Genomic DNA, 72089 nt, shown 5'->3' on the forward strand with positions numbered 1-72089 from the left:
CGAACAAGAAACTGAGAATACAAGCATGGCAGCCGAACAGAACAATGAAGGAGATGCAAGCAAGGTTCTTGGTGACTTCACTGCACCCACTTCTGATTTCTATGAAAGAAGTATTTCCATTAGAGAAAATAACTTTGAGCTAAAGCCTCAGTTAATCGCTCTCTTGCAACAGAATTGTAAATTTCATGGACTTCAACTGGAAGATCCACATTAGTTTCTATCTGAATTCTTGCAAATCTGTGACACTCTTAAGACCAATAGAGTGGATCCTGAGGTCTATAGACTTATGCTTTTCCCTTTTGCTGTTAGAGACAAAGCTAAGATATGGTTGGATTCTCAACCTAAGAAAAGCCTAGACTCTTGGGAAAAGTTCGTCAATGCTTTTTTGGCCAAGTTCTTTCCACCTCAAAAGATGAGCAAGCTTAGGGTGGAAGTTCAAACCTTCAGACAAAAAGAGGGTGAATCCCTCTATGAAGCTTGAAAAAGATACAAGCAACTAATCAGGAGGTGTCCTCCTGACATGCTCTCAGAATGGTCTATCTTAGGTATCTTCTATGATGGTCTATCTGAGATATCCAAGATGTCTTTGGATCATTCTACTGGTGGATCACTCCACTTGAAGAAAATGCCTAAAGAGGTGCAGAAACTCGTTGAAATAGTTGCAAACAACCAATTCATGTATACTTCTGAGAGAAACCCTGTGAACAATGGGGTAGCACAGAAGAAAGGAGTCCTAGAAGTTGACACTCTGACTGCCATATCGGCTCAGAACAAGATCTTGACCCAACAGGTTAATATGATCTCTCAGCATTTGACTGGATCACAAGCTGCAACTAGCAGCACTCAAGAAGCCTCTTATGATGGAGATGCCTATGATCCAGATCAACCCATGATGGAAGAGGTGAATTACATCCCTATGGAAACACCTACAACTTCTCATGGAAAAATCATCCTAACCTTTCATAGAAGGATCAACAGAAGCCTCAGTAAGGCTTCAACAACAATCAAGGTGGAAGAACCCAGAATAGGTTCAACAACAGACCACCATTCCCATATTTTCAGCAGCAGATGGAGACTTCTAAGCAGAGCCTTTCTGACTTAGCAATCATAGTTTCTAAGCTCTCTAGCTAAGACCACTCACAGTTTCATAACAGAAACTAGGTTCTCCATCAGAAATCTGGAAGTACAAGTTGGTCAGCTAAGCAAGAGAATCCCTGAGACCCCTCCTAACACTTTTCTTAGTAATACTGAAGTAAACCCAAGAGAAGAGTGCAAGGCCATCGCTGTAGAAATGGAGGCCGAATCTGAAGGGGATAATCTGGCATTGAACGCTAGTAAGGAGGTCCTTACTGAGTGTTCAACTCCCATCAACCCACCATTACTGGCGTTAAACGCCAGTAAGGAGGTCCTTATTGGGCATTCAACGCCCAAGGAGGTACCATCACTGGCGTTGAACGCCAGTAAGAAAGACTTTACTAGGCGTTCAACGCCCAAAAAGCCACCATCACTGGCGTTGAATGCCAGTAAGGAGGTCCTTACTGGGCGTTCAATGCCTAAGGCAGCACAAAAGCTGGCGTTGAACGCTAGTGAAGGTATTCAAGCTGGGTGTTCAATGCCCAAAGAGACACAAGTTCTGGCATTGAATGCCACAATAGGGATAGTTGGCAACCCTAAGCCCACTGAGAACTTCCCTATTAAAGAATTGATAAAACCAAAGGTTCATGAGGAGCCCATTGAAGTTCTCTTAAATAATTGGTTAAAAATTTTAGAATCTGAAGAATACTCCTCCTCTGATGAGGAAGAGGAAACTAGGAAAGAGCAAGTTGCTCGGTATCTAGTAATTCTGATGAAGCTGAATGCCAAGCTATTTGGCACAGAGACATTGGAGGAAGAACCTCCAGTGCTCACCAAGGAACTCAATGCCTTGGTTTAGCAGAAGTTACCTCAAAAGAAGCCGGATCCCGAACGCGTCTTAATCCCTTGCACCATAGGTACCATGACCTTTGCTAAGGCTCTGTATGACCTAGGGTCAAGCATAAACCTCATGCCTCTCTCTGTAATGGAGAGACTGGGAATCTTTGAGGTACAATCTGTAAGAATCTCACTAGAGATGGCAGACAAGTCCATGAAAAAGGCTTATGGAGTGGTAGAGGATGTCTTGGTGAAGGTTGAAGACCTTTACATCCCTGCTGACTTCATAATCCTGGATACTGGGGAGGAAGAGGATGAATCCATCATCCTTGGAAGACTCTTCCTAGCTATAGCCAAGGTTGTGATTGATGTAGACAGAGGAGAACTAGTCCTGCAATTAGATGAGGACTATCTTGTGTTCAAGGTTCATAAACCTCATTTTACCTCAGCTGAAAGAAGCACCATTCATAAACATGAAGTGCTTCAATCACTCCTCTCTATACAGAGCCTAACAGAGCCCCCAAACACCAATTCTAAGTTTGGTGTAGAGCAACCATCATCAAGCTCTAAGAGGAATGGGAGTAAGAAAGTGTCCAAGGGCTGGAGGGATAAGAAAATCCCTACTGATCGAAGGCCTCTCACCTAGCATGAGAGTTATCTTCACTGACAATCCAGTCATTCTACACACTATGAATAGGATCCTGTCTCTAGAACATGTGAAACTCATCCATGAGAGCACAGGCAAGAAGTTCACTGTAAGGGGCGAAATTCTGAGCCCCTATCCATCTCCGTAAGGAGCTAACCCTCAAGCTGGTGACGTTAAAGAAGCGCTTATTGGGAGGCAACCCAACCATAATTAAAGTTATTTCTGTTTGTTTATTAAGTTTATTCAAGTTATATTAGTTTAATTTTCATGTTTTCTTTAAGTTTGTGATCATGTGCAGTAGTTAGAATAGAAATAGAAACAGTCAGAGCTAAAAATAGAACACCCTAGAGCAGAGACCTTGCTGGCGTTGAACGCCATCCAAGGAAGCCAGAGTAGGCATTCAACGCCTATAAGGAGCAGCATTGCTGGCGTTGAACGCCAGCCAGGGAGCATGAAGCTGGCGTTGAACGCCAGCCAGGGGACAGAGACCTGGCGTTGAACCCCAGGCAGGAGCACCCCCAATGGGCGTTGCCCAAGAGAAGCACATAGCTGGCGTTGAACGCCAGCTAGAAGTAAGAGATGGGCGTTCAACGCCCACAATGGGGCAGGGAACTCGAATTCCCTAGCCCCTCAGGATCAGTGGATCCCACAGAATCTCCACCTACTTGATAAACCACTATTTTACGGTTTATTTTGTATTAAATTGAGTGAATTTTATCCATTATTCTCACACTTATGCATATAATTCGCATGTTTTACATTTTCCTTCCTAATTGTGTACTATGATTGAAAACATACTTATTTGGCCATAAATTTGCTAATTTTAATCCTCTATTATTACCATTCGATACCGTGATATGTGTGTTAAGTGATTTCAGGTTTTCCAGTGCAGGAATGGCTTAGAGGATGAAAAAGAAGCATGCAAAAGTGGAAGGAACACAAGAAATCAAGGATTTCAGATTCTGGTAGCGACACGCACGTGTGGATGACGCGTACGCGTGACTTGTGCAGCAGACATACGACGCACACGCATGACTGACGCCTACGCGTGGTCAGTGAAAAAAGACCAGCGACGCGTACGCGTGATAGAGCGTCACGTGCTGCATTAAACAGAAGATGTTGGGGGCGATTTCTGGGCTGCTTTTGGCCCAGTTTCAAGCCCGAAAGTGAAGATTAGAAGCTGCAAAGTGGAGCTGGAAAGGGGAGAATCATTCATTTACTTTTCATTCACACAATTTTAGGTTTAGATGGAGTTTTCTAGAGAGAGAGAGGCTCTCTCCTCTCTCTAGGTTTATGGTTTCTTCTTTCAATTTCTTCTTAGGTTCAGGTTCAATCTTCCTTTAATTTAGTTTTCTCTTACTTTTATTTGTTTAAGCACTTTAATTCATCTTCTTCTCTTGTTAATTTCCCTTTTTCATCATTTTTATTTTTATGAGCTCTTGTTACATTTGATTTATTTTAATGTAATTTATGTTTTCCATGTTTATTGTTACTCTTTTGAATTGTTAGTCATTGATGTTTGCAATTGGTTATTTAGATTTAATATTCCTTGTTAATTTTTATGCTTTTATTTTGTGCCTACCACGTGTTTGATAAAATGCTTGGTAGGATTTTAAAATAGATTTTTATGTTCTTAACTTAGATTGATCAATTAGAGACTCTTGAGTTATCAAAACTCTTTTGTTGAATGGTAATTGAAGATTGTCGGTTAGCTTGAACTTCACTAAATCTAGTCTCTCACTGTGAGTTGACTAGGACTTGTGAACTCAAGTTAATTGTATGCACTTGACCTTCCTCCATTGGTTAGAGGTTAACTAAGTGAAGGCAATTAACTTTTACCATCACAATTGATGATGATAATAAGGATAGGACTTCTAATTCTTAATCCTTGCTAAGAGCTTTCTTAGTTATTGGTTTATTTTTTCTGCAATCTATGTTTTCTTGTTCCTTATTTCAAAAACCCAAAAATATACTTTCCCATAACCAATAATAAATACACTTTCCTGCAATTCCTTGAGAGACGGCCCGAGGTTTAAATACTTCGGTTAATTTTATTGGGTTTGCTTAAGTGACAAACAATTTAAACATTGATTGAGGTTTAGTTGTCGGTTTAGAACTATACTTGCAACGCGATCATTTTTGTGAAAATCTTTATCGACATTTTTCCTCCGTCACTACCCCACCTTCTTCTCTCTCTTCCTCTCACTCTTCCCTATAAAACCTAACCCAATCACATCCATTTCACTTTCCAAAACTATCCTAACTCCCACCAACCCCACCCACTTCAAATTCAAAATTTTTCACCCAATTCTCACCCATTCATTCGAACCCTACTTATCCCACTCTTATAAATACCCCTTCTTCCTACCCTTCATACACACACACACACCATCCATTCACTAAAGCCCTTCTTGGCCGAATCCACCATCCCTCTCCATCTCCTCTATTCTCTTCTTCTTCTACTCTTTTTTTTCTTTTCTTCTTATTTTGCTCGAGGACGAGCAAAAATTTTAAGTTTGGTGTTGGAAAAACCTTGCTTTTTTCTTTCCATTCATATTTATGGAACCCAAAGTCGGAGAATCCTCTAGAAAAAGGAAAGGAAAAGTTGTTGCTTTCACCTCTGAATCTTGGGAGATAGAGAGATTTATCACCAAAGCTCATCAAGACCACTTCTATGAAGTAATGGCAAAGAAGAGGGTGATTCCTGAAGTCCCCTTTAGGCTAAAAAAGAATGAGTACCCAGAGATCTGAAGAGAAATTCGGAGGAGAGGTTGGAAAGTCTTAACCAATCCTATCCCAGAGGTTGGAATCTTGATGGTACAAGAGTTCTATGCCAATGCATGGGTCACGAAAAATCATGATACAAGCATGAACCCAAGTCCCAAAAATTGGCATACCATGGTCCGAGGCCGTCTCTTAGATTTCAGCCCGGAGAGTGTAAGGTTGGCACTCCATTTGCCAATGATGCAAGGAGACCCACATCCTTACACTAGGAGAGTCAATTTTGACCAGAGGCTAGACCAAGTCCTTTCAGACATTTGTGTGAAAGGAGCTCAGTGGAAGAGGGATGCTCAAGGCAAGCCTATCCAACTGAGAAGGCTTGACCTCAAGCCCATAGCTAGAGGATGGTTGGAATTTATCTAACGCTCTATCATCCCTACTAGCAATCAGTCAGAAATGACCATTAACAGAGCCATCATGATTCATTGCATCATGATTGGAAGTGAGGTGGAGGTACATGAGGTAATACCTCAAGAATTGTACAAGAAAGCTGAAAAGCCTTCCCCCTTAGCAAGGTTGGCATTCCCCCACCTTGTCTGTCATCTATACGATTTAACTGAAATTTTCATAGAAGGAGACATTCCTGTTGAGGAGGACAAGCCCATCACTAAAAGAAGGATGAGACAAATTAGAGAGCCAACACATGAACCACAGCAAGAGCATGTGGAGCTGCCTCAACAAGAAATCTCTGAGATGTCTCAAGGGATGCATTTTCCTCCCCAAGGCTATTGGGACCAATTACACACTTCTCTAGGAGAATTGAGCTCCAATATGGATCAACTAAGGATGGGACATCAAGAGAACTCCACCATCTTCCATGACATAAAAGAAGATCAAAGCACCATGAGGGAAGAACAAAGAGTTATGAGGGAAGAACAACAGAGGCAGGGGCGTGACATAGAGAAAATCAAGTACTCCATTGGATCCTCCAGAAAGAGTAGTGGCCGCCATCACTAAGGTGGATTCGTTTCCTTTACTCCCCTATTGCCTATGTTATTTTTTTCTGTTTTCCATGTATTGTGTTCTGTTGTCTGTTTCTAGTGCATGATCATCATTATGTCTTAAAGCTATAAAATATTCCATCCATCTCTCACCTTGCTTAAAAGAAAATTTTATTTGAAAAAGAGAAGTAAGATGCATGAGTTTCGAGTTTTATATTAGGAATAGTTCAATTATGTGGTGTGATCGTATTGCTTTTGTTTTCTGAATGTATGAATAAACAGTGCATATTTGATGTTGAAGTTAAAGAAAGTTGGCTCTTGAAATAATGATGATAAAAGTGAAGTATTATTGGTGATCTGAAAAATCCAAAAATTGATTCTTGAAGCAAGAAAAAGCAGCAAAAAGCAAAAAAAAAAAAAAAGCAAGCAGAAAAAGAAATAAAAAGAAAAAAAAGCTAATAGCTCTTTAAACCAAAAGCCAAGAGCAAGGATCCAAGATTTTGAGCATCAATGGTTAGGAGGACCTAAAAGAAATATCTTAGCCTAGGCAGTTCAAATGAGCTGCTTCCCTAACTATATGATTGTGGTGCGAAGGTGTCAAGTGAAAAGCTTGAGACTGAGTAGTTAAAGTCATGGTCCAAAGCAAAGAGTGTGCTCAAAAACTCTGGACACCACTGGCTGGGGATTCTAGCAGAGCTGAATCACAATCCTAAGGGGTTCACCCAGTTAAGTGTCTGTGGCATTTATGTATCCGGTGGTAATACTGGAAAACAAAGTGCTTAGGGTCACGGCCAAGACTCTAAAGAAACTGTGTTCAAGAATAAAAAAGAACTAAACTAGGAGAATCAATAGTATCATCTGGATTCTGAGTTCCTAAAGATGCCAATCATTCTGAGCTTCAATGGAGAGTGAGATGCCAAAACTACTCAGAAGCAAAAAGCTACTAATCCCGCTCATCTAATTGAAACTGAGCTTCATTGAGAACTCTGAGATTTATTGTATCCTTCTCTTCTTTTTATCCTACTTTATTTTTGGTTACTTGGAAACAAGCAACAGTTTAAGTTTGGTGTTCTGATGAGTGGATATTTTATACGCTTTTTGGCATCATTTTCATATAGTTTTCATTATGTTTTGTTTAAGTTTTATTATGTTTTCATAGGTTTTAGTGAAAAATTCACATTTTTTTATTCTACTTTGTGTTTGTGTGTTTTATGGTGATTTCAGGTATTTTCTGGCTGAAATTGAGGAGCTTGAGCAAAAGTCTTATTCAGAGACAGAGAGAGGACTGCAGATGTTGTTAGGATCTAACCACCGTGCACTTGAAGGAGCTTTTCTGGAGTTACAGAAGTCCAAATGGTGCGCTCTTAATGGCTATGGGAAGCTAACATCCAGAGATTTTCAGAAATATATAATAGTCCATAATTTGCTTTGGAAATGAAGGCCCAAAATTGGCGTTCAACGCCAGCCACCAGCCCCATTCCTAGCGTCCAGCGCCCACAGGGGAGCAGCTGGCGTCCAACGCCTAGGATGGAGTCCCTAGCCAGTGTTCAACGCCCCTAAGGGGTACTAGCTCATGGGAGTCACTCAAGCTCAGCCCAAACACTCACCAAGTGGGCCCTAAAGTGGATTTTTGCACTACAAGACTAGTTTTTCTTATTTTTTGTAATCCTGAGTTACTATACTAGTATATATAAAACAAAGATCACCCTTGTTAGAGATCTTTGCCCATTCAAACCTTTCACTTTTATTTTCTATCCAGTATGAGTCACTAACCTCCTAAGGTTAAGGTTAGGAGCTCTGTTGAGTTTCATGGATCAATAATATTACTGTTTTAATTCAGTATGTCTGATTCTATTCTCTTATGCAACCTCATTCTTCATCTTATGAATTGAGGGTGACCCGTGACAATCACCCTTGTTCTACATGGGTTCCGTGCGATTCCTGACCCGGATAGTGTTGAACTAAAGCTAGAGATTTTATTGCGGATTCCAATAGAGCGTCTGAGCAACTTTGGATATGTGACATGAAATTCCGTTGACTATGGGTGCGTGAGGTCTCTGTGGTGTTAAGGCTAGAGTCAGAGAAGCAGCACTTTCTGATCCAGAAGATCTGCCTTGTCTGTGGCACCTTGAGTAGGATTGTGAAGGAGAGTGGATTGCTTAGAGCTTCATCTTCTGCTACAGTGAGAAACCTAGACGTGGCTTGATGAGAGGACACGAGTCATCACAACGTGGTGGATTGCTGAAGTAGAGGATGTCAACTTGATGAGAGGACATGAGTTAATCACTTACGGATGCCATTGAAGGAATCAGAAGGTTATTAAAGAAGACAGTAAGAAAAGTTAATCCGAAAAGACAAAGCATCTCCAAAGCCTCAACCATTCTATCACCATTGAATTATCATCTATCTAGTAACGTTTTATTTATTTATCTGTTTTATGCATTTTTTTTCCGTGACAAATTACATTTTCTATCCGCCTAACTAAGATCTGCAAGGTGTCCACTGCTTGCTCAAACCAACAATCTTTGTGGGATCGACCCTCCCTCACCTGAGGTATTACTTGGACGACTCGGTATACTTGCCGGTCTATCTGTGCGAATTCTGTGGAGCCAGTTTCGTGCACCAGAAGTCCTTAATGAATCACTGGTAATATTCAGCCAACCCTAGAAAGCTATGGATTTTTGTCACCAATTTAGGCCTTGATCACTTTTGAACGGCTTCAACCATTTTTGGATCCACCACGATTCCATCTTTCAATACGACATGCCCTAAAATTGCACTGGATCAAGCCAAAACTCACATTTAGAAAACTTAGCATAAGGCTTATGGTCCCTTAAAGTTTGCAACACAATCCTCAAATGATATTCATGCTCTTTAGCACTCTTAGAGTATACCAAGATATCATCGATGAAGACGATCACAAAGTGATCTAAGAAAGGTTTGAAGATCCGATTCATCAATTCCATAAAAACTATTGGTGCATTCGTCAAGTCAAAGGACATTACTAAGAACTCGTAGTGTCCATAGCGAGTACGAAAGGCAGTTTTTGGAATATCTTCTTCTTTTATCTCCAATTGATGGTACTCTGAATACAGATCAAACTTAGAGAAACATGTAGCTCTTTGAAGTTGATCAAACAAATCATCAATCCTTAGCAATGGATACTTGTTGCGAATAGTTATTATTTTGTTGAGCTGACGATAGTCCACACATAGCCGCATCGTTCCATCCTTTTTCTTTACAAATAAAATAGGAGCTTCCTACGGAAAAGTACTAGGACGAATGAATGCTTTTTCTAACATGTCTTTCAATTGAGCTTTTAATTCTTGTAACTCAGTTGGAGCCATACGATAGGAAGGAATGGACATAGACTAGACTCTTGGGGGATAATTCTACGGAAAATTCAACTTCACGGTTAGGCGGCATCTCCGGTAGCTCATCAGAGAGCACGTAAGGAAATTCTCTAACTACAAAAACCTGGTTAAGACTAGCCACTTCAATATCAACATCTCTAACAATTGCCAAAAATCCTTGGCTTCCTTTGTCCATCAATTGCATAGCTCTCACATATGAGATAATGCTAGCTAAAGTGGGACAATCATCACCCTTAAAAACAAAAGGTGGGGTACCCATAAAGTCAAACTTCACAGTTTTGGAGTAACAACTAACATCAGCATGACAAGTTACTAACCAATCCATGCCTAAGATGACGTCAACATCTTCCATTGGTTCTAGAAGAATTAAGTCAGCTAAGGTATTAACCGTATTAACTCTAACAACACAGGACCGAAACACAACTCGAACAATTGTAGAGACTCCAAGTGAAGTACCAACATAAAATGCGTGAGATAACAGTTCAAGTTGCTTATCGAAACGAGACGTAAAACATGAAGATACATATGAATAATGAGACCCTATATCAAATAATATTTGAGCGTCTAAGGAATAAACTTGTAAAGTATCTGCTACAACTGCATTAGAAACTTAAGCATCCTGACATGTCAAAGCGTACACACGAGCCTGACCTTTCCTTCTCAGACTTTCTCCTCTGTTATAAGTCTGACCCTTACCACCTACTCCTCTGTCACTAGAACCAGAAGAATTTCCAGCATACATAGTTGAAGATGAAGGTATTAGTGTTGCAGGACATGCAATACCTTGAGCAAAGCCTCTTCTAGGATCGGAACAATCTCTCTTAAAATGACCATATTAGACACAACAAAAACATACTTCAGTGGCCTTGAAACATATACCAGAATAGTAACTCACACGCTGCTGGTAGTAAAATTTAGTTGGTCTTGTCTTATTAGAACTCTGTGCACTAGATTGAGAGGTGCCTTCAACAAAAGGTCTTGGACCCAAAACACTCATGGGAGCAGATCCACAAGAAGCAACCCCACTGAAGGATGTTTGAGGACGAGCTCGATAACCTGAATAACCTTGCTGATTGGTCTGACCATGGTAAGACTAAAATCTCCCTAAACTAGATCAGTCATTGTCCCTTCATCTTTGGCTTCTTACCAATATCCTTACAAGAATTTCTCTCTACTATCCCAAATTCAATTCCCTTATCAAAGTTTCGGATTTTCTTAAAAGACATGCGTCCAACCTCAGGCATAAAAATAGTGAACATAGGTTCTGCCAACCCACGAATGAACCGGCGAACTTTTATCTCTTCTGAATTTACCGAGTAAGGAGCACTCTTAGAAAGTCTAGTGAACTCCTTAGCATACTTAGTCGGTGACATATTCTCTTGTCTTAATCTTTCAAAGGCAATTGCATCTTCTGCTTACTTATTAGCTGAATAAAACTAAATGAAAAATTCTTCGGTGAACTCTTCCCAATAAGGAAGAGGAAGTCCAGCTGCTTATTTGCTCTTAAGAAGAGACTCATACCAATACTTTGTTAAACCACGCAAGTTGTAGGATACTAACTCAACAACCAATTCTTTGGTGCACTTGAGAGCCTGAATAGCTTTCTTTGCATCTTTTTTATGTTGTTGTGGATTTTCGTCTAAAGAATCTTTATTAAAAGTGGATGAATTCAACTTCAGATATTTCTCAATTGGCGGTTCTTGATCCCTAAACAATTGATGAACTTTTTTAGGTTGAAGATTTGGCGCATTAGTAAGTCCTGCACACCCCTATTTTTATTTGTTAGGGCATGCAGCACCGCTTAAGGGTTTGATTCATTCCTCTCATTTCAGCTGCTAAGTCTACTTGAGCTTCTTTTGCCGCAGGGTTCTCTTGAACTCTCTCACGGGGTATTCCTCCTCTGCACCTATTAGCTATTCTTTGGCTTATTGGTCTTTGTCGAGTCACACCTTATGGAGAAAAAACTTTTCTATTAAATTTAGCAGTATCAGGAGCACGAATAGTTCCACTATATTTCTTCTTAGGTGACATCTTCCACCTGTTGAGTAAGTAAAGTGATTGGATCACAAACGACGTATGTATATGGGGTTCAAAAGATAATATGACTGATAGAAGAAATTATGAGGACAAAGAATTGAGGACAACTTCTTATAGGCCTCTGGTAACATCACACTTTGTGAAAATGAGTCGACTTTGATTTGCATAATTATGATCTTACTGAAGGACACTTGTTCCATATTACACAGGAACATTTAAAGCACTGATACTACTTTGTCATGACCCGAACCAAGCTATGACTGACGCTCGAAGAACAAGTCTCCCAGCAAGCCGACTAACCAAATTTACAGAAAAATGGACAAAGTCTCCTCTATCTCTAAGACCTTGCCAATTGAATATTATCTTCCTGTATTAGTAATTAACATCTATTTCTAACAACAACAGCATCATATTCATTCACAAACCAAACCTATCAAAAGTCGCATCATATATACTAAGTTGATAACTAAAGCATATTGTTGAATCCATAAGTCTTACATAACCAAATTATAATTACTATCTAAACAGTTCGAGATTCAAAATAACATAACCCACATGAGGACCGTGCCTATGACATATAGAGCATTGGCATAATCTAGAATTTTGTGCAAAGATTTCATTACATATAAATATAGCACTCAGATAGAAGAAGCACTCAAATGACTAAGACCTATTGTGGGTGGGTGGAATGAAACTTGGATTGACACCTGTATCTGAAAAATATAAAAATATGATAGGGTGAGTTTTGTAACTCGGTGAGCAAACATTATATCTATAATCCACACAAGACGTTACAAATTTTACCTTGAAAGTTATATTTCTTTTTTAGCTATAAGAAATTCATGTTAGGTAAATACACAAATAAATAAACAAATAAGTAATTAAATGAATGAACTGAAATTAGAGTTCTCATTCCAAAAGTCAAATCAAATTGAATGCCACACACTTGGGTGGCTCCACCTCTAAGGTAGCCATTTTCTCTAGTGTGCTCGTATGATATAATAGATCAAACATGTGGCCTACACATTGGGTTAGCAACGTCCCTGCTAGTTGAGATCTGAGGCAGATGCATCTAGATTAACGTCATAACTGCCGTTAACTACGGTTTTCTAGTCAGAGTCTCCTAAACCAATCAAAACCAATTCACTTATAACAAATCTCTAATGCATGTAACATATTAGTAAATTTCATAATAAATAAAAAAAAATATAAGAATGCATACTAAAAATTTAATTAAATTTTAACAAAGTCAAATAAAAAAAATATATATGCTTTATAAAATATATGAATATCGTCTCATATGTATTTTTATAAAATTATGAATTTTCAAAAAATCAATATTCATTCTAATAATTCAAAAATCACTCAATCAAAATGCTACAAATAATGATTTAATTTAAATATTGATAAAAATAATAGACTTAAAAATAATTATATACATAATATCCACTCACAACTTGGTTCCAAAGAACCGGAAGTAACTCTGAACGCGTCATCGAGCTACCAAATGATGTCCAATAACTTTACAACTCTATAAATATGACAATAATATTTATGAGCTAATAATGTTGTCGATTAAAACAATCTTACTCAATTTGATAAAAGCCCCAAATTTTCTAACCTAATAATCCTAATTTTGGATTTAAGTATACCCACAAGTATAGTGATGACAAAAATTAGAGATATATCTATTTATTGAGTCAAAGAGTTACCTTGAAGTCTCAATAATAATCAAAACTCAAAAATTGAATCCTCAATAATAACTGAAACTCAAAAAATAAATGCTTCTTTCACTCATTAAACTAAAATTCTATAATTTAGGATTGTGAGAAATGAGATTTGAATAAACAGAGATAGAGTAAAAAAAGAGAAAAAAGTAAGATGAAGCAAACTTGATAATGTTATGTGTGAAATTACAAAAGAATGAGATGAGAAGAGGGGAGAGATGAAATAAGGGAGAGATAAAGTTGAGAAGGGGAAGGAATAGGTTTTGAGAAACTCAAAAAAAAATTAAAAGAATAAGTGGGACTACGTGTTTTTCACCTGTCCTTCTTTTTTTTTTCTTTTGGATTATGACAATTTGTACGAGTAAATACCCATAGTAGTTCCTGAGATTCACGCAATTACTCATAGTAATCCTTAAGATCCCGATTTCCCTATTGTAGTCCTCCAGATAGACACTACAACAAATATGGCCTTTAGCAACGCCAAATTTTGCAACGCCTTAAAACCGTTCTCTTAGATAGGTTTAGACAACGGTTTTTTAAAGTGTTACTAGTGAATTTCATTTTTCATCAATTTCTAGCAACACAGTAAAACCGTTCTGTTTGACTATTTTAAAGAACGGTTTTATAACCGTTACCATGAGTTGGCTTTAAGCAACGGTTTTTTATTGTTGTTTAAAGAATTGCACAAAAGAAACGCATTAAAACCGTTGCCGAAATGCTACACTTTAAAACCGTTCCATTAGATTGTCTTAGACAACGGTTTTTACAATGTTGCTGTTGAAGTTCATTTTTTCATTATGCTATAGTAACAAAATAAAACCGTTCTCTTTGACTATTTTAAAGAACGGTTTTACAACCATTACAACAATTATTTATGAAACAACCATTTTCTAATATTATTTAAATAATTATACAAATTAAACAATACTAATAAAAATAATTTCAGATAATTATATAAATTGAAGTTATTTTTTCTATAAATATTGAATTTATAAAATACTCAAAATCTATTGCTATAAATAAATAACAAATATTATTTTAAAAAAATAAAATTGAAATAAGTTTATTATAAATATTATATATTATTATAAATATATAAAAAATATTATATTTTGAACACATAAAATTAAAATAAATTTGTTATTATAAATATATAATAAAAATTAATATAAAGAAATAAAATTAAAAAAATAATTTTTCCCTAATTCATAAAGAAATACAGCGAATTGAAGAAATTAAAGTAAGAAAGCTAAGCTAAGCCCTCATCTGATCTTCTCTTCGAAATAAACCAGGCCAGCAAAGAGCGAAGAACGCTCTTCCCCTCCTTCCACCGACCGAACGCTAACCCAGCCATCAGAATCAGAGACGCATCGCACCACAGCTCTCCATGAAGGCGTAAATCGCACCATCATCGCAAGTCACCAGGAAGCCCCAAATCGCAACTCACCATCCTCGCACCATCATCGTCGCTGCGCTGCGTTCTTCCCAAATTGTCGCTGCGCTGCGTTCTTCCCGAATCGTCACTGCCTCCTTCTTCCTGGCGTCATTGAGTCTCTCCTCTCCGCGGCGTCGGTGCTTCTCCCCTCTCCGAGGCTTTACTGCTTCTCCACGGCGTTCTTGATCTCCCCTGTTTTGCTTCTGATTCGCTGCTTCTACCTTGCTGCTTATGCTTCAGTGTTTTGTTTGGCTGCTGCTGTTGCTTCGCTGCTGCTGGTTTGTTGCATTGGCCGTTTGTGGGTTGTCATCTGTGGTAAGTCTCCTTTTCTGATTTTCTGTTTCTTAGTTAGGGCTTGATTGGTTGTTGGGTATTTTTGTTAGCTGTGGAAAGTGGTGATATTTGTGAACATGAGCAAGATGAGGGTTGAATGTTGACTAAGCTTTTGTTCTGGTTTGAATTTGGTTTGAATTTGGACTGGGTACTTGTGGTTTGAATTTTATTATCTGCGAGTAGTGTGTTGTGGACTGCTTGTATCTGCTTTGTTTATTTTAGCCTTGTTGTATAATGTTATTATTTGAGTGAGTTGTGGACTGCTTTTCATATTGGTTGGTTTCATCTGGGATAACAGAGAAATTTCATGCTTATTCCAACTATTTGACTTAGAGATCAGCATAAATTCTGCTCTTCTTCCTACATGCCTGAATTAACTAGGATAAATATTTATTATTTTAAATATTTGATGGAAAATGTGATGCTTATAAATGCTCCCCATTCTTGATTCGCGGTTACAATGACCAAATTCCAATCGATGACCCCTTTGAACATATGTATGTAATACTGGTTTTAATGGCAATCTGGCTTGCTGCTTCTCCAATTTCTGCTCTTCTTTTCTTAAGCATATCAATGGATAAGTCAATTTTATAAGCATGTAGCATATTGCAAGCTAAGCTTTAGCAGAAAACTAAAAACAGCATCATTTCATTTGAGCTAATACATTTTTTTTTAATTTGTTGTTAACAAATAATGAAGTTCCAACCCATCAGGATTGACAGGTAGGTGACTGTTGGACGCTGACTCATCATAATGCACAAAAATCAAACCTTAAGCAAGGTTTTTATTAACAACAAAAACAACTGAAATTCTCATGAAATGTTAATTCCAATTATATCCAAAATAATAATTATTATGGGGGTTTGGAGGATGTCATTGTTAGACAGATAGACTTAAACACAGTCCCACATATGTTGCTTTCATTCTTCAAAGTTCAAACGGCTACTTGTTTACAGCTAGCATTTTCTATTTGTTATTTTCTATTTCATTCTTCTAATCCTTCGCTCTTTGCTTTGCACCATTCTTTACAGCTAGCATTTTCTATTTGTTATTTTCTATTTCTTTCATCATTATTATTAATGTTATTGTTTACTGTCTTATTTATTTGGGTGCCCCTTTTATCTACTTTTCTTAATAATTAATTATGGTGCCTGATGCATGTCTTGTGAAGGGAACCCCCACGCCAATATCAGCCTTTCATTTTCAACATGTGTCACTTGTGACTCATCACACATTAGGAACCACCCCTTCCTCTCTTTCTTTTCTAAAATCTTCTTATCAACCACAATTGAAATTACGATGTGTTAGTCTGTGAACTAAAATTTAAAGAGTAATGATAATATTATTCTTCTAATTGATAATTCTATTTGATTTTTTAGTTATATATCACTTTTGAAAATAAGATTTCTAAAAACTGGTTTTAAAAGTGAATTTTTTGTTAAAAAATCTGGTTATGAATTACTTATATTTTTATTTTTTGTTGCTGTTTTAGTTTGTCTCTTTAAAACCAGAAAAAGAGAATCAAATAGCGGATCTCTCTGTAGCTGTGATTACCTTAGACATTGAGCTACACTACAGGTAAATCATTTAATATATTATCTTTTTAAATTTGTTTGAACATTTAATTGTTAAGAATATTTACTGATTAATTGTTTGCTTAAGCTTCTTTACATAGTTTGTTAGATACAAATTGTTAGTCTCTTGATTGGTTGAGATGTTCTCTTTCGAACATGTGTGGTTTTCTAAAAATTTTTTAGAAGCAATAAGCTCTTGATTAGAAAAAATCACTTATAGTTAGTCTAAAACATATGCCCGTGTTCTTTTATTTTAGTTGACAAAGTAATGGACAAAGGGTGGACTAGTTTACCAAGACATACTGAGGGTTACCAACATGGTGTTAATTCATTTTTGGATTTTGCCTTTTCTAGAGGTAGACCACAAGGACAAGAAATTCTTTGTCCTTGTTCTATATGTAATAACTTTAGTTGGGGGCGAAGGGATGAAGTTTATGATCATTTAATAAGTAAGGGATTTCAAAAAGGTTACACTGTGTGGGTTCATCACGGCGAAAGGATAAGTCACATGGATAGTGACTCCGATGAGAGTGAAGTCCATGAAGGATTTGTCGACGACATTCATGGGCTGCTAAACGAGACGTTTCGACATGTGCTTGAAGGAGATAAAGATGCTGATGGGCCAAACGAAGATGCAAAAAAGTTTTATAACTTGCTTGAAGAAGGAAAACAAGAGTTATATCCTGGCTATAAAAAATTTTCGACATTATCATTCGTTATCCGATTGTATTTGTTGAAGACTCTTAATGGTTGGAGCAACGCATCCTTTACTGCTCTACTTGAATTACTGAAAGAAGCGATTCCTCATTTGAATATTCCTGATTCTTTCAATAAAATCAAGGCCATGGTAAAAGATTTAGGACTTGGTTATAATAAAATTCATGCTTGTCCCAACGATTGTGTTCTGTTCCAGGATACATATGAAGATGATGAATTCTGTCCAATTTGTGGAGCTTCCAGGTACATAGAAAATGTTGAGGTAGATATAGAAGTTGATAAATTGAAGAAAAAACCTGTGCCTGCGAAGGTTTTGAGGCATTTTCCCTTGATTCCAAGGCTTAAGAAGCTGTTCCTGTGTTCCAAAACAGCTGAATCATTAAGGTGGCACGATGAACATCGTTCAAAGGATGGAAAGTTAAGACACCCAGCTGATGGCCAATCATGGAAAGACTTTGACAGGCTTCATCCCGATTTTGCTAAAGAATCTCGTAACATAAGATTAGGGCTAGCTAGCGATGGATTTAATCCATTTAGAACCATGAGCATCTCCCATAGTACATGGCCGGTAGTTTTGGTCGCATACAATCTTCCTCCATGGTGTTGCATGAAACCAGAGTATGTCATGATGTCCTTGCTCATCCCTGGACCATGTTCGCCTGGAAAAAGCATTGATGTGTATCTTCAACCATTAATTGAAGAGTTGAAGGTTTTATGGGAAGTTGGAGTGGAAACATATGATGCTTCAAAGAATCAAACTTTTCAACTACATGCAGCACTTTTATGGACCATAAGTGACTTTCCAGCTTATGCTATGTTATCTGGTTGGAGTACAAAGGGAAAGTTAGCATGTCCTTGCTGTAATTATGACACCTCATCTTGTTATTTAAAACATAGCCGGAAGATGTGCTACATGGATCACCGTAAATTTTTGCCTATGGATCATCCATATAGGATGGACAAAAGATCTTTCAATGACGATGTTGAATTGAGGTCTTCACCAGCTTTATTAGATGGGGAACAAATTTTTGAAGATTTGAAAGATTTTGAAAATGTATTTAGAAAGAAGCAAAAAAATAAAATTGATGGTCCATGGAAGAAAAGGTCCATTTTCTTTGAGTTGCCATATTGGAAGCAAAATACATTGCGCCATTGTCTTGATGTTATGCACATCGAGAAAAATGTATGTGATAACATAATTGGAACTTCATTAGACATTCCAGGAAAGTCCAAAGATCATGCAAATGCTCGTTACGATCTCAAAGATATGGGCATAAGAAAAAAACTTCAACCAAAGGAGATAGATGGTGGCAAGAAAGCAAAAATTGCTAAGGCTTGTTTTAACCTTACTAATCAAGAAAAAACCATTTTTTGTAATATTTTGAAGTCAGTAAAATTGCCATCTGGTAGTGCCTCAAATATTTCTCGGTGTGTTCATGTTGCTGAGAAAAAGATATCAGGCTACAAAAGTCATGATGCTCATTTTATGTTGCATTATTTGTTGCAAGTAGCTATAAAATGCACAATGCAAAATCAAGTAGCTGGCCCTTTAATTTATCTAGGTTCATTCTTTCGTTCCTTGTGCCAAAAAGTTGTTGAAAATGATACAATAGAGCATTTGGAAGTAGATATTAGAGAGATTCTGTGCCAATTGGAAAGAATATTTCCTCCTAGTTTCTTTGATATAATGGTCCATTTGCCTATTCATCTGGTAAACGAGTTGAGGTTGGGTGGCCCAGTTCAATTTAGGTGGATGTACCCCATTGAGAGATATCTGTGTAGGTTAAAGTCCTACGTTCGCAATAAGAGCCGCCCCGAAGGTTCAATTGCTGAAGGATATTTAGCCGAGGAATGCTTGACATTTTGCTCAAGGTATTTAAGTCCTGATGTGGATACAAGGCTGAGTAGGAGGACACAAAATTATGATAATTGCAGTGAAGCTGACGTATGTCATGATAGCTACTTTGCATGCTTGGGGCGACCAATTGGTGGAAAGAGGAAAGGGCAACCTTTTTCTCTAGATACCAACTCAAAAATACAAGCTCATCGGTACATCTTATTCAATTGTGATAAAGTTAAAGACTACATTAGGTATTTTTCTTATATATTTTCCAATTACGAATTCTCTATTAGCAAATTTAACTTACTCGCTTTTTACTTACTTTAGAGAGTATGAGGAACATGTCAACAATCAAACTAAAGGTAGAAAATGGAAGAAGGCAAAAACTCTAAGCCATGACTTTAGTGAATGGTTCAAAGAGCGTGCTTCTCATGAAGATGTTCCGAAACAACTTAAAGATTTGTCTAGAGGCCCAAACACAGTTGCAAAACGATTTTCTAGTTATGTAATCAATGGCTACAAATTTCAAACTAGAGAACATGATGCAAGCCACACAACTCAAAACAGTGGTGTGACTTTGGTGTGCGAAACACCAAGCTTTGCTAGTGCCAAGGACAACAACCCAATGACAAAAGCCGTAACATATTTTGGTGCAATAAATGACATAATTGAGTTAGACTATTATGCATGTTTCAAATTGGAAGGGGATTAAAGATAAAGAAGCCATTTGGGAATATGTTCAAGTGAGAACTTTAGTCTTGTTTCTTTTAGAAAGTATTTGGAAATGTACACATGTATTTTATTCTTACTAGCAAAAAAAAATTGTGTTTTATAGGCTAAATTCATTATTCCAACTGAAGGAAAGAGGATGGTCCTTGCTCGTATCAATGACAACTGGAGAAGGTATAAGACTACAATAAAGCAAACTCATTTTTTGCCATACAAATGTGTTAATGAGATGCTGAAAAATCGTCCTAAGAGCATACCTGAGAGTCATTTTCGCAAGTTAATTGCTTATTGGAGAACTGAGAAAGTTAAGGTAAGACATGTGAAACTTAGTGTAATTGTTTATGCAATTATATTATATACACATATGAGTGAAGTTTGATGATTTGTTGATAATACTTGTCTCTTGTTATGTAGAAAATGTCTGCGCAGAATAAGAAAAATAGGGCACAACAGAAATTTAGGCATCGAAAGGGACCAATAAATTTTGCAAGAATACGTGCAAGATTGGTACAATTTTTAATTCTTTGTGAATTTGTTTGTGTATGTGTGGTGTGCCTTTTAACTCTATATAAATGCTATTTGAATTGGACTTATAGGCTGCTTCTAAGGAAAATAATGAACCACCTACTCAAGCAGAAATGTTTGTTGAGACTCGTCAAAGCACAAAGGAAAAATCATTGGATGAAGACACTCTGGATGTTAAGTATTAATTAGGAGTTAATTTGGTTAAAATAGGTTATGGATTTCTTGTGTCTTGGCAATTTGTCCATCACTTGTGGTTATTTTTATGCTTGCATTGAGTTAAAGAATCTTGACATTATTTTTAATCTCTACTATTTGTTTCGATGTTGTCAAATGATATATGCCTTTAGTCCAATTGTGTATTTACTCTTATTTTATTACTATTATTTTTCTTCACATTAATATAGGCACATTTGCAAGCTGAGAATAAAAAGTCTAAAGAATTAGCAATTAGAGCTTTCCAATCCATATTTGGGAAAGAGAAGACAGGGAGAGTGCGATGTCACGGAAGAGTAACCACACCAACTTTGTTGAAGAAAAATGAGGAAATTGCCACCCTTAAGCAGCAACATGCAACTGAGAAAGCAACATTAGAGAATAAGGTTGATGTGATGCAAAAAGAAGTAGATGAACTAAAATCGCTTGTTAAGATGATGCTGCAACAAAAAAGCTCAGGAGTGGACCTTGACATGTTAGCTGCTCAATTAGGAAGCACTTTAGGGAATCCGAACAATAATGATGCGCATGAAGAGGTATTATTTGTTGTTAAAGTTTCTATATGTTATCATATCTTAAAGATGTGTAGTTTTATATTTGATTTTTTTTTTATGTTTACAGGAAAACTATGTTGAAGGGGAAATCGAACTTGATTAAGGTCAACTTTTTAAAAGCAAATGTTATAGGGTAAAAGTCATGAAATTGTGGACATGATGCCTATTTGCTACTTAGCTATTTCAACTCTCTCTTTTGTTATTATATTTTTTGCAAATTTAGATGATATTGTGGATCTTACAACAATTTTTATAAGTTAAATTTGATGGGAAATATTCAATTTTTTTCTTTAGTGACTTAATTCAAATAGTTTAGAATATTTATTGACACTAAACAATAAAAAAAAACTGAAATTAATTTAATTCACGAGAAAATTATTGTAAATAAAAAATTATATATCACAAAAAAATCGTTGTTACAAAAGACAATGGTGTTAAAACCGTTGTCAAAGAGGACTACATAATAAAACCGTTGTCAAAACGCGACTCTAAAGGTAACGCTTTAAAACTGTTGTTTTAGATGACTATAAAATGGCAATGGTATTAAAACCGTTGCCAAAAATGACACCAACTGTAACGCTTTAAAACCGTTGTCATAGATGGCTATAAACTGGCAACGGTTCAAAAACCGTTGCCGAAACCTGGCACCAACGGTAACGGTTTAAAACCGTTGGCTATGTGAATAATAAAACGACAACAGTTTAAAACCGTTGCCTATCCAGTTACGGTTTTAAACCGTTGTCATGTTAATAGGAACGGTTCGAAACCGTTGCTTATTGAGTAACGGATCAAAACCGTTGTTTAAAAGTTTTCGTCAAAACCGTTGTCTTAGGCACTAACTGTGGCAACGGTTTTTCTGTTACCGTTGCCTTAGGTAAAAACACGTTGCCTTTGAGCATTGGTAACGGCCGCATATACCACAGGTCAAAAACCGTTGCCAAAGCGTTGCCTAAAGTTTTGGGAACGGTTTTTCAATCTACGGCAACGGTTTTTGACCGTTGCGAAAAGCCTTGTTTGTTGTAGTGAGAGCTCCGAGCACTCAAACTAGTCCCTGGCCATATTTCAGGTGATGACTCATCACCGGAGCGCTGATGTGGCCTAAGATTGCCACGCTGGAGTGCTGCCAACGGCTAGCTGAGCTGGCTAAGTTCCAATTTTTACCCAGATTGGTCCCTCCTAGTATAATTAACCCTAAATCCCTAAATTCTCATACACCTCCCCTCTTCGTCTTGTTCACCTCTTCTTCTTCTTCTTCCATACACTTGTTCCTGTTCATGCACTCTCATCCGGGGCTGCTACTCATGTCGATGATGGGTGGAGGTAGCACTGCAGGTGGAAGCTCTGTTCATTCCCTATCTAGCTGGAACCAGAGTAGAACGCAAATGAAGAGCAGAAGATCGGCCCTACCAGAATGGTGCGGCTGTGGCTGTAGGCCAGTTCTCAGATGGTCTGACACAGATTCGAATCCGAATAAACCGTTCTATGGCTGCCCCAATTATAATGTATGTTAGAATAATCACTTGTGTTGCTGTTATTCTCCTCCCCTGACTGTTCTTGTGTTGTTATGCCTCCCCTAACTGTTCTTGAGCTGTTCCTCTCTAAACTTTGATCCTTTATTGGATGCAGACAAGTGGGAAGAGATGGTGTGGGCTTTTTGTGTGGGCAGATTCTGTGAATGAGGAACAGGTTGAAAAGTCAGAATCGTGTGGTGATGAAGTGAAGATCAACGTTGATTGGAGGCTTCGAAGGTTGGAGGAGGATGTCCAGATGCAAAAAGTGATGACCCAGTTGTTAGTGTTAGCTGTGTGTGTATTGACAGTATTGTTGGTGATCCTGTATTGTAAATGATGAATGAATTGGTGGTTTTGGGTTCGTTGTTATCAACATTTGTAAAAATCTACTTCTTGATGGAATGAAAAGTGCTATTAACTATGAAATTGTTGTTAATTTAAATTCCATTGTGTATGAAAAAAATAAAGAAACTGCTTCTTGAATGGTAAACCACATAGCATAGTATATTAACATAAATTCCATTGTTTATCAAGAAACAACAAAAGTTGACTGTAAAAGGCAGCCTAGAAACCATGTTGCTGCTATCTGTAGTTTCATCAAAAGCAAGGCCAAGGCATACCAAAAAGGCCTTTGCATCACAGTTCACCATCTAGTCATTATACGATAGAAAAGACTAATTACAAAACACAAAATAGAAACTCCTAAGTACATATATCTAAAGTATTCAATTCTTCTTTCTTGGGGGCCTAAATCCTGGCGTTGGGATGAACTGCATCAAGTTGGCAAACTTTGAAGATGTTGCTGAAGATGCACCCTGCAAGGGATTCACTGTTGGTGTGGTTGGCTGATTAGAGGATCGTCTTCATGGTGACAGCTTCGAAGGTCTTTTCGGTGCAAGATCCTATAGGAGAAATAAGTGGCATTAAGTATTATTTATGCATGGAAATAACAACATACTCAAATGTAAAATTTTAGTTACCTTTTCAGAATCCTCTTGCTCAGAAGCAAAAGGCTGAGTTAATTCGATCTCCTGGGGATCGCTTCCCAAATCTGCTTGGCCAGAAACGTCTTGGGGCTGCTGAACAGGCTTCTCAGGCATAGTATGAACTTCATCATTTTTCTTCTTCTCAGCCGCCTCGGCGGCAGCAGCAGCAGTAGCAGCATCAGCATCTCTTTTCTTTTTGCAGCCTCTCTTTGTATGCCCCTTATCACCACAGTAACTGCATGTAAAGGCACCCAGCTGTCTCTTTAGGTGTACACCATCTGCAGTGTTGCCTGAGAGTTTTGGGTCAACTTTAGGCTTCTTAGTTCCAAAACCACTCTTCTCGTCCGCATCCATCCTCCTCTTCATCTTTAGTTTTCCAGGTTTTATCTTGATCTTAGAGGCATGTGGCCTGTTACATTCCTCTGCTTTTTCCCACATTGGTTGACCCGGAATTGGATTAATGTGGTGGTTATAAGTTTCCGTGTATGAGTCCATGGTCAGCCATCTGTGACAGAAGTCTTCTGGCTGTTTATTCACACGAGACAGGGCAGCACAAGCGTGCACACACGGGATACCTGCAGGTGCCAAACAGTGAGATGAACCATGATAATAGTTATGGTTGAAGAAAGTAAAATGCATAAACATAATTAACTTACCCGTTAGCATCCAAAATTGGCATGTGCACAATCTCTTTCCTATGTCCACAACATGGTTGGTTGGATGTCCGTGCACCTCAAATTTTTCGTATCCGTTATCCCCAGTCCAAATAGGCTTCCAATGCTTGGATTCTTTCCTCACCTTTTCCAGCCTGCTCTTTATAACAGGTGTGAGCTTCCCAGTGTGATTCTGCAGCTTTACCTTGTTTTTCGCTATGGTTCGCATAACAAACATCCTTACCTCCTCCAGCAATGTTATGATGGGTTTGGCTCGTGCATCCTTGATCTTAGCATTGAACACTTCGCAGGCGTTGTTACAGATGCCATCCAATTTCGGCTTATGGCTGAATAAGCTTCTGGTCCAAGCATCCATCGGCCACTTCTCTAAGTATGCCCAAGCATCCTCGTTTAACCTTTTGATCTTCTCCATTCCATCCCTGAATTCTTGGTATGTTGTTGCCCTTGCACATTCCCACAGAAGTCCCCTTAGCCGTAAGTCCTTCCAGTTCTTGTTGAAATTTTTCCATAAATGCCAGACGCAGAAACGGTGATGCACATCAGGCATCACCGCTTTCACTGCTGATATCAGTCCCTGCCAGATTCAGTAAATGTTACATACATAATCGTCCCTGACATTATAATTGTAACACATAATAGTCCCTTACATTTGATTACTATCCCCATAATAGTCCCTACAATTGAAGGTCGTGACCCAGATTAATGAGAAAACCAGTAATTACAAGTTCTCCATAAAATGCACTACAAGCATAATGAAAGTACAATTCTTCAAGTAAGCATAACAGCACGATGGTTTTCCTAATAACTAACCATGAAGATCCAATCATCTCACAATTAATGCAGATAAGCAAAACAGCAAAATTCTTAACAAAATAACTAACCATCATACTCGAATGGAAGCTACAATTCTTCAAGTAAGCATAACAGCAGAATTCTTTCCCTAATAACTAACCATGAAAGTCCAATGATCTCACAATTAATTCAGACAAGCATAACATCAAAGGTCTTACCCTAAAAACTAACCATCAAAATCCAATGAAAGCACAATTATTCACAGTAAGCATAACAACACAATTCTTAATATAAGATCACATAAAATCAAAGCAAGACATTCAAATTAAATCACACCTTTTGCATATCCGATATGAAGCACCAGTCATGCTCTTTATAATGCTCCAAGTCCTGATGAAGTAGCTCAAGAAACCATCTCCATGTCTCTGTATTCTCCACTCTGATAATAGCCCAGGCTATGACATAGATATTATGATTTGCATCTAACCCCACGGCTGACAAAATCTGTCCACCAAACCGGGTCTTCAGAAACGCACCATCCAGACCTATCAAAGGACGGCAACCAGCCTTGAACCCATTTTTGCATCCACTTAAGCATATATACATTCTATCAAAGGTAACTTCACCATCTGGTTGGGGGGTGGTGCATATTTGTACAGTGGAACCGGGATTAGTCTTCAACAGCGTCATACCATAATCCCTAACCATCCTATATTGCTCTTTCTCATCCCCATACACTACACTTCTTGCATCCATTAATGCCCTGGATATTGAGTTTTTATTCAGAGTCAAGTCAAACCGTGTCTTGAAGTAAGTTGTAGCCTCGCAGTGTCTAAAATTTGGATACTTTCTCACCTTCTTCACAAGCTTGCTGCATACCCAATTCCTGTTGGCAGCCCTATTCTTGTCCTCTCTTGGGCAAGTGTGGTCATCATTGAATGTCTTAATTTGCCAACATGTGTCTTCATGGTCTCTTGATGCATAAGCCACCCATGGGCAATCTTTCACCTTACACACCGCCCTGCACCTAATGTTATCATTTTTCACTATCTTTATGCTTCTACCCTCTTGAATTGTATATTCTCTCACAGCTTCTCTAAATTTCCATTTAGTTCCGAACTTCATGCCTACCTCAAGGTGCAGCTCTCCAAACCTTGCACCCTCCCTAAACAGCGGACTTGCCTCTTCAGATTCATTTCCTTCCTCCAGCTTATCTTCTGAGTTTGGAGGCGTCTTCATCTCCTCCGAGTGCCAAGAATTGGTGCCATCTGAGTCAACACCTAGGTGTAGTCCATCCTCTACCCCTTCATGAACACAACCCACAAACCCAAGGTCAACCTCAGCGTCGCTCACCTCCTCCACCAAACCATCGTCTTCATGTAATATCTTCTCCTTCCCTTTACCTAGTGGACTAATATTTCTCTTACCCACCGTAGCATGTGTCATATTTCTCCTAGTCCTACTCCCAGTTTTAGGATCATTCTCTGTAGTCTCAGAATCAGAGGAACTACCCTCATCCGGACCTGGCTTGAACATGCTATCCTCTTCACTATCAGAGGAGTCAGAAGATACATCAAAGGGAACTTCATTGTTAAACACTTTGCTAGTAAATCCTCTAGCAGCAGATCGTGTACAGGGTCTCCTGAAAATTCTTGGTCTCTTGGACAGTTTCTGCTTCTTGCTCTTATCTGATTTGGTGTTCTGACTGGATTTCATGGGCTGGCTGATTTTGGTGGGCTTGGTGAGCTTGGTGGGCTTGGTGGGCTTGGTGGCTTTTGGGGAGTTGGTCTTCTTCAGAGTTTTGGTTGTCTTGGAAGGATTGGCAGTTTTGGAGTGTGGTGGTTGTGATTGCCGTGGAGATGTTCTGTGTTTTTTGGGACTGGATTTGCAAGAAGTGTTGGGTACAACCTTAGGGATAGGAGGAGCAACTATGATTGCATGAGTCTCTGTAACTGGGGGACTCACATCAGTATCTGTACCTGCATTACATCTCTCTCCACCATGATCATCCAAGTACACAACTGTGTTATCTCCCTCTAACACCTCCGGCACTGACACTGTATGCTCGAAATATATATCAATCAATCCCTCATTTGTCCTAGCACAATTCACCATCTCTCTTATCTCTTTGTCACTGTTTACATTTCTCAACCCCTTCTCCAAACATTTTCCAGGAACATGCCACCAGCACTGTTTAATGTCATTGTACCCAAACTCCTTATGGTAGTTCCGTATGTAGAACACATCTAGAGTATCAGTGTCTAGATCACCTAAACAGGCCTTATTGTCCGGAGAATATATAATAATTCCTTCTGCATTTTTTTTAAAGTCACCCCATGATGAAACATGATGTCCAACTTCTCCTCCATCTGCAAGAAATTTAAAATTTTTACAATACATAGGGAGAATTTGAAAGCTTACTCATGCATTAAAAAGGAAAAATAATCACCACAAGAAAATATTTTTTTCCAAACCTCTATACTTCTCCCTGTTTCATTCGGGTATTACAGCAACCCCACAAATCCCAACCAAGATTCAAACCCTAGACACTACAATGACACCAAAACTCCAGAACCTCAACAACACTGACCAATGCTATCATCAACCAACACTGTATTCAAAATGCAAAGTAAAAAGAAAAAAAGGTTACCTTGAGTCCGATCACAACGTCAGAACCTCGTCTTTGTGGTGAAGGAAGGGAAGGGAAGAGCGACAACAACTTCTGATCAGATAACTTCTTCTCTCAAATTTTTGTAAACCCAGCAAATACAACCCTACGGCTACGCCATTGATGGGGAGATGAAGAAGAACTCAGAGGGTGGAAGAAGAAGAGACGAAGTGTTTGTGTTCGTGGAGAAAACTGTTTTTCATAATAAGTAACAACTATACGGCGTCGTTTTTGGCTTTCAAGGGCGCCAAACCCAAAACGACGTCGTTTTGGACATGTCCCACGTGGTAATCCTATGCCATGTCAGCGCTCCGGTGATGAGTCATCACCTGAAATATGGCCAGAGACTAGTTTGAGTGCTCGGAGCTCTATCTGGAGGACTACAATAGAGAAATCGAGATCTTAGGGATTACTATGAGTAATTGCGTGAATCTCAAAGATTAGTATGGGTATTTACTCCAATTTGTACGAAAAAAATGTGAAGTGTTCAAAAAAATAAACAAAAAAAGGTAAAAGATGTGTATAAACGATGGTAAAAGAATGAAGTTTTGGAAGGATGTCTCGATAGGAGAGAACTCTAGGAGAAAAATTTTCTGTTAAGAAACTCCAACAAAAAAAAATAGTATAATTGGTTACTGTGATGTGTGGACCGTTTCTCATGGGTTTGGGATCTCCATTGAAAAAGGATATTCTTCAATGTGAAACTATACAATGTAGAGAGCTAGAAAATATTTTGGAGAATATTTCTTTATGTGCTAGTTACAAGAAAATACTACCTGAGTATTTAGGTCAAATAAAAAATACTTGAGAAAATCATTATTAGAGACAACAGGAAAAAACATGGGATACCGGGTATGAAACATATATACGACTCTGTTTGGTGTGAATTAGTACTTCTAGAATGCAATTGCTGTTATGGTTTGTTATTAGTGATGGTTTGAACAATAAAGATAAGTTGGTTAATAGAAACATTATTAACAATGTTGATTCTAGTTCTATGCGGTGTGGTAGTGAAATTGAAACCATCAATCAGTTATTTATTCATTGTGTATTCAATTTGCTACAAAATTATGGAGACTGATCCTAAGTTGGAAAAAGGTTGCGTAGGTGGGATCGAAAAACGTTAATTTATGGTTAAAAAATTGAATGTTACAGGAGGTACATAGATTCAAAGCACATAATTGAAAAGGTCTTTTTTTTTTCTTTTTTTTTTTCACATGGACTATTTCACATAGCAGAAACATGATTTTTTTAAAAAAGAAAAATGTGCCTCATGACTATGGATGAAGTCATGTAAAAGTTTTGACTCTCCAAGGTGGTGTTTGTTTTGAGGTATTAAGACAGAGACTGAGAGACTGAGAGTTAGTATTATGTTTGTTGGTTTAGAGACTGGTATTAAAATTTCTGTCTCTGTCTCCAAAATTTCAGTATTTCAGTACCTCCAAAAAGTAGAGACACACGGAACTAAAATTTTTAAAGATAGAGACTGAAACTTTAATAACATTTTATACCTAAAATGCCTTTCATTTCAATTAATTAATTTCAATTTTACCCTTTGTACAAATTAAATTAAAATTTCATTCTTGTTTCAATTTCTGTCTCTCACTTTATACCAAACAGAATACTAAAATTTATTTCAATCTCTGTTTCTGTTACGAGTTGACGGTGACAATGACGGAGGGATAGTGTTGTCTCATAGAAAACAAGGTCAAGAACTAGAGTGGCATATTTTTTTTAGTAAGGGATCGCGTTGTCTTTCGTGAAAATAGACAAGGACTGAGTTGGGTCTTTATTCTTTAGAGTTTAATATTTAGAATTTAAACTATAGCTATGAAATGGGCCAGCCGACCTGTTTATGCTCAGCTCGCCTATGCCCGTAAATCATATGGGTTAGCCTGTTTAAACCCACTTTCTTCACAAACTATAATGTTTTTTTAACTTGAATCATTTATGGCCAGTTCGACAGGTTAAACGGGTTGACATGTTTACTTTTTTTCTTTTAGAAAAATAATTTTGATAAGAAGGTTATTTTTGGGTCAAAAACGGTAAACAAATGAGTTCTTTTAGTTAATGAGTTGGATTTTCGGGTTGAATTAGTTGAATATTGACCTAAAAAAGTATTAATTATTTTTGGAAAAATGCAAAAAAAAAAAAAATTAGGTCACCCATTTAGTCTGTGAATTGACTCGTTTAACCTACTATATTTTTGGGTTGATAAGTCTCTTGTTTAAATGAAAAACGGGTTAGCCCCACAAATTTGACTCATCTTAATGGCCTTAATTTAGGCTTTAAAATAAAGGTCGCACTCCTTATATTTTTTGGAACTCATTAGATTTGCCATGAAATACTATACCAAAAAATATTTATATATTTATCATAGAAAAATACTAGAAGACCAATAGAATTTATTATTTTTTATCAACAGTTAGCTATCAATATTTAAAAGTGTGAGTTAAAAATATATTGTTGTATTACTAAACTAAAAAAATAGGTTGATGGCTAAAAGTGATAGCAAAAAATAATAAATTCTGATGATCATTGACCATTTTTCTTATTAAATCTAATAATAAAGGTCCACATCCAAGTAATTTAACCAACCAAGTCCAACCAAGTCTTTTAGATTCACGCGCTTCTTTTTTGTGCTTTCTTCTTTTTGTTTCAAATTCACGCACGCACATTCTTCTTCGTCCCTGATACTACATCTTCTTCTTCTTTTCCTCTTTTTTCATTATTTTTCAATTTTGTTACCGTCGTCACTAACAGCACCTCCTCCTCTTCCCCATTCTCTTTCATTTTTTTTTGGAATTTCTTCTCCCCTTTCTTTTCATCCTTCTTCTCCATCATCATCATCATCATCGTTATTGTCATTGTCTTCTTCTAATACGTATTGTCATTATCGTTTTCGTCGTTATTGTTATCGTTATCATCGAATTTTTGTCATATTGATGACATTGTCTGATCCGAAATCGATTTGGATATATTTTTGTTCAAAATTGACTTGGTATGTGCTTGTTTTGAAACGAGTTTGTTTGTGTATCATCATCATTAAGTAATATCGGTTCATTCGAAATTTAATTTTCAGTTCATTTGTGAATTAACTGAGGTTCACTTGATGCTGCTGTTAAGTATTGACCAATTTTTTTATTTCTTAAGAAATTTCAGATTTTCGGTCCATTTCTCAGTTTAATTTTGAATCATTTATTAATGATTTAAGGTGCATTTGGTCTCGTTGTTCTGCACAATTCAAAACTCTTCATCTTCATCTTCTACTGCTTCTTCTTCTTCTTCTTTTTTATTTTTTCTTCTTCATCTTCTTCTTATTTCATTTTGTTATAATTATTTTTGTTTCACTCTCTTGAGAGGAATAAAACCAAGAAAAAGAGAAGAAAAATCAAACAAAGAGGAAGAAGAAAAAACACATAATGCTGCAAAATCACCAAGGAGAGGAGGAGAAAAAGAAAAAAAATGTAGCAACTACAGCAGTAATAAAAGAATGACGATGAGGAGAAAACACGCGAAGAAGAAGAAGGAGGAGGAGGAGGAACGCAAAGAAGAAGTCAACGACGACGACGACGATAACGTAAAACCCCATGCGTGAATGTAAATGCTTGGTTGGAAGAATGGCGTGTGTGCGTATAATCACGCTCTTTTAAAAAATGGTTTTTGTTGGTATTGAGTCTACTTCATTGAACTTGGATAGTTGGATGACAATAACACAAGAATGTGTAGCACATCTCATAAATATAAATAGCTTCATTGTTTCTAATTTTAATTTAAAATACTTGTATAAATATATCTAAATACGAAAGATTTTTCTATTTCTGAAAGAGTATTTCTCTAAATTCGCATAAACAATTAATGTCGTGAAGTGAAAAAATAGTTAGATAACCACTTGAAACTCCTAATACCAAAAAAAAAAAAAAAAACCTGAAACTGCGACAAATATAACAGTGATAGGATTCCCAAGGGAAAAAAAAAAAAAAAAAGAATTGTTTTTAGCTGAAAAATAACAGGGCAGTTTTGCTGATGTGAATTATGACCACGTATTTGCGTGTATATTGCTTCATATTAAATATTCCTCACCAGCGAGATCATTCATAGTGTGATGATGCATGTGAATCTATAGTTATTTATACAGATGACAGAAATAGATTGATTTGAATTTTGATTTCTTTCGAGTAAGTACCTGAAGGATAACACTTGAACAAGACTAAGGATAGCAATTTCCATTTACAAATGATGATATTAAGAAAACTAGTTAACTAAGAAGACTAAGGATGACCAATATCTTTTTTCTTTTTCTCAGGGCAATCCGTGTGTACAATTATCTAGCTTTAACCTTTTAACTCTACCCTTTCCTAACACTAATCAAAATGCCCCCCTGCTTCATTCTAAACCTAATTTTGTTTTTTGGGTTTAACACAGACAATCATCTTATTCTGTTACAACTTGCACAAAAGCAAGCAAACCAAGCATAATTCCTCAAGTTTGGTTCAAAGTGGAAGTATCAACTGCTGGTTAGCTTCAAACTATAAAAACTAATTTTCCTTCCACAGGTGCCATTGATTGATAAGTAGGGAAGCGCCTATCTTCATTTTTCCAATGTCCATGCATGCCACGAATGTAGCGGCAACAAGACAAACATGACAATCGATCATCTCGTGTAAAAAATTCACATGACTTATATTATGTGTTGAATTTCACATCAAACTTTGGACCTTATCTTCTTGATCAATTCTTGAACTGTCTTGAACTATATTGAGCTTTAGTCAATAACCTTGCTTGACGTCCTTTGGAGATTTCTATCCTGCTGGGATGCCACTTGACCTTGACGAATACTCCGCCACCAACTTCAAAAACATGGAGGTTTTATCCTCTAATAGTCGCGATGGAGTGTCGAATTCTGCAACTCTACCTGTGTGAAGAATAAAACAAACAAACATAACTTTATTAGCAAGCACAAAACAAATAATATAATGTGTATGGCAATGCAGTGACACACCATCACTAAGTACTAGAACAAGATCACTGTCTATAACGGTTGGAATGCGATGCGCAATGGTGCAGACAGTACAATCTTTAAACTCATCACGGATAATCTTCTGGATAAGATTATCAGTGGCAGTATCAACTGATGCTGTTGCTTCATCGAGTACAAGTATTTTTGATTGCTTCAGAAGAGCTCGGCCTAGGGAAACAAGTTGCCGCTGTCCTACGCTCCAATTGTCTCCATTTTCCAGCACTGCAATTTGGAAGTTCATACATCACCAAATAAATCAGTTTTTATATATTGAACTTCTAATTATTTCCTATGATTTGTGATGTTTATGTATTTTTTCCCTACCTGGTGTGTCAAGCTTTTGGTCCTTTTCACGGATAACATCTCCAAGTTGAGACTTGTCCAATGCCTGTGAAAAAATTAAAATTTAAAATTTAGCAGGATAATGCTCCTCTACTTAACTAAGTGACCTTAATTTTCATTTGTTTGTTTGCTAAATCAGAGTGGAGTTGTAAGTTGATTGGTCATATGAAAACAAAATCCTAGTTGTCATGTTAATATGTGAAAAATTTATGTCCAATACTTTCAATATATTGAAAATTTTTATAAACTTTACTATTTTAATATTTTGACTGTTTTAGAATGATGTCCAATTAATATCTTTTAATACCGTTTGACTAGTTTAGATTATGCATCATTCATCATTTATTTTGCAATTCGTACTAACCTCCCAGATGTGTTGATCAGAGTGCTCCTCAAGAGGATCAAGATTGCCACGGATGGTCCCTTCAAATAAGGTTGGATCTTGTGGTATGATACTTAGATGACTCCTAAGATCATGAAGACCAATATGTAAAATATCAATGTTGTCTATAAGTATCCTCCCATCAGATGGTTCAATCAACCGAAACAATGCCTGAATTAAAGTTGATTTGCCACTACCGGTACGTCCAACTATTCCGATCTTTTTTCCGCCTGGAAATGTGCATGACACTCCATGAAGTACCACAGGAAGATTCTCCTTGTACCGCACCTTCATCACATATCGCATGACTAAGCCGTTAGTTTAGTTTAGAAGTTTAGGATTTTGATTTTGAATACAAACATAACATGTAGCTTAACATACAAACAATGAATCTCGCTTTCATTTCTCATAAGATTTTGTTATTTGATTATGTTTTGGAGTTGTGTGCTTTTTTTTGCTGCTGGTTTAACAATGTTGCTTGTGAGAATTAATAAACTAAAATGAAATAAAGATGTAAAAAATCAACAAAACTGATCTAATAAGTACCTTCAGATCAATTATTTCAATTGTTCCATTTTCGGGCCATGAGGGTGGAGGGCGAAAATCTTCAATGATTGCTGGTGCTTCACTTGGAATTTGACTGTATTGGTAAATTCTTTCAATAGAAATGATTTTATTTTCGAGTTTGCAGAAGCTAAGTATCCATCTCGATAAACGTGCATTCAAATTGAGTCCATAAGTCACAGCAAGTCCAGCCATGCCTGTAAGGAACATCAGAAAATTGGTTGATTCTTTGCATTTGGCCTAATGTCAAACCATAGGTCTATAACTTCAGAAATAAAGCATCATAATTCAATTGTCCAAGACTGGCCATAGCAACCATAATACTTACTGGGATCAATGCTTCCATGGGGGAAGCTTACAAGTAATACCATGCAGAAAGCAAATACAAAAGTTGACAGTAACTCCATCCGCAAGCAGAGCCATTCGATAGCAGCAAGACTGCAGAAGAATGGCCGAGCAAAGCAATCTAGAAGATAGAGATTTCGCTTCATAAACCTCTTTTCTTGTCCAAATCCTCTTATTGTAGATGCTCCAGCAATTGATTCAGCAAAAAGATTTATAATTGGAGACTTCTGGATGCTTACAATTCGGACTAGTTCCCTCGAGGAAGCCATATAGTATTTCTGCGACCAAGTTAGTTGACAGTTTTTAGAACAAGTTATCTTCAAATCAAATCAGTGTAACAGATTTCAAGTTAAGATGGAATATCCTTATCTACCTGCATCCACAAACAAGCAACACCCATTGGGATAACTAGGAGCAAAACTTGCCATGTGACTTCTGTCATCACACCAACAATACCAATAAGTTGTATTGTTGTCGAAGCGAAGCCACCGAGTCTGAAAGGAATGTCAAGATCCACAACACTTTGATCAACTGATACCTGGTAGAGAACACAGATGACAATGATTATGATCTATACACCATATAGTGTGTGGAATGTTCAAAACAGGAAAATAAAGCTTACACGATTCAAGATCCGTCCGGCAGGTGTAGAGTCGAAGAAAGACATTGGTGCATGGAAAACACTTCTAAGCATCTTCAAGAACAGCTTCTGAGCTGCTGCAAGGCCAAATGTAGCCACCAGAATAGCCCTTACAAATATAAAGCAGGAGCTGCCGAAAGCGAGGGCCATGTAAACGACAAGAAGCTCTGTGGGAGATACTTTCGGCAGGTCTCCTTCAGTTTGTGGGTTAGCCCAAGCCATCCACCAATTACTAGCAATCTGTAGAAACTGAAATAACGTTTGCGCCATGATTATGAGAGGAATCAATAACCCTTTATATGCTGCTGCCATGTATGACAAATAAACCTTCATGCTGATTCTACCTCTGACCCTCTCCTCTTCTTGAACTAGTTGCTTTTTCCTTGAGCGTTTTGTTTTCTTCTTCTCCTTAATCGCTTTTTGATCTGAATTCGATGATCCCTCTTGCAGTTCCTTTGCCAAATTGTCAATATCATTTGTGGAACAAATAGACTTCTTACTGGATATAACCAATGCATTTAAGGATAAATGTTCTTCGGAATCTTCAGATGAGAAACTAGGAATTTCCATAGCCTCTATGGCTTCATGGTGAGCAGAAACTAGAGCATTAAAATCTGTTCCTGCTTGTAAGAGATCATCATATTTTCCAGCTTGTATGATGCAGCCTTCTTTGAGAACCTTCAGAACCAAAAACCAAATTTAGAAATAACAATTTCAGAACTTGCATGGAAAAATAAAAGCAGCCATACCAGTATCAAATCAGCAGCAGGAAGAAATTCAACTTGATGTGTCACATAGATTACTGTTTTATTTGCTAGTGCTGTCAATATATACTCCTGCAGTTTCACGTCATTAGAGTAAAATCTGTTTCACTTAAACTGTAACATTAACTCTGTGCTAAGGAAAACTAACCCTAAACAATTCTGATCCGGTGTGAGCATCAACTGCACTAAAGGGATCATCAAGAAGATAAATATCAGCATCTTGGTAGAGTGCTCGTGCGAGCTGAACACGCTGCTTCTGGCCACCACTCAGGTTTATGCCTCTATCACCAATAATTGTTTGATCACCATGTGAGAAAAGCTCCAAGTCCTTCTTAAGAGAACAAGCATGAAGAACATTCTTGTACTTTGCTTTGTCCATTGGGCTTCCAAACAGAATATTTTCCTCTATGTTTCCAGACTGTATCCATGCTGATTGCGAGACATATGCAGACAAGCCGCACACCCTTACCTGCAAAAGATATTAATTCCAAACACAATAATTCATTTCCAATTCAGTTCATTTCAAATCAAATCAAAGGATAAATATAAACACTGTAAAGCGAGAATTAAAAGCTTAGCTTAGGCACACCAACATACTTCGCCGGAACGCTTAGGAATCTCTCCAAGGATGCAAGAAAGAAAACTTGATTTCCCGGAACCAACCATACCACAAACAGCCACACGCATTCCTTTTTCGGCCTTCATATGAATCCCTGATAGAGTTGGTCTAGAAGATGATGAAGGGTCCCAACAGAAGATACCATCCTTAATTTCTACTGCAACATTAGAGATTCCATGAGGTAAGACAATAGTTGCATCTTCCTGCAACTCTTCCTCAAGCAGGAAAGAAGATATTCGATCAATCGAAACCTTAGTCTGAGCCATTGTTGAAACCAAGTCCGGAAAATTCCTGAGAGGTTCTTGGAGGATTCTAAAAGTAGCCAAAGCAGAAAGCACACCACCTGCAGTCAACTCTCCACCCAGCAATATGCATGTAGCGAAAGTGACAGCTGAAACAAAAATGGGGGAGCTCCAGAATATGAATGTTATGAAAGCTTGCGAGTACAACGCTTTTCGAAGCCATTTGAACTCGACTCCACGCATCTCCTCTAACTTTATTTGATACCTGTCTTCCCAAGCTTGCAACTTGAGAATCCTCATGTTCCTTAAGCACTCAGATGTTTTTCGCATCCTTTCATCTTTTGCAGCCATTAACTTGTCTTGATAATCTTCTTGGATCCTAGCTACTGGAACAGTGACAACAATTGAAATGATGGTAGCAATCAGTGTTGCAATACAAGCAATTCCAACGTTCTTGTACAAGATTAGAAGGGCAAGAACAATCTGCATAGGAAGCATCCACATATCATGAAGGTACCAAGAGTAGTCCCCTACTCTTTGAACATCTACAGCCATGTAGTTAACAATCTCTCCACTTGTGTGACTTTGCCTCGCTAAGCTCGAGAGTCTAAGCCCCTTTCGATACACCATCGCTGTTAGAGCTGATCTAACATGCATGCCCAAGATATCCACTCCTAGATACCATTGACGAGTTGTAAAGGTCTCAACAAGCTTCGCCACGAAGAAGATCCCAGCGAGGACATAGCCCTCGTTCGGATAACTTTGTTTGCCACTCAAGTAATCAACAAAGTAGCTTACCATGTAAGGACCAACATAAGAAACAAGAGTATTCAAACCAGCAAAGATGGCATTCCAAGCTGCTTCCTTCCAAAATGATCTGAGAAGTGCCCAAGCTAACGAAGGCTGTCCGGACGGATTTTCAGCCTTCAATCTCTCCCAATTAGAATTCAAAATCTTGTAATTTGTCTTAGCTCGATCTTTTCGTGCCACTAGGGGAATGTCCTTAAGCTCCAATGGTCGCCTTGCGCCAAGGGAAAGAATTGGGTTCAGCCAAGACAGAGTAGCCAGGCTAAAAATTCCAGCATCACTGTATGGAGTAACCTTCACACACCCTGATTCTTCTTCAGCAAGCAACGGCTCTCGAAAATCCGAATCCCCACAGACTTCAATACCAGTAACACCCCTAGCCGCAACAATACACAAGAAGGCAAGTGCAGGCGTGGCAGCAAAATTCGCCACCACATGGGACTGCAAATGCTTGTAACCTTCATCCCATAACCCTCTCCCATCAACATACAAAGTGCACAAGCAAATAACAAATGACACACTCCACCAAACTCTCAACAAAAATGGAAACCTATCAAGCCTCTGAGCCTTGCAATTTAAAGCCAAGAAGCTCAACACAATCCAAGACAAGCCCTGAGAAACTGGCAACAAAATTACAGACAAATTACCCTTTCCCTGAATCAAAGCTACAACATCAAAACCCAACACCACAAGTTGCACCAACAGAACATAGAGACAAGACAAGACCGAAAGCTTGAACCATGTACCAATCCTAACTTCATGTGTTTGTGCATCAACAATTCTAGGACTAACTGCGCCACCATTGCTTGCAATATCATCCTTATTGTCATATCTAACACTTCCCACGTTCCCAAGCACCTTTCTTGAAAAGATAACAATGAGAAACACAAGCAGCAGTGCCAAGTTGGCACACGTTGCTACAAGTTCCAGAACTGGCAAAGAAAGGATCTCATTGAAAAGGGTATGAGACGATCCAACAGAAGAAGAAGAAGAAGGTAGTGTTGTAGACATTGCTGTGTTATTGAAGAAAGCTTGGGATTCAGAGAAATGAGTCGATGAGAAGAAGAAGAAGCAGCAGCAGCTAAGAGATTGAGATCAGTGAAGCGGAATAGAAATGGAATCATTTCACCATCAAATATGCATCTGGAGGTAGATTCTGCGGACACATTGCACATGAAAACAAAACAAGAGATTTTTCATCAACACACGTAAACACAAAGAACACGAGAAGGAAGAAGATAAAAATAGCTTTCTATTGCTATTATCAACAGTGTTGTTTTCTTATAGCATCCAAAACACACAAAGGGACAAAGGGTGTGACCAGAAAAATCCAATATATCGAAGAAGATTACAAAAAACTGATCTTTTTCACAAAGGGTCTCTGAATTTGCCCTTGTGATTCAAAGATTGTTGATAATTATGACGCTTATGATTGTGATGATGTATTCATGTGTTGTAGCTACCTGTGCAAAGCTCCAACTTTTGGAGACTGACCAACGAGGATAATCACCAACAGCACACACCCCAAACGACAACGTTTTCGATTGTAAATACAAAATAGAGATGCAGCGTAACAATGCACAGAACACAGAACACAGAAAACAGAGAGAAACAGGAAAACAGAGAGAGAGAGAGAGAGAGAGCGAGAGAGAGAGTGTGTGTGTTTTTCAATCTCTCTCTTCTGCTTCTCTTAATTTTATGTTATTTGATTATGTTTTGCTTTTCTCTTTTCTTTTTTTGTCTAAACTATGCTGAATTGCTGATGCAGAGTTTTGTGTTTTTGTGTTGGTGGTATAACAAAGTTGCGTGTAAGAACTGAAAACTTATAAACTTGGAGCAGAGGTGAGTGAAATTTTAACAAAATGGATTCAAATGAGGATGAATAATAAGAATAGGGTTCAACACTCCATGGAGTTTTAGGTTGAAATTTGTGTTTCGTTGATGGTGTTCTGTTTTAAGGTTTTTAGCTTAGGTTAGAATTAGTTTGTGTGTTGGGATTCATTTTAATTTTATCATTATTTATAGAGTACCTTAGAGGATTATACTAGAGTGATGATGTGTGAAGCATAGATGGTAAGTCTAGATTGTCAAGAGTTTTCCTATTTTTAGCTATCATGAATGAGATTGTAAATAAAATTTAATTTTGTAATTTTAGAAAGAGATTAAATTTGATCATAAAGTTAATATAATTCTTTAGGATTAAATTCAATGTTCTAAAAAATTAGATCATGATTACATCTCAATAATGAAATTAAAAGCTTATCATCATTTGAATATAAAAATGAGAATATGGAAATAGTAAATTGAAAGGGAAAAGACATAAACAAGTGTCTCCTTCGGTGATTTTAACAAAAACTTAAAATGACATATCCCTATAGAATATTACATGTTGATTCGGGGATATTATATTTTTGGGTTATGCTACGTGTATACTAAAATCAACTACCAAAATCAGTTATCAGTATAAAATATATGTTAAAATATAAATATATATTAAAAATAAATTAAACCACATATATATTTATATATAAATACATTAGTAATTAATTTTAGTAGCTGATTTTAATGTACAAATAGCATTTTCCTATATTTTTAAAGACTAATGTTGGATTGTTGGTATATTTCAACATATTTGTTCCATGTGTGATGTGTGTGTGTGCTGGCTTATGACTAGTGAGATCATGGGATATGGACCAAGCGTCAACAAAGAAATAATAGATTAGGAGTTGGAAACTTGGAATGCACCATTATTTAATGTTTTACTTTTAGCAATAAAGATTTGAAAGCATCTAATACTTGGCAATTGCCAGTGATAATGAAGTAGCTAGCCTTTGCTTTGTTGCATTTGAGCCTATGAAATTGAGTACGTAGAAGCGTTAGTGGGATTCAAGTAAGAGAGAGTGTGTGTGTGTCTGTGTGTGTGATGAATCTGATGCCATAAACTATGATTTGTCATTTTGTGATTTCATATATTATACGAGGATTTTGAGGGTGTCCAGACATGTTTAATAAAGTATAGCATTCAGACCAGAGCCACATTTGTTTAAGAGAAAATACGAGCAATGAAACTCAATCTCCCAAGTCCTAATAATGCACTTTTTCTTTTTCTTTTTTTCCCTTTAAAGGAAATTATCCTGCTTGTTCTACTCTTTATATATATTTAACCATAATTTATACTAGATAATTCAAATATTGTTGGTTGGGTGTCTGGGTGAGAAATATATATAACTAAGGAGTCAACTTTTTTAATAAAAAATCACCTGATATTTAATTTAAAAAAAGTTATCTAATAAGAAATAGTGAGTGATGTAAATTGGAATATAAGCATCCCTATTACCTAAGAGCCTTTTAGGTTCCTAATATATATAAGTATTTTTGAATTTCAGTAATTTAAAAATATTTTAGAATTTATATCAATACCAAATTTTTTTTTAATTTGTGTGAATTTTGTATAGTTTTTTTTGTTTAAACTTTTTTAGAAGTTAACAAAAATTAAATTTTAGATTTCTTTTAAATTTAATTATAAAAATAATGATACTATGTTATGAAATTATTTTTTAAAAAAGACACATAAGTGAAAATTATATCTCTAACAAAGCTCATAACATTTATGTGCTTTTATTTTTACTTGGTTGATAACAAATTCTCTGGAGTCGAATGGGTGATATTATAAACTTTTAAAGTAATGGAAGAAAAATCAATTTTTCAAAATAAGGAATGTATTAAATAATGTTTTGGCTCTTAAATATTAAATATATATTTTCAAGGATCCAATAGTGAATTTGTTTAATGATTAAAAGGATTCCTCAATATCATCAACGATATATGATTATTCTAAGAACTGTTTATACAACTTATATGAGTAATGAGCATGAGATGATGCTGACCTAAAGAATTAGCTTGGACCCCATTATTGCAAAGACGCCATCAAGAAATTTGAAGCACACAAATTAAAAGAAAGAGGAGAAAGCAAGTGAATTTCTTGAGGAAATTGGTGTTAGTAAGAAGGTAAAAGCATGAGCCTTCTAAAGGTAAATTAAAGTACTAAAGTATTTTTAAGAAATTTATTGTTACTGCCTTACTGGTGTTTTTTCTTTTTTTTTTTTTTTTTATTTCAGCTCTGAGGTTAAGTTGAGGGACTTTCATAAAACTTGTGGCTGTAAGTAATGGCTTTATTAAAATAAAATTGAGGATTTTATTAGCATATATAAAATTAATTATATACACATATCGTATCTCACGGGCACGTGTTATTGTTGATTCTTAAGTTCAACTACAAACATTAAATTGTAACTAACCGATGCTTTAAGTATGAATACTATTGATAATTAATCTCAAAAATACTAATAATCATAAAGTTTTTATTTACCCGTATATATTTTAACTTTTAAATTTATCTAGCTTAATCTTTTAATCCTATATCCCTCCATTAAAGTTGATTGAGTGAGTGGGCATAATATAAGTTTAAATTTAATTAATTGTGCTGTTAATTTTTTGAAAAAAATAGAATTTGTTATTGGTGATATGGAATAACTAAGCCCCTGTAATCAATAATATAATGTTTATAAAACACTATATCCATAATATTTACTTTATTATTTAATATGAACTATAATAAGGTAAATCACACAAATATAATAATTTCAATTTAAAATTATACAAATGTCATAAATTAGAATTGGTTATATGTCTTATCTTAAATATTTCTATATAAATTGATTTTATTTATTATGTATATGTTGTATAAATAGTAAGTCGAATCAGCTACTTGTGTAGCATAACTACAATAAATTGTTTATTTTTTTTATTAACTTTAAAATATAAATATTAATAAAAAAATAATCTTATTTAAATTCAAATAAATATCAAAAAAATTAAAACAAATAAGAATAGAAATTCAAATTTTATATTTTAGTTGAAATTTCAAAAAAACTATATTTTTACAAACTTATGAATTTAAAACAGAACAATAAATAATTTTTAAAAAATTATTAAAAATTATCCTTTAACTTTTTAGCATATAGAAAATTATTACCAAAATTTTTTATGTTGAAGAGTATTTTAAAGTATAGTCCTCCAAAATAGCATAAGAGTTAAAATTTAAAATTTTTTTGAGTCAGAAATTTTACCAATTTCTCATAACCTCTCAAACTCATAAATTTCTCATTTCAATTCAATCATGGACTATTTCAAAACCACTCAGACACATCACAAACACTCATTCATAAATTCTCAACCCTTCCAAACCTAAATCAACTCACTTCCAACTTATTTAACCCATTCTATCAACATACCCATGTTTATTGACAACATAAACATTCATATATCAAATTTCTCAATCAACTAATAATCAATTATCACAATCTCATACAACAATTTACACCACTTACCTCAACTTATCACAAATGGAATTTTCTCACCCTATCATGACCTCCGGCCCAATTTCACAAATCACAATATTCATACATTCAATTCTCAATTGAAACTCAACATTTGTACTCATTTTCATGCAACATAGCACTAACATACATCACAATATCCAATTTTAACAATATCACATAACACTTCTCAATTCATCAAAAACTCATTATTTCCACTTTCAATTTCATGCCAAAATACATCAATCAACTCAATACTCACGCTAATCATTATTCAAGCATATCAACAATCAATTCAATTCAACTTATCCTAGGGGCAAGTAACCTAGGTTTTCACATACCCTTACATAATGCCTACTCAAAACTACCACTCATACCTTAATGTCGCAAATCCAAGCTTCCAAGCTGTTAGAAACAAGAGAGAAATCTGAAGAAAGTGTTTTGTATATTATACAGTGTATGGAATGTACAAAGGATATATATAGGTGCTAGAAGAATCAAAATAATAAAAGTATACAATCCTACAATTAATATACAGATATGCTATATAAATATAAAGATACAAATTGATCTAATATTGATTCTAATTCATTCTCTAACAACCCCCCCTTCAAACTCAAGTAGGAGCTAAGGATACCATCTTGAGTTTGGATATCAGAGTTCGAAAATGAGTCGGATGATGAGCCTTCGTAAAGATATCAGCAGTCTGATCCAGTGTTACAACAGCAATGAGACGAACAGCATCAATAAGGATGCGTTGTCGAAGAAGGTGACAATCAGTCTCAATATGTTCGGTGCGTTCATGAAACACATCATTATGGGCAATCTGAATAGTACTGCGGTTGTCAAAAAAACTATCAGTTGGGGACGACTGCAGTGCACCCAAGTCTTCGAGAAGTCAACGAATCGAGACAACCTCAGCAGTGGTGTCAGCGAGAGCACGGTATTCAACTTCTATACTTGATCGAGCAGTGAACGTTTGCTTCTTATCTCGCCTAGAAATGAGATTGTCTCCAAGAAATAAACAATAACCAGTAATAGAATGACGATCAGAGGGATCACCAGCCCAATCAGCATCTGAGTACGTTTGAAGGGATAAAGATGAATGGACAGAAAAATAAAGGCCATGAAATAGGGTGCCTTTGATGTAGCGAAGAATGCGAAGAACTGTCGCATAGTGAGTAGTATGAGGTGCCCGACAAGAACTGGTTAAGAACATGAACCGGATAGGCAATGTCTGGTCGAATGACAGTTAAGTAGACAAGTCCTCCAACTAACTGTCGATAAAGAGTAGGATTATCCAAAACAGTTCCATCCATAGGAGTAAAACGAACATTAGGCTCAAGGGAAGTAAACTCAGTGTGACTGTCTATAATCCTGGCACGAGCAAGAAGATCTGAAGCATACTTAGCATGAGTGAGATAGATGCCATCATCTATGGATATGACCTCGAGACCAAGAAAATAATTGAAAGAACCAAGATCTTTCATCTCAAAAGTATATTGAAGGGAGGCTTTGAGATCAGAGATACCATCAACATCATCTTCAGTAATCACTACAAAAAATTCTGGTAAAAACGGCGGTTTTTTTTTGTATTTACGGCGGTTTGAACCGCCATTATTACCAATAATGGCGGTTTCGTAAAGCGACGTAATTCTGGGCGCCATTCTGGTTATTACGGCGGTTTTCTGAAAACCGCCACAATTCCCTGGGTTAAAACGGCGGTTTTTGAATAGGTTAAAACGGCGGTTCGAACCGCCGTTATTTCCAGGGTTAAAATGGCAGTTCTTGGATAGGTTAAAACGGCGGTTTGAACCGCCATTATTACTCTGACAGAATGGCATTTTGGTTGGTTAAAACGGCGGTTCAAACCGCCGTTATTTCCAGGGTTAAAATGGCAGTTTTTGGATAGGTTAAAACGGCGGTTTGAACCGCCGTTATTACCTTGACAGTTGCATTTTGGTTGGTTAAAACGGCATTTTTAAACCGCCATTTTTACCCTGACAGTAGCGTTTTGATTGGTTAAAATTGCATTTTTGAACCGCTATTTTACCCTGACAGTGACATTTTTTATCGCTTAAAAAAATAATTTTTACCGCCATTTTTATCGAGTTAAATAAATAATTTTTTGATTAAAATTTCACAATAGCAAAAAATCATAATCCATAAATGAAATATTATATAACTCATAAACAAAATATTAATATAATATGTAATTTTTATTATTGAAAATCAAAAGTAATAACTCCTATACAAAACCTTGTCTTACTAAACTTACCAAAATACAAACATTGCAATAAACACTAATCAGTCAAATCTACCCCTTCCAGTCCCTAAAATATGTTAATATCTAATAATGTATTTAAACCATCTAATAAGTGCTGTCTTTTTCATCTAATACAAGACAAGTAGCTTAGCTAAGTGATGATGAATAAGATTTGGAGGCCAAAAATTTCTTCCTTTTGTAATTAACTTTAAAACAAGCCTGCCTTAGTTTCTTGGTCTCTTGTGTGAGTTTCATCCCAAGAACTTGCTCCAACATCTTTGTTTCTTGCTCCAACACTCCAAGCACCAACACAAATAACAAATAAGCTTTCAGCGCAGTGAGAGGTAGACAACAAATAATCTTAGAAATAATATCCTTACTAAGACTGCTAGTTAATCTTCTTATTATTTTTGTAGATAACTAGTGAAGTGAATGCCTACTAACCTCAACTTAAGGTGACTCTATTAACTTGAAATTGACTTCAAATTGTGCTGTATTTTAGAGGTATTACATCGTTCAGGAGAGCCAGAATGAGCAGTGACACACTCCACAGTTCTAAACCCTTTTCCTCTCTGAGTGAATGAGAACAGCAGCAGAAATCAGATACAATATAAGTAATTTCTGCATTTTTCCATTTTATATAACAAATAATGAGGCCTTGGCTTATACATTAACAAGAGTTGAAGATCTAAACCCTGTTTCACATGAAAAATTATTACCAACAGATTCATATTAGTTAAAGCAAGTTAGTTAGTTATCTAAATAATCAAACAACTCATTTACATAAGAACACTGAGACACACTATCTGTTTTCAATTAATTCTTTTTAATACTTGATTTATGGTTATTTGATTAGTAAGAATGTTAGCAAAATTGTGTGCAATATCAGAAGTATTTAATAAATGAAAACAAGCAAAGTAGCAGCAAATATAATAAATATAAAAATAGAGAAATTTAGCAATGCCATTCGAGAGGACTACATTAAAACCAACCAAGATTCATCAAAGAATTAAAGAAAGAATAAATTTTATAACCTAAAACACAACTCTTTTCTCATCCCATTAAGCATAAAATTTCTTAAATCTATGAGCAGGAAAAAAAAACTTACTCAAATTATGACTCAACATGAATAATTTTCCAACAAAGCCCAGAAATTGCACAGTAATTAGGAAGCTCAGAAGCCATGGTGAGCGATATTCTCAAGAAACAAAACAATAAGGAACAATTAGAGAATGTTGTGCCGTGTTGCAAACCAAATCAAATCAAATTGAGCTCAAAAACGAACAAAGTTTCAAACTTTGATACAACATCATGATGTGTAATAAGCATGTAAAATATAAAAAAAATAAAAATAAAAAGAGAAAAAACCTCAGAAACAATAAAGGGTAACTGAATTTACCTGCAAAAGGGTTGAAGATTGATGATTGTTTGGTTTTCTGTTTCTGCGACTACAATGAAAATGGAAATTTGGAACAACTGAACAAGAACAAGGAACAGAAAAACCAAGCAAGTTAGTTAGTTAGTTATCTAAATATTTTAAAACATATATCTAATATGTCTTTTCAAAAATGGCTATAGTGGTGCAATATCTAAATGACAGTGACTGGTTATAGAAGAAAAATGGCCACTAGGAAAATAAAGTGGATGCCATTGCAGCAATGCTATTATTTGTTGTTTCCACATTCCCAAAAATACACATAATATTATTTTATTTAACGGATCCATTGATGCATATAGGATGATGAATCCTTCTCATCATCATGTTAATTTTTTACATAATTTTATTATCACGTATAATTTTTTTTAATCTTTTACTTAAAATATGAGACTTAAACAAACTAAAATAAGTAACATTAGAAAATAAATAATAAATATAACAAAAAATCACATGTAATGAAGTTATATTAATGATTGATTATTGATGTATCCATTATTGTAGTGATAAGGGTATGCATGCATGCCTATGAGATGGTGCAGCTAAATAGATAAAATCCACTAACCCAGTGAACTTTAAAAGCTTCACTGCCCCTTGTATTTTAGCCTCAGCTTCTTTTTCTATACCCATACTAAACCATATCCAATTATAATAATTTCATATCCAAATTTAGGAATCTTCAACCAAAAGAAGAAAGAGATAGATGATGATGAGCTTATGATAATGCAGAATGAGTATAGATAGATAGAGATTTTGAGTGGGTTCAAAATCAGTGCATGTAATTTCATAATGGATGACACATTTTTTCTTCTTTTCTTTTCCATGATTATGACATATTATTAAAGGCAAACCTATCTGATGAGAGTTGAATATTAGCTTTGCTTGCCAGTCCGGTGACAGAGGTGAAAGATCTGCATAATATGAAGCAACAAAGGAAAAATGCATTTATCATCGGATGTTAATAATTAAATAATCAGCTTGCATTTTGGGTCAAATGAAGAAAAGGGAAAGTAAAGACAGAAGAAGAAGAGAAAGAAAGGGGAGGGGAAAGGCTGCAGATAATGCATTAACTATTATACTGGTAGAAGATAGCGTGTAAGAAAATGGAAGAATGAAAAACTAGGTATTGTTTTAGCAGACAACCTAAAGTGTCTACAAGGTAGAATAGATGCTCTGAAGTTTACAAGTCCACAAGACAAGGAAAATCCCTTTATAGTTCATAATATTCTAACTGGAATGGGAATTTTAAATCCATTGTCACATGACAACCACTTATATAGGCCAGCTGAAAATAGTTTGGTAAAAGTAAGAAATAGTGAACAATGTTTTAATTTAAATTGCAAATTTCTAACAGGGATACAGTTCTACCAAAATGACCGCAAAACCATTTAAGATGTTGTCTTCTTCACATTCATCTTCATTGTAAAACCATATACCATTAACTTCTTGAGCCGCATTTCGATATAATAGGTATGGCTTTTTAAGTTCATACTCAAAATCCAATAGATTTTCTACTAGGTTGTTTGTCAGAACAAATATTACAAAGAAAGTTGTAAATCAGAAAACTGATAGCACAAATCAGGCACACAGATGAATGAGAGCAGAGCACTAGTACATTTATATTTCTCCAAACAATGAGGAAATAATAAATCAAGCACTGCCAAAAAGAGAATATGTAATCTACAGCAACAATAATGCAAAATATATTTGAATGATTGAATCTATCCAGCACTGAACATTAATTAGCATTTAGCAGTTAATCTTGGAACTAAAAACACCACAAAATGGATTCAATTAAAAAAAAAAGAAACACAAATCCGAACCTGTATTTTGTCGATTCATGACAATGAACTGAAACTGAGGCTGCACATTCCTGAAAAACGCAAAATAAAAAAAATAAGGGAAATTGGTCAAGGATCAAAGTGCACATGAACTGAAGCATATGGAAAGAGGAAGAAGCAGTGTTCATTGATGACCTCTTGACAACAAATAGAGATCCTTCGACGTCCTTACGACTCTGGAAAAAAAAAGAATACATCCAGAAATTGAAGAAACGAGATGAGAGATTATAGAAATGTGTCAAGAGAGAGAGAGAGAGAGAGAGAGAGAGAGAACGGACCCACTGATTAGTTTCAATGTTGAATTCGTAGAAAGAGACATGAGCGGCGGTGAAAAGAATCTCGGCGATGAAGGGATTGAAGCGCTGGAGGACGGTGAGATTCAGCACCTTGGTGCTCTGCCTATCCAGATTCGGCATCAGTTTCTTACTCTGACTCTGCGACATCTTTAGCTCACAACCAAAATAACAACTTATAAGATGTACAAACTTATATATACAACCAGAGTATTGGAAAGGGTAAAATCTTACAGGTTTGAAATTAGAAATTTAATAACAAACTAAGTGAACTACTGGACCAAAGTTGGCCATTGAAGCCCCAGCACAGCATTCATTGCCATATGAGGATAGAATGAAGTGAAAAAGTATACTAAAACTGAAAACAGCAGCGTTGCTTTAAATTAAAAATAGCAGTCATATTAGTTAATACAAACTGCAATTGGTGTAGGGATTGGATTCACCTTTTTCTTTTTGACGGGTTTGAGGATCTTGATGATGCATTTTTCATTATCGGTGGAGTGAACGCCCTCAGATCAAAGACCTCATTGTATTTCCCTCTTCCCACCTTCCTCACAACCTCGTATTCATCTTGCTCCCTGCAACTCATGAACTCAATTTTTTAAACAGACATTAAATAAACAAAATAGGAATTCAAATTGATGGGAAGGTAACTAAAGCAAATTCATTCCCTTCTTTCCCACTTTAAGAAGAATAGATAGTTAATTTTACCTCCCTGTAAGCATGAATGCATTGAAGAAGTGGCTCCTTAGCCTTGAGGTTACTTTTTCCTTCCTGCTTTGCAAATAACACCAGAAATTATTAATGTATCTCATAAAAGTTAAAAGTTAAATCCTTGCTTATGTACTAAGGCTTAGAATCTGACCTGAATTTCCAGCAGTTCTTGCTTTGCTACCTCCACTGATGATAAAGTACTGAATGATTGCAGCTGTGAAAAACCACAATTCTATTTTAATAGACATGCATAAGAGAAGAGGAATAGTGGATGCACAGCCAATAAAATACAGACCAATATGAGCAGCGCTGCTTGGGCTTCCTTTCTGGAATCTCCCGGTGCACTGTGTTTCTTCAACTTGTCTTTTTGTTTTGATACTCTATCTAAATATTAACGTGCAATCCTGAGACGGAACAAGGAATCGGAGAGAACATCAAGGAATAGCCGCTAAGTTCCTCAAAGCATGAACATAAATTAATGTCACAGGAATTATCGTTAAGTGCATTATCATTAAAACCGCATAGTAACAAAGAAATGATAATTGGAATTAGAAAAAGAAACAAGCCTAAGATAATTTGATTTAGTTTTGATATGCAAAAAATTGTTCCCAATTTTTTACCTAAAAATAAATTGAACAAGGAAGAAAATCAAAACCTGAAATTAAATAAAATAAGTAGCAGTTAGCATAGAACAATCAAAACCTAGAATCAAACGAAATAAGGTTGATGAGGAGAAGAAAAGCTCGAAGAATAGAAACTAATAGAATACCTAGCAAATTGCATCAATGGAAGCAAATGTACCATCAGAGGAGAAGCATTGATGGACATGACATCGATGGAGGGGAAGAATCATTGATGGAGGAGAAGCTCGCAGAGCAGCGGCGATGTCGTTTTTGAATTCTGCCACACCAACACAACTCTCACACACATAAAACAAGGAATCGAAAGAATAGTAATAACCGAGAGGAAGTAACAAATCATGAATCAAAAGAAGATGAAGAAGAAGAGGATGAGAATTTTGTATACAAACCTAAAAGTGAGAACGAACACGGAGAAGACGAGCTAGGGTAAGAAGCTCACACAACATAGAGCGCAGAAGTTCGATAGAGGAGAAGCTCGCATCAATGGCAGAGAAGCTCACAAGAATAGAGGAGAAGCTCGCATTAATAGAGGAGAAGAAGCCACTGGAGGAGAAGCTCGTTGCTCACGCTCTCCTCTGTGATTCGCAATTAGGTTTAGGTTGGGTTTTCTTCTAACAACAGTTATTACTTATTACTGCCAAAATCATTAAAAATGTCCTTCCCTTACAAATACATTATGGCGGTGACATAAACCGCCTTAATTCATGAGTATTGTGGCGTTTTTATGAAACTGCCTTAATATTAATGACATTTTAACCAGTTTTTTTTGTAGTGAATGATCATGTCATCAACATACAAAAGCAGAAGAACAACTCCACGTTTACTTTTACGAATAAAGAGAGCATTCTCATGAGGGCTGCAAGTGAAACCAATATTGCATATAGTGGTGCTGAAATTGTCAAACCATTCACGAGGAGCTTGCTTAAGACCATGAAGTACCTTGCGAAAGAAACAGACTTTGCTAGAAGGACAAGGATAACCTGAAGGTGGTTTCATATAGACCTTTTTTAAATATCCATTAAGAAATGTATTCTTCACATCCATCTGACTGAGAGATCATTTTTTAACTACAGCAATGGCAAGAAAAGCTCTAACAGATGTGAGACGAGCAACAAGAGCAAAAGTCTCTTCATAATCAATACCATACTCTTGCGTACAATCTTAAGCAACCAGTCGTGCTTTATAACGGTCAATAAAACCATCAGAGTGAGTCTTGATCTTGTATACCCATATACTGTCCACAACTTTCTTATTAGAAGGAGGATCAACCAAATCTCAAGTGTGTACTTTTTCAAGTGCTTGTATTTCTTCCTGCATTGCTTGTTGCTAATTTGGATTTGTGGAAGCTTCTCTAAATGACTTAGGTTCATGTTGATAAAGAATAGTAGAAAAATAATGATAATCAAGAATATGAGGAGATGGATTTATTACCCTAGAAGAACGAGTGGAAGGAGGAGGTATGACGGTAGGAGTAGGATCGACGTTCAGTCTGAAATCATCGGGAGATGGAAAAGGCGGAAGAGTAGGAGGCTGTAGAGGTGACTCGAGATAGAACCTGTAGAATCATCACTAGGAAAAAGATCAACATTGGAGTTAGTGAAAAAAGGTGACTGAATAGAAGGAATGGTCTTAAAGAAGGAGAACCGAGAAAACATGTGATTCTTCCAGAAGACAACATGACGAGATATACGAATACGTCTAGAGAGAGGATCTCAACAACAATAACCCTTGTGTTCAATGCCATAACCAAGGAAACAACACATGCGAGCCTGAGGTTCAAGTTTACTATGTTCATGAGACTGAAGAAGAACAAAACAGACACAACCGAAAACTCGAAGAGAACTGTAATCTGGAAAGGTATAATAAAGACGCTCAAGGGAGTAACATTACCAAGAATAGAAGAAGGAAGTCTATTGATAACATGAACATCGGTAAGAATAGCTTCACCACATGTACACTCAAGACACGAAAAGAAAAGAAATATTGCACGAACAGAGTCAAGAATGTGACGGTGTTTGCGTTCAACTCGTCCATTTTGTTGAGACGTACCAAGGCAAGAAAATTCAGACAAAGTATCCTGTTCTGCAAGAAAGGTTAAAAGTTTGGAATCACAGTATTCCATAGCATTATCGCGTCGAAAAGCCTTAATGACCTTGGAAAACTGAGTTTTAATCATAGTGGCAAAACTAATATAAATCTGAGGTAACTCGTGACAATTAGTCATCAAATAAACCCAAGTAAAGCGTGAATAATTATCAATGAAAACGACAAAGCATCGAGCTCCTCCCATAGAAGCGGTGGGAGCGGGGCCCCAAACATCAAAGTGGATAAGATCAAAAGGAGAGCAAGAAAGAGAGGAATTATTATTTTTGGTGTATTATAAAAGGAATTCGGCGTATTAGTGTATTTAATCTTGTTTCCCTGGATTTTTTTGAACCTGTAATTACCAGCATTTCAATACATCACAGACAGCTTCATAGAAGTTTATTTTTATAAAGAAAATTTATAAAAATGTTGGATTAAATATTCACAAACTATACAATTTATAAAAAGTATGTGTTCAAACAGACAATTTAGTGCACAATTTTTAACATTCTACGACATTCAAACTATTAACTGTCAATATTTTCTAAACGCAATTCACAATAAGGACTCAATAATGCTGCAGACATCTTGGACAATCTGATGGCTTCACTTTCTTCCTTCAAGAGCTTATGCGGCACATTCATTGGAGGGATGTGCAGCAAACCATCAAATCCAAATTCCTGGATGATGGCCTTCTTTTCATTGCTCATGTTTTGGAACTTATCATGCAAGAGTCTTGTCGAGCCTCTCAAATCATGAGTTTTTTGTGAACAAACAAGAATAATTTAAATAAACTATATGTATACAAGGAAAAATTGAGTTGGTTTAAGATATCTGTGCTTACATAGTGCAGCAGGGTTCTTGCTTGTCATTTTTACTACAAGGAATAAAAAATAAAGTTAATAGATAATAACATCACCAGTTACACTCGAATTCACTTGAAATACACCGAAATACTAGCCATATACATCTCTATTATTTTTTAGATTACATGACATAATATGAGCTTAAAATGATATTCAGGTCAACCAAACATGCATAAAATGACACCAGAAGTACAAGGACAATATTCTGTTTTTAGTTACACATGGGATAGGACAACAGCACCAATTACACTCGAATTTACTTAAAATCCACTAAAATACTAGCCATATACACCTCTATTATTTTTTAGATTACATGACATAATATGAGTTCAAAATGATATTCAAGTCAACCACATATGCATAAAATGACACTAGAAGCACAAGGACAATATTCTATTTCTAGTTACACTAGGGATAGGACAACAGCACCAATTACACTCGAATTCGCTTGATATACACCGAAATACCAGCCATATACACCTTTATTATTTTGTTGATTACATGACAAAATATGAGTTCAAAATAATATTCAAGTCAACCAAACATGTATAAAATGACACCAAAAGCACAAGAACAATATTCAAGAACAATAGCACCAGTTACACGTGAATTTACTTAAAATACAACGAAAGTTTCTATTTATACAAACTTAGTTCAAAACATGCAAACATGCACAAAAACACATGAAAATACACGTTAAACTATATGCAAAATAGTACGTAAAACAGTTAGCACTGATTGAATAGTATGACGAGAGCAGTAATATGTATTATAAACCAAGAACACATAATAAATTTACTTAATAAATAGAAATATGACTATCTAGTGTTTCTCGATCGAAATGAGAAAGAGAAAAGTGAAAAAATTGGATGATTAGTGAAATAGTACCTTGAATAATTTTTCGTCTTTTGTTTCTGTGTTTTTATGGATATTTTGAACTTCTCTTGTAGATTTTCTTGAGTTTTCACGACGATTTTGACTGTTTCTTGAGAGATTTCGAGCGTCATTTGAATCTTTAGGGTTGGAATTTCGATCGAGGAAGAAGAAAAATCGTCTTTCATAATTTGAGCGCGCTATTGAAACGGTTGATTGAGCGCGTATTTACCTACACGTTAATGTGAGGATTATTTTTGTTGGGTTTGGGTCAACTTGTAAGCCAAAAAAATTTGTATGTATAGCAGGCCTGGCTAAAAAAAATATGCCATATCATCAAATATTAGTAGCCACCTTAGCATTATTCTTGTCAGAGATGTGCTCCGGTGAGTCTAGGGACACACTTGACAACTTTTAAAATCTTTCAAGGATCATTTTGTCAATAACATTATTCAAGTGTTATTTTGTCAGCGCAAAAATCTTTTGGGTACTGAATTGGTATTTACCTCTTTTATATACTAGAATGACTCAAACAAAAACGGAATATATCAAATTAAAACTATAATAAAAAAGGATGACGCTCAGCGTGCTATATAAGTCAGCATGTTCAATATTTTTTGAAAAAAGAGGTCTTTGACCTTTTAGTTTGAAAACAAATAAGTTATTTACTAATTGAAAATTCAAAAACATCCCTCACATTCTAATACGCGAGACATCTAACCCTTACGAATGACTTATTTGTCTTCATATGTTTTAGATAGAGTGATTTAAATATCTTACATTTTAGAAGGTGACAAACGTTTTTTATTTTCAATTAATTAGGGACTTATTTGTCTTCAAATTAAAAAATTAAAAATTTATTTGTCTTTTTTTTTCAATGTATTGTATCGAAAAATGGCTCACCGATATTCAACAAATAGTATAAATTTATAAATTGATTGAACTAGAAATGTTATTTATATTTTTTTAAATAACTAAATGGTTAATTCTTGAGTATTCGACAACCGAAAATCACAATATATGTTGTATTATACAACTCTTAAAATCAACTTGGGTTAGTCTAATAGTTAGTTTATTAGTCTGGTTAAGTAAGTATTTGAAATTTGAATTCTACCTTATGCATGCAGCAATTTATTAGCCTAACAACAAATGTTTAAATAAAGTTTCTATCCATAACAAATTAGTATTAGTTCTGGTGGGTTGGAAATACCGTAGGACAAAATATACAGGTCTTAGAGATCAAATCTAAAACATCACATTTAAACAACTCAGCCTATGTTAGGTTTTGCAGATTAAGCGCTGTTATTTAATATCTGCTTAAGCCGCAAAATATTTCAGTATATATATGGTATATATATAGGTCTTGGTTTTTACACATGAAAGGATTTTTTTCCCTTTTATTGAGCATTTAAACACTAAGAAACTTAAGGACTTACATGTAGAGGAAAAACAAAACTTAAGTTCTCAAGTGAAACATTAATATGGATGTCTCAAAACAAATGGTTGAAATGATGCTGAGGGTAGTTTCATCCTACAAACTCCCAAGCAGAGCAGTGGCCTTTTCTTGCAAAATTCGCCATGCTGCGTCGACATGCCTCTGTTCTGTCAATGGTGCTCCTACTGCAAAACGCAGAATGAACTGACCTGATAGAACCTGCACATAATTGGATACCATCAAGGGACAGAAAATAGGTGGAAGTGTGGAACCAAGAACAACACTAAATGCTTCTTATGCATACCGTGTGTGTTATGAAAACACTTCCTGTTGAATTCACCGAGTCAAGTAGATCACGGTTCAGTTTATTAGTATCTTCTGTGTTAGCCGGAGGCAAAAGCCGAAAACAGACTAAAGAGAACGTGCGAGGCGTAACAACCTGCATATCATGTAAAGAAGAATCTGTGATACCATATTACATTTGATTATATGATATGATGCATTGTGGAGTTAAATAAATTAAGAAATGAAGGATAAGAGAGAATACCTTGAACCTTGGATCCTGACCAACAAGGTCCTCAAAATAAGCAGCAAGATTAATGTGGTTTCTCGTGTGATTTCGCAGACCTTCCAATCCGTAGAGACGCATCACCATCCACAGTTTTAACGATCTGGTGCTCATTTAGAAAATGTTAAACATGTAATGTAATGTTAATAAGTAACAAGTGTTTCGGAAGGTCAAAATTCAGATCATGCAAACCTAAAGCGACGCCCCAGGGGAATTTGCCAATCTTTGTAATCTATGACCATATTTCCTTGAGAGGCCTGTAAGTTCAACAGTATAAATATTCAATTTTATGTACTCATTGCATCTGATGGACCTAACTGTAAGAAGAGGACAAAGAAAATTTACCTTGTTTTTCAGATACTCCGGGTTCGTAGATAGTGATTGAATCAGAGCACTTCTATCCTGTATCAACTCACTATCAGTTACAAATAAAGATGCAGAGAGAAGATTGAGGGGAAAAGGAATGTGTTATACAGATACCTTAACCCAAAGTAGTGAACAGTCAAAGTTTGTCAAGAGCCATTTATGCGCATTCATGTTGAATGAGTCTGCTTCGTCGACACCATTGAGATGGTGTTGATACTCTGGACATACACAAGCACTTCCAGCATAAGCAGCATCAACATGAAACCAAATGTTTTTGACCTGCCAATTAGACAATGAAAACAATCATTATTAGATGTTCTAGGGATCAAACAGCACAGTCATGAACCATCTCTTCCAAAAGTTTAAGCTATTAAGTAGAGGACATGCTGAAATTTAATATTTTAAAAAAATAATGCAAACAAGGACTGAACTCTAGATTGAGTGTGATCATTTCATACAAGAAGGCTTCCATGTTATTTAGCAAGTTTTATTACCCATTCAATCAAATACATTACCTTAGCAATTTTCCCCAATTCAGGTAGAGGATCAATAGCAGTTGATGAAGTTGTACCAACCTGCATTTGTAGATGAAGAGTGTATATCAGATATGTTAAAGAAATCAAATCTACTAAAAATAATTTCCTAAAACTGATATCATAAGCCTTAGCTCTTACGGTAGCACATAAGAAAAATGGTATAAGACCACTAGCAATGTCCCTTGAAACTGCTTCAGAAAATACTTCAGGAGAAAGCGCATAATTTGTTGAAGCATCAGTTTTTAGTGACCTGCAAAACTCAGGATTAAGTCCACCTATCTGCGAATGCAAAGTAAAAACTGGTTAACAATAATCATAAAACGGTATCCTTCAAGGTTCAATGCTAGGACTTATAGAGGATCCTTATGAGAAGCCTTCTCAAATTTTTTGTTTCATTGAAGGTACCTGGCAGGCTTTTAGTAGAGAAGAGTGTGTTTGATCAGATGCATATGTCACAAGCTTAGGAAGAGCGCCTTTTCCAACCGTCCTTAAGATCTTGTCGCGAGCAGCCAACAAGACAACTAGAACTGCTTCACTCGCTGTTCCTTGAATAACTCCACCACCTTGCCCTGCAATACAATTTCTAAAATGAATTCCCATTTAGGGGAATGGCAAGTACTTGAAAGTGTCCTAATCCCCTAAATTTACAGACCACGACCTCACCAGTAGAATGGAAATCATGAGGCAGCTTAAGTGCCTTAGCAAGCCAATCGAGAACAATGGTTTCGAGTTCTGTTGCGGCAGGAGAAGTTATCCAGCTGAAACCGACAATGTTGAAACCAGCACTGAGCATTTCTCCAAGAAATCCAGCAATGCTACTGTTGGAAGGAAAATATGCAAAATAATTGGGGCTTTGCCAATGTGTTACCCCTGGCAAAATCTTTTCCTGTACATCTGCAACATCACACGTGACATGGTTCATTCAACTAACTCCAAACAAAAAGGGGAAGCGAAAATCAGCATCTATCATAGAGTAATTCTTTAACATACGAAATAGTCATGAAACTATTAATCCCAAAAACTTAAACGGTTAGGAAGAAGAACATAAATGATTAACAAATCTCCTGACACACTCTGGGGTTTAACACAGCATGTTACCTAGATTATTTTTTTATTAGTTTAATGTTGATGGTAATTAATTATATATTTTGATAATTTTCAATGAATGAAAAAAAAAAACAGAAAAATAAAAAATCTTATGTACTCCTACTATAATTAATTACCATCAACATTAAACTAATAAAATAAAAATCAGGTAACACAACAAAACTTGTAAGAAATTTCACCATTCAAAACATGCTCCAGTGTTTCAGGATAATCAGGAGCAGAATCCGGTAAGAGCTTTTCAAGATAACCTGGCTGCAACGGTGGGAGTAAAATCAAACAGAATATTCACAATGATGAATCAAGAATCTACTCGTCTATCATATAGAAGGGAGATAATGAAATAACCTGAACTTGGCTGAGAACTGGGAAACTCTCAATGGTTTTGTAGTAGTCAGCAATAAAATCAACCATCTTATGTGCATGCTCTCTGAGTTGCTCCGCGTCCATGGACCTCAATATGCCACTGCTTTGTTGTTCTCCTTCCCTACTCAGCAATCAGAGCAACACATTCAATTCAATGAAAGTAAGTAAAAATACAAATATACAAGCAACGATGATTGCATAGCATCAGAAGAACGAGAGAGTTTGACACGTTTATGACTCACATTGGGAGTTGGAATGAATTCAGTTGCAAAGTGAGTTCAGGTGGCTATATAATCTCAGTATCCTGCTATATATGGTGCAGGCCGCAGATGCCGTTTTTGAATCTTTATTATATGTAGAAGTGGTTGGGTTGGTTGGTTGGTGATGATGTTTTTGAATCTTAATTGCATATGTAGAAATTAGTGGATTAGCATTTTTTTTTTTAATTAGTTCATTTTTTTTTCCTTATTTGGTTGCATTATTTACAATAAACTAGTTATATTCGAAAAGAGGAAGTGTACAGGGAGTCAATGGAGTATCTTTACAATGTATACAATGGAGTTTAGAGATATTCGATTCAGTGATGTTTATTATCCCTGTTACCGGATGGTTATTCTGGATAGTATGGGTGTATTGTGTTTGAAAAATTAATAGTATTTTATCCTGAATGTTCATTTTTTAACTAATACACATTGTACAAATACTCCATTGACTCCCAAACGAAATTCATTGGAAAAATGCTAGCTGTCTTTTAACTTTTTTAGCTTTTCTTCAGTCTTTTCAAAGATTTATTATTATTTAATTAATTAAAATATTTATTTTTACGCTGTTTAAAAAATAAAAAAAAATTATTTGTCTTTTATTTTTTTTAAAGATTAAATAAAAAATAATATTTAAAAAATACCTAATTATAGTAGTCATATTCATACTAAATTAATATGAGAAATACAAGCAGTTTTATGTAATATCAATAATTGTTGCAATTGCTTTTGTTAATATTACGTTGAAGTTATTAATTAAATCTGTTATAGTTTGGGGAGTTTTTTTTAAACAAATTTATAGTTTGTGGAGCTGAAAAGCTAAAATTGTAATATAAAAGCAATTTAATATAATATTTAAAATAATTATTGATTTTATAATAACTGGATTATATTTGATGGTTAACAAGTTACATATTTTATTAAATAATATATTAAAAAGAGTTCAAGTAGTTTTTCAATTGACTAGCAATTGTTCAGACACTAAATATTGAACATATCGAAGAATAAGACAAATATCTGGGGCTGTCCTCTATAGTCCAAAAATTAAAGGAAGCAACTTTTGAAGCTATCAAGGATAAAATTCAGAAGAGGATTATGGGTTGGAAAAGAAGTCTATTGTCATCAGATGGCAGACACACGCTATTGAGAGCGGTGGGGGAGACGATTCCTATTTATACACTCTCTTGTTTCAAGCTCCCGGACACGCTGTTGACTGAGATTCATAGCATGCTCTCGTAATTTTAGTGGAGTCAAAAAGGCGCAGAACGAAGAATGGTTTGGATTAAATGGGACACAATGACGAGACCGAAGAAAGATGGAGGGCTGGAGATCAAGAACCTAAGGACACAAAATTTGGCCTTATTGGGCAAGCAATGTTAGCGTCTAATGAAATACCCTAATTCTACTCTATCAAGAATGCTCAAGGCTAAATATTTCAGATATACAGATTTTCTACATGTAGAGATAGGAAGCATACCATCGTGGGGCTGGAGAAGTGTTCTTGAAGGGGGCAAGGTGATCGAGAAAGGCTTGTTATGGAAAATAGGCTCTGGTACTCATGTCCGCATCTTCCATGACCCCTGGCTCCCACCACCAGTGCCCTTTAATGTCCCTCAAAATGCACTCACAATCCCGCCAAATCTGCAAGTGTATTACATTAGTGCGTTACTAAATCCTGATAGAAGTTGGAACAGAAATCTGATTGAGTCAATTTTTTCAGTTGATATATGCAATAAAATTTTTTCAATCAAACCAACTGAGGAGGAGGATGAAGTTAATTGGTGCTGGACAAAATCTGGTATATATGAAGTTGGGTCAGGATACAAAATTGTTTATGGATTCTTTCATTCTCCTACTTCATTGAGGCCCAGGAGTGGCAAAACGGGTGGAACCCGCTGGGTCGAACCGCCAAAACTGCCAAAAAAGGTGGGTCGGGACTAGATTTTGAACCCGCCAAATTTTAAAAACCCGCCAAAACCGCACCGCCAAAACCGCGGGCCAAGGCGGGGCGGGGCGGGCTGGCCCGGCGGGCTGGCATCCTTTTTTTAAAGGGGTAATTCAGTAAATTTACATGGGGGTATAAATTGAAAATTAGGGTTACTCAAGTCTCAACACACACATCACACGCAGACACGCTGCTACTGCCTCGGTGCCTCCTGCCTAATCCAATCCCTAACGCCGGTCACTCAGCTCAGCCACACCCACATCCCAGACAGCCAGACCTTTGACCTTCATTCCTTTCAGCGTTCGCTGACCCACTCCCTCCTCACTCCTCAACAGCTCGGCTCCCTCCTCCTGTCGTCGTCGGCAGCTTTGTCTCGTCGGCGCCTCTGCTCGGCGGTTCTGTGACTGGCGGACTCCTGGAATCGCTCCTCTCTCCTCCTCTTCCTGCTCGACGGCTCTGCCATTACTATTAGTAAGTGATTTACAGTTGCTGAATAAGTGAATATGTATGTGACAAATCTGATGATGATGTTTACTTACTGAGTTACTGTAATGTTGTTGTTTGTTTTTCTCATAATTATTTTAGCAAAAATGAGCTCTTCGAATCGATTATCTGATTATCTTAGCAAAAATGATTTTCTGATTCCTCACATCGTCATTCTCAAGATCAGTTACTGTTATTACTTATTATTGTTATTATTTTTTCCATGTCAATTTTTGTTCAGCCTGATTTGAATTTTCTGCAACTGGGTATTATTGTTTGATTATGTTTGAATATTATTTTTCTGCCTGATTTGAGTTTTCTGCAACTGGGTATTATTGTTTGATTATGTTTGAATATTGTTTTTCAGCCTGATTTGATTATGTTTCTGCAACTGGGTATTATTTAGTTAGTACTAAATTACTTATTGATTATGTTTGATTATTGTTTGAATACTTTTGACTGATTTAAATATTTTTATGTATTGAGATTATTTAGATTAAGCTGTTGATTCTGCAATGGATAATTCTATCTCTATGGAAGTTGATGGTGGGAATGCAACACAAAATCCTGAAAATATGGAAAGATCTGAAACGATTGAAGATATTAAAAAGAAAAAGACGAAGGCAACAATATCTGATGTGTGGAGATATTTCACAAAGCTTGGACCTGGTGATGATGGAATAGATCGTGCTCAATATGATGGATGCATACAGAAGTTTAAGGCTGGTGGTAAACAATATGGGACATCAACACTTAAGCGTCATTTGGACAGGTGTGTGAAAATAGACTTCGAGGATATTGGTCAAACTTTGATAGAAATGCAAAATAAAATAGGGGCTCTCAAGATAGATAATCATGTATCGCGTGAGTTGTTTGCTGCCTTTGTGATTGATTGTGATGTTCCCTTTTCTATTGTTGATAATAAGAAATTTAGGAATTGGGTAAAATACATCAATACAACTCTAGGCCTAATTACTAGAAATACTCTTAAGGAGGATGTGCTGAAAATTTACTTAAGGGAAAAAGAAAAGCTTAAAAGTACTTTATTAGCCATTCCTAATAGAGTTTGTTTGACTTCTGATTTGTGACATCCATCACTACAGAGGGTTATTTATGCCTAACTGCTCACTTTGTTGATTTGAATTGAAAATTGCAACGTAAAATTTTGAGTTTTTGTCATATGCCTCCTCCTCACACGGGATTTGAATTGTCTTCCAAGATTTTTGAGCTTTTAAATGAATGGGGAATTGAAAAGAAGATTATGACTCTTACACTAGATAACGCATCTGCTAATGATACATGCCAAGATCATTTGAAAAGTAATTAAATATGCATGATTGGTTGTTGTGTGATGGGAAGTTCTTTCATATTCGTTGTTCTGCTCATATCTTGAATCTTATTGTGCAAGATGGATTAAAAATTGCTCATGATGCATTGGATAAGATTAGGAAAAGTGTGAAATATGTAAGGGAATCGGAGAGTAGAATGATAAGGTTTAAAGAATGTGTTTCAACGATTCAGGGTTTGAATTTTACAAGTGGGTTGCATCTAGATGTTACTACTTGATAGAATTCTACGTACATTATGCTTGAAAGTGCTATCAAGTATCGGAAGGCCTTTGAGTATTTGAAGGCAACCGATCATGCTTATAAGTATTGTCCTTCGGTTAATGAATGGGGGAGAGCTGAAAAGATACGTGAATTTTTATACCCCTTTTATGAAACTACTAATTTGATTTCTGGCACATCTTACCCTACTTCAAATTTGTATTTTCTACAAGTCTATCATATTCAATGTGTTTTGATGGGAAGTTTGAGAAGTGAAGATGAGCTTCTAAGGAGCATGGAAAAAAAGATGATGAACAAATTTAAGAAGTATTGGGAAAAGTATAGTGTCATTCTTGCATTTGGTGCTATTCTTGATCCTAGACTTAAGATTTCTACTTTAGAGCTTATGTATGAAGAGATTGATGTTGAGACTGCAAAAGGGAAGGTGGAACATGTGAAAAAGAAATTATATAAGCTTTTTGAAAAATATGACAAGAATTCTCTTCCAACTGTTCAAGCACAAGGACCTAGTAATCAATCTTCATCCATGGCCTATACCCCTGAAAGTGCAAGCAAGAAGCGACTTGCGATTGTTGGCGTAAGTAATGTTTAACATATTTAAATTCTCTTATTAATTGTCATTATTCTATCCTAACAAGATGTGATTATTTCTATTTTGATAGAAATTGATGAAACGTAACCATCAAGCTGAGGTCTCTAATGGAAAGAATCCACTTGATACATACTTGGAGAAGCCACTTTTGTCAAAGGATTGCTTTGAAGATTTAGATATTTTGGAATGGTGGAAATTATATGAGAGTCGTTATCCAAAGTTATCAATCATGGCACGTGACTTATTGAGTATTCCAATTACTACGGTTGCATCGGAATCTGCCTTTAGTATTGGAGCTCATGTCATTAACAAATATAGAAGTCGAATGTTGCCAGAAAATGTTGAGACTGTGATTTGTACTCGCAATTAGAATAAAGGCTTTGTTGATGGTAATTACATTGTTAGTTACTAATTTAATATTTATATGACATTTAAGTATTTATATCTTGTTCTAAATTCGGGTATTCTTCTAATTGTTTTGCTGCATATCACCCATACCAATTATACCACACACTCTTTTATCTCCTAATTTGATCTTGCCAAAATTTTCAGCAGTATAGGAAGTGAAAAATTCATGCCTCGGAGTGACATGACACGAGGCACCAGAATCCATTCAAGTAGAATCATCATAGACAAGATTCACATAATTTTCATTATATGTGATAAGAATATTTTCATAAACAATAGCAGCAGTTTTTTTATCACTATCTTTACATTTGTCTTCATTTTTTCTCCTTGATTGTTCTCTTTTCAAGAACTTACAATACCTCTTGATATGCATTGGTTTGCCACAATGGTGACAAATGGACTCCTTTCTTGGCTTGTACTTTCTTCTTGACTTGCTTCGACTCTCTGACTTGTCATAACTGTGAGGTTTTCTACTTTGACTTCTCCCCATGACTCTGAAACAAGTGCTTCTGACTGGAAGGGGGCATTAATCAAACCTCACTCTCTTCTTCTGATTTCTTCTTTCAACATGCTCTCTTTAACTATTGCTAACGTTAACTTTTCTTTTAGAACTAAGTTAGTCAGTGTCACAACCAGAACTTCCCAACTATCAAGCAAAGGCTCAACAACAACAAGGCTTGCAACTCATCATTCAAAGTGATTTCATTATTTGTCATTTGGTTCATCGTCTCCTGAAAAATGCTCAAGTACTCCGGCATTGATTTACCTTCAACATACTTCATAGTGACAAGCTTCTTAATCAAGAATGTTTTGTTTTGCACATTCTTTCTCTCATATAACTCTTTCAATTTCTTCCACATCTTCTCGGTATTCGTTTTGGTGTCAACATATGGATACACGCTAAGATCAAGTCATTGCCTAATCAAAGCAACTGCCTTCCGATTCAGCTTCTTCCATTCAGCATCGGATTTGGTACCTTTGGATTTATCCCCCTCCACAAGATCATACAAGTCATTGCTATACAACATATCTTCTATGAGGGTCTTTAAAATTAAGTAATTTTGGAAATTCAATTTGACCATATTTGGCCCAGGAGTATTTTCCTCCATTTAATCAGCACAGAGATAAACAACCAAGGCACTAGATACCACTTTGTAGGAAAAACTGAGGTTCAATAAGAACCTGTCTAACAGCAGAAGCATCAAAAATAATTTTTTCACAACCTGTTCGATTAAATAGGTAATACCAAAGATTCTCCAAGCAGCAAATATAATGGTAGAAATTCAATAATCAAACACCAGAATTTTATTGTGGGAAAACCTCCAAAAGAGGGACAAAAAATTCACGAGACCTAATAGCACTAGGGCATCTCAAAATAATGGGTACACAATCAGTCTTCCTAGTGGCATTAGGGCATCTCACCAATTAACAAAAATACATGATCAAAACTGATGGAGTCAACATAAACCATCCACAAAGTGGGTATCTCAAATTAGACAAAAGAAAAGGCAATACTGTTAGAAAATTATTTAATTTCCTAATTTGTTTGTGGGAAATACATATATTAATTATAAAAACAAATTATGCTATTTCAAATTAAATGACTTATATAATGGTGATCTCATTTATTGCTATAAATGCTAAATTAAATAAGTCATAATTACTTTTGAGTGAGAATAAAACTATATATTATCTTTTGTTCTTTAAATAATTATCTTTTGGATTTTAGATATATTATCTTTTGGACTTTAGATACTATTTTATTTGGGCTTTAGGGTTTAATGGGTGCCATGCTCAAATATAAATAGTGCCTTCAGGGTTTCAGTCCCCGATATTCCAAAGCCATCTTTGTTGCTCTTTTCCTATCAGAAGAGTCGCAATTCAGCTGCCTAGGGATACAGAAGACTTTGGTTGAGGAAGATAAAAAAAACCACAAGATCCAAATCCTTCCATCAATTTATGATTTCTATGAGTAAAGGTACGCTTCCGCATATGATATTTTTTTTATGATTCAATATGGATGATCTGGGTTATTGAAATTGATTTATTCAAAACATTAGGAATATGGTGATATGTAATTCATGCGAATATTGGTCAGCTCAAAGAAAGGTTTGTATTTGGCCGAATTACATACACATATTAATGGTAAGTACATATTTGGGTAGCTAATTAAGAATAAAGCAATACTTATTATGGTACGCTTTCGCATATGATATTTTTTTTATGATTTAATATGGATGATCTGGGTTATTGAAATTAATTTATTCCAACAAGTGGTATCAGAGCTATCCATAATTTAGTCATCGAAAATATCTCGTTTTTATTTTGGATCGACATATGCTTATATATGTGCTATCTACGTTTAATATTGTTGTGCAGCAAAAACTGTAAATCATGAATGATCTTCTGTGATTCTTTATTATTATCACACATATATGTTTTATTATGTGTGTGTCGTATGTAGCTGCTACTGTTGGACGAACACAGAGATTAATTTTTTTTATGCTAATGGCGTGGATTGCAATTCCTTATATGCATATATATGTGTATTATTATGTATGGACATTTGTATATATTATCATTATTTGGTTATACATTAAGGTATACTTATATACATATATATATTTTATACGAGACCGATTTGATAGAGTTATTTTTTTGGGTATAATAAATATTTTAAAATATTTACAAAATATTATTAAATTATAATTGTCTCAGATTTAATTGTGTGTTATAATTTGATATAAAATTGATTATCCTTTTAGGATATAAGGATTAATATGTATATGTCACTTATGCGAATATTAGTTGATCCAAAAGGAGGTTTATATTTGGCCAAATTATGTGTACATATTAATAATAAAAAAAATTTAATTGTTACATAAGAAAATTAGTAACAATTTGGATTATTATACCCATCTATTTTATAAAGATTTGGTTTTGGAATAAATTGATTCAACATTATGCTGCCAAAGAAGTCTCTTTTGTGAAAATTGATTTATACAAATCATAAGGAATATGGCGATATATAATTCATGCGAATATTGGTAAGCCAAAAGGAAGGTCTATATTTGGCCGAATTATATATACATATTGATAGTAAATACATGTTTGGGTAACTAATTAAGAATAAAGTAATGCTTATTATTTATGCGGATAATAATCGGCCCAAAGGAAGTTTATTGTTTGGCTAAATAATAACCATTGCACACTTTTGTTTATTTACTATTAATTATGCGGTCAATAATCAGCCCAAAGAAAGGTTATTGTTTGGCCAATTAATAGAAAATATATGCGGTAATAAATAGATTGCGAAGTTTAAGTTTCCATGTGCGCATTAAGTCGGTCCAAAGAAAGGCTTAATGTGTGACAGGAATTTCGACAGTATTTAATTACTGCAATGAGAGTATCACTTACAGTTAATTTTCTATCCAAAGATTGAAAATTAATGTTGTTCTAGATATCTCAATATGGATTTTTTTTCCCATTATTTAACTAATGTTTACTGTATGTTTTTTTGTTCTAATCCATAAACTATGACTTTAGCTACCAATGTTTCTGCACAAATTAGCAGTATTTCTATGCTGAATAGTTCAAACTTTAAAGTTTGGAAGGATACCGTGGAGATTATTTTCGGTTGTATGGATCTAGATATAGCTCTTCGAAAGGAGAAACTCACTTCCACTCCGGAAAACCTCAATGAGGTTAAAATAGAGAAGTAGGAGAGATCCAATCGAATGAGCATTATGATCATGAAATGCTCAATTCCTGAGGCGTTTCGGGGCTCGATTACTGAGGATAAAGATGCCAAACAGTTTCTGAAAGATGTTAAAACATTCTTTACTAAGAATGAAAAGGTGAAGGCAAGTAGTCTTTTGAGCAAACTTGTCTCCATGAGGTATAAAGGTAAAAGGAACATAAGGGAGTACATTATGAAAATGTCTCAACTTACTTCAAAATTGAAAGCACTAAAGTTAGAGTTGTTTGAATATTTACTCGTGCATTTCATTTTGATTTTTCTTCCTGTACACTTAAGGCAATTCAAAGTGAGTTATAACACTCTGAAGGACACTTGGTCCTTAAATGAGCTTATATCTCACTGTGTGCAAGAAGAACAGAGGCTACAACAAGATAAGACTGAAAATGCTCACATGGCTTCATCTTCTCAGTATAAAAGAAAGCGTGATACTACTGCGGATGTGCCTTCTCAGCAGAAAAAGGCTAAGAAACAGGATCAAGTTTCAACCTGTTTCTTCTGTAAAAAGGTATGACACATGAAGAAGGATTGTACCAAATATGCCACCTGGCGAGTAAAGAAGGGTATAATTCTTACTTTCGTTTGTTCTAAGGCTAGTTTAAGTTATGCACCTGTTGATACTTTGTGGGTAGATTCTGCTGCTACTACTCATGTAAGTGTTACTATGCAGGGTTGCCTGTTGAGCTGACCGCCAAGTGATGCTGAAAGATACATCTATGTGGCAGACGGCAATATAGTTGCAGTCGAAGCTATAGGAACCTTTGGATTATGTTCGACGAGTGTATTTTACTTGAATTTATTAGAGACATTTTATGTACCGTCATTTAGACAGAATTTGGTTTTTGTTTCTCGTTTGGACAAATCAGGTTATTTTTGTTCGTTTAGAGACAATAAAGTCAGTCTCTTCTATAATTCGAATAATATTTGCTCTGATCATTTGATGGATAATCTATATAGACTTGACTTAAATTTCTATAATAATGAAATACTGCAAACAGGTACAAAACAAAAAATAAATGAGAATTCGGCATCATTATGGCACAAATGCCTAAGTCACATCTCTAAACAGAGAATTCAGAAGCTCGTGTCGGATGGAATTCTTGGAGCCCTAAATTTGGTGGACTTTGAAGTCTGCATTGAGTGTATAAAGAGGAAAAGGACAAATGAAAGGAAATTCGGTGCTGATAGAGCTAAAGATGTCTTAGAACTGATACATATCGATATATGTGACCTATTCCCTACTGTCTCTTGGAATGGACAACGGTACTTTATTACGTTCATAGATGATTACTCTCGTTACGGGTATCTATATTTAATTCATGAAAAGTCCCAAGCCTTGGATGTTTTCAAGTCTTTCAAAGCTGAAGTTGAACTTCAACTTGGAAAGTAAATTAAAGCTGTCAAATCTGATCGTGGTGGTGAATACTACAGAAGATATGATGGTTCAGGTAAGCAACGTCTCGGGCCTTTTGCTCTTTTCTTAGAGGAGTGTGGTATTATTCCGCAATACACAATGCCAGACAAACCTAGCATGAATGGTATTGTTCCGAACTCTTAAGGACATGGTAAGAAGTATGATTAGTTATTCTTCCTTGCCTGAATCACTCTGGAGAAAAGCCTTAAAGACCGCAGTGTACATCCTTAATAGGGTGCCAAGCAAAGTAGTTAACAAAACCCATATAAAATTTGGACTGAAAAAAGACCCAGTATAAAGCATTTGCATATTTGGGGATGTCTAGCTGAGGCGCGACCTTATAGGCTGCATGAAAGAAAATTGGACTCAAGGACAATTAGTTACTACTTTTTTGATTACGCTGAGCGTTCATAGGGTACAAGTTTTACAATCCTGCATCAAGGTCTATTTTTGAAACGGAAAATGCAAGATTTCTTGAGGATGTTGAGTTTGGGGGGGAGAAGGAAATATTAGGAATGTTGCTTTTTGATGAGAATTCTGTAACTGACAATGATTAGGTCCTTGTGCCTATTATTGTTCAATATACAGTTATAGTACAAAAGCACAATGAGAATCCTGCTGTAGATCCAGTTATAGTACAAGAGAACAATGAGAATATTGTTGTTGCTCAAGATACTGCTACAATTCTGGAAAATAATGAGAATCCTCCTCAACCCCAACCCATACAGCAAACTCAACAACCTCAAGAAGTGCCATTAAGGAGATCCATAAGAGAAAGGAGAAAATCCATCTTTGGTCTCAAACAAGCTTCACGTAAATGGTATCACAGGTTTAATCAAGTCATTAACTCATATGGTTTTGGGGTAAATATTATAAATGAATGTGTATACCGCAAGTTTAGTGGGAGTAAATACATATTTTGGTCTTATATATTGATGACATTCTACTTGCCAGTAACGATATAGGCTTGTTGCATGAAACTAAGAAATTTCTATCGAACAAATTCGAAATGAAAATTCTTGGTGATGTCTCTTTTGTATTAGGAATCGAGATACTAAGAGATCGCTCTCAAGGTATTCTTAGATTATCACAAAAGGACTATATCAAAAAGATTTTAAGTAGATATGGCATGGAAAGATGTAGACCAATGGACACATCCGTAACTAAAGGAGACAAGTTCAGTCTCAAGCAATGCCCTAAAAATGATCTTGAGAGGACAGCAACGCATGATAAACCTTATGCATCACCACTAAGGAATTTAATGTATGCTCAAGTCTACACACATTCTGATATATCATTTATAGTGGGAGTGTTGGGTAGATACTTGAGCAATCTAGGCATAGATCATTGGATAGCTGTTAAACGCGTAATGCGTTATCTAAAGAGAACAAAGGATTACATGCTTACTTATCGGAGATCATAAAATTTGGAGATCATTGGGTACTCTGATTTCGATTTTATGGCATATGGTTGTGAAACTTTGTCACTGAGCTTCGTATAGTAGATGACATTGAAAGGTCATTAACGTATTTTGTGACAATAAGTCAGGAGTACTATACTCCAATAACAATAAGAGCTTGACAAAATCGAAACATACAGACATCAAGTTCTTAGTTGTCAAGGAGAAAGTTTAAGAAAAACAGATTTTCATAGAACATATAGGAACGGAGTATATGCTAGCAGACTCATTAACCAAGGAATCGATCCATAAAGTCTTTCATGAGAACACTGCTCAAATGGGTATCAATATTTGTGATGCCTTGGTTTAGTGGAAGTTTATTTTATGCTATATATCCTATGACAGATATTGAATTATTTTTCTGCATAATTAAGTTGATGGTTTATTTCATATTATGTGAAATGTTCATTTTGCAATATTTGTATTGTATTTGATCTCAATAAAGTTTTAAAGTTTGACCAGCTGGAAATAGACATGCATGAGATCACGTGGCATGTAATTTCCATATTACTCATCCAAATTTGATCTATGTCGTTAAGTATATTAGGATGGTGATTGTCGTGGTTTAGTCACGATATTAATGTGATAAAAGTTGCGGTAGTTCCATATCTAATGTATGAGACGGACCAGATTGTTAAAGTAATGAGAGAAATAGCATTCAGATGCGCGCATAAAATTTATAATCACAAATTATGCTATTTCAAATTAAATGATTTATATAATGGTGATCTCATTTATTGCTATAAATGCTAAATTGAATAAGTCATAATTACTTTTGATTTGGAATTAAACGAGAATAAAACCATATATTATCTTTTGAACTTTAGATACTATTTTATTTGGACTTTAGGGTTTAATGGGTGTCATGCTCAAATATAAATAGTGCCTTCAGAGTTTCGATCCCCGATATACCAAAGCCGCCTTTGTTGCTCTTTCCCCATCAGAAGAGTCGCAATTCAGCCGCCTAGGGATACAGAAGGCTTTGATTGAGGAAGATCGAAAGAACCACAAGATCCAAATCCTTCCATCAATTTTTGATTTCTATGAGTAAAGGTACGCTTCCGCATATGATATTTTTTTTATGATTCAATATGGATGATCTGGATTATTGAAATTAATTTATTCCAACACAACTAACAAGTTATATCCTAATATTCATCTCTATACCAAGAATAACATACTAAGTCCCCAAATTCTCTCTCGCTCTCACCATGGCCTAAAAACCCCTTTACTTATTTATTTATTTTTTTTGTTTTTAAAGTTGTGTGGACTCTACTTGAAGTTGGAGATTCACTATCAAATACTAACTTGTATAAATTTATATGCCAAAAAAAATTATATGTATAACAAATCTATAATTTTAAATACAATAATTTATTATTGATTTAATTTGTTTTAAATCAAATCAAATCAATTCAAAAAATATTTTTTTTCCAAACAAACCCTTAAAAATATTGGTCAAAATGATTTGCTTTTCACAACAATTGAAGTGTACAGTTCAGTAGTTTATTAAAGTGAAAAATAAATTACTTCGAGATTGTTTTTCATTGGCTTAGATAAGCTTTTGACCCCTATAAAATACTTGGCTTTTGGTTTTGGTTCCTTTAAATTTTTTCGTTTGATTTTGATCTAGTAAAATTTACGATGTCTCTCTCTTTTAGTCTATATCGTTAGTTTACTCCGTTAATTAAGTGCGAACATGTAGATTAATTGTTTATGTAGCATGACAAGCCATATTAACAT

At 35.7% G+C, this 72089-nt stretch overlaps 5 protein-coding genes and 2 pseudogenes across 6 annotated transcripts; 2 read left to right on the plus strand and 5 right to left on the minus strand.

The window, feature by feature from the left end:
• Nucleotides 1–10685: 10685 nt before the first annotated feature.
• Nucleotides 10686–20652, plus strand: LOC107648109 (uncharacterized). The gene is made up of 8 exons (XM_088490554.1): nucleotides 10686–10729; nucleotides 14710–15167; nucleotides 17017–19525; nucleotides 19644–19821; nucleotides 20021–20059; nucleotides 20152–20355; nucleotides 20460–20541; nucleotides 20642–20652. The coding sequence occupies exons 1-8, from the start codon at nucleotides 10686–10688 to the stop codon at nucleotides 20650–20652; spliced, it is 3525 nt and encodes a 1174-aa protein (XP_088346680.1).
• Nucleotides 20653–20683: 31 nt separating this feature from the next.
• On the plus strand, nucleotides 20684–21440 carry LOC148554932 (uncharacterized; annotated as a pseudogene).
• A 1937-nt stretch (nucleotides 21441–23377) lies between these two features.
• Nucleotides 23378–24500, minus strand: LOC148554933 (uncharacterized). Its single transcript, XM_088490555.1, has 3 exons — nucleotides 24491–24500; nucleotides 23829–24409; nucleotides 23378–23434 (listed from the first exon to the last, which is right to left on the minus strand). The coding sequence occupies exons 1-3, from the start codon at nucleotides 24498–24500 to the stop codon at nucleotides 23378–23380; spliced, it is 648 nt and encodes a 215-aa protein (XP_088346681.1).
• Nucleotides 24501–24585: 85 nt separating this feature from the next.
• On the minus strand, nucleotides 24586–27471 carry LOC148554934 (uncharacterized; annotated as a pseudogene).
• Nucleotides 27472–32107: 4636 nt separating this feature from the next.
• LOC107647847 (ABC transporter C family member 5) lies at nucleotides 32108–39491 on the minus strand. 2 transcript variants are annotated; one of them, XM_016351889.3, is made up of 12 exons: nucleotides 39157–39491; nucleotides 36623–38849; nucleotides 36174–36494; nucleotides 36011–36097; nucleotides 35244–35939; nucleotides 34995–35159; nucleotides 34605–34899; nucleotides 34259–34473; nucleotides 33695–34000; nucleotides 33313–33376; nucleotides 32971–33210; nucleotides 32108–32883 (listed from the first exon to the last, which is right to left on the minus strand). In XM_016351889.3, exons 2-12 carry the CDS (start codon nucleotides 38702–38704, stop codon nucleotides 32771–32773), a joined length of 4584 nt encoding a protein of 1527 aa, XP_016207375.2. In that variant the 5' UTR covers nucleotides 38705–38849; nucleotides 39157–39491; the 3' UTR covers nucleotides 32108–32770. The 2 variants fall into 2 exon arrangements, with proteins under 2 accessions (XP_016207375.2, XP_020959942.2); XM_021104283.2 differs by having other exon boundaries at nucleotides 32108–33210; nucleotides 39157–39406.
• A 6310-nt stretch (nucleotides 39492–45801) lies between these two features.
• LOC107647848 (mRNA-decapping enzyme-like protein) lies at nucleotides 45802–49056 on the minus strand. The gene is made up of 6 exons (XM_088489663.1): nucleotides 48892–49056; nucleotides 48749–48789; nucleotides 48596–48645; nucleotides 47624–47683; nucleotides 46737–46813; nucleotides 45802–45909 (listed from the first exon to the last, which is right to left on the minus strand). The coding sequence occupies exons 1-6, from the start codon at nucleotides 49054–49056 to the stop codon at nucleotides 45802–45804; spliced, it is 501 nt and encodes a 166-aa protein (XP_088345789.1).
• Nucleotides 49057–55366: 6310 nt separating this feature from the next.
• AAS (Pyridoxal phosphate (PLP)-dependent transferases superfamily protein) lies at nucleotides 55367–58849 on the minus strand. Its single transcript, XM_016351891.3, has 13 exons — nucleotides 58703–58849; nucleotides 58443–58581; nucleotides 58277–58349; nucleotides 57654–57884; nucleotides 57396–57559; nucleotides 57129–57269; nucleotides 56970–57029; nucleotides 56569–56733; nucleotides 56434–56490; nucleotides 56281–56345; nucleotides 56068–56191; nucleotides 55825–55959; nucleotides 55367–55739 (listed from the first exon to the last, which is right to left on the minus strand). Coding segments are annotated over exons 1-13 (1479 nt in total). The 5' UTR covers nucleotides 58705–58849; the 3' UTR covers nucleotides 55367–55616.
• Nucleotides 58850–72089: the final 13240 nt, after the last annotated feature.

The sequence above is a fragment of the Arachis ipaensis genome, chromosome B6, assembly GCF_059453495.1.
Source record: "Arachis ipaensis isolate K30076 ecotype BB chromosome B6, ASM5945349v1, whole genome shotgun sequence".
In the NCBI taxonomy this organism is placed as follows: Eukaryota; Viridiplantae; Streptophyta; class Magnoliopsida; order Fabales; family Fabaceae; genus Arachis; species Arachis ipaensis.

Bases quoted from the DNA above. Each gene is read 5' to 3' on its own strand.
- LOC107648109 (XM_088490554.1), top strand. From the start codon at position 10,686: ATGTTTGAGGACGAGCTCGATAACCTGAATAACCTTGCTGATTG. The intron at 20,060-20,151 runs GTGAGAACTTTA...TGTGTTTTATAG, and splicing joins CCATTTGGGAATATGTTCAA to GCTAAATTCATTATTCCAAC. The intron at 20,356-20,459 runs GTAAGACATGTG...CTTGTTATGTAG, and splicing joins GGAGAACTGAGAAAGTTAAG to AAAATGTCTGCGCAGAATAA.
- LOC148554933 (XM_088490555.1), bottom strand. The intron at 23,435-23,828 runs GTAACTAAAATT...ATGAAACTACAG, and splicing joins AGCAAGAGGATTCTGAAAAG to ATAGCAGCAACATGGTTTCT.
- LOC107647847 (XM_021104283.2), bottom strand. From the start codon at position 38,704: ATGTCTACAACACTACCTTCTTCTTCTTCTTCTGTTGGATCGTCTCAT. The intron at 34,474-34,604 runs GTAAGTATTATG...TGTTCCTTACAG, and splicing joins CCATGGAAGCATTGATCCCA to GCATGGCTGGACTTGCTGTG. The intron at 33,211-33,312 runs GTAGGGAAAAAA...TCCAAATTGCAG, and splicing joins CCAAAAGCTTGACACACCAG to TGCTGGAAAATGGAGACAAT.
- LOC107647848 (XM_088489663.1), bottom strand. From the start codon at position 49,056: ATGTCGCAGAGTCAGAGTAAGAAACTGATGCCGAATCTGGATAGGCAG. The intron at 48,790-48,891 runs GTCCGTTCTCTC...TTTTTTTTCCAG, and splicing joins ACATTGAAACTAATCAGTGG to AGTCGTAAGGACGTCGAAGG. The intron at 45,910-46,736 runs GTAAATTCAGTT...TCATTCACTCAG, and splicing joins AATCTTCAACCCTTTTGCAG to AGAGGAAAAGGGTTTAGAAC.
- AAS (XM_016351891.3), bottom strand. The intron at 57,030-57,128 runs GTAAGAGCTAAG...CTACAAATGCAG, and splicing joins CATTTTTCTTATGTGCTACC to GTTGGTACAACTTCATCAAC. The intron at 56,734-56,969 runs GTAATGTATTTG...TCTAATTGGCAG, and splicing joins AATTGGGGAAAATTGCTAAG to GTCAAAAACATTTGGTTTCA.